Source organism: Panicum virgatum, chromosome 3N (assembly GCF_016808335.1).
Source record: "Panicum virgatum strain AP13 chromosome 3N, P.virgatum_v5, whole genome shotgun sequence".
Lineage (NCBI taxonomy): Eukaryota > Viridiplantae > Streptophyta > Magnoliopsida > Poales > Poaceae > Panicum > Panicum virgatum.
In genome coordinates, this window is record NC_053147.1 from 27,970,357 (window position 1) to 28,041,016 (window position 70,660).

At 50.3% G+C, this 70,660-nt stretch overlaps 3 protein-coding genes, 1 long non-coding RNA gene and 1 pseudogene across 6 annotated transcripts; 3 read left to right on the top strand and 2 right to left on the bottom strand.

The window, feature by feature from the left end:
- Positions 1-3,565: 3,565 nt before the first annotated feature.
- LOC120665497 (1-deoxy-D-xylulose-5-phosphate synthase 1, chloroplastic) lies at positions 3,566-8,630 on the top strand. Of its 2 annotated transcripts, XM_039945077.1 has the most exons (7): positions 3,566-5,010; positions 5,148-5,456; positions 5,628-6,050; positions 6,771-7,352; positions 7,455-7,736; positions 7,851-8,135; positions 8,262-8,596. In XM_039945077.1, the coding sequence occupies exons 1-7, from the start codon at positions 4,888-4,890 to the stop codon at positions 8,421-8,423; spliced, it is 2,166 nt and encodes a 721-aa protein (XP_039801011.1). In that variant the 5' UTR covers positions 3,566-4,887; the 3' UTR covers positions 8,424-8,596. The 2 variants fall into 2 exon arrangements, with proteins under 2 accessions (XP_039801011.1, XP_039801010.1); XM_039945076.1 differs by having other exon boundaries at positions 4,522-5,010; positions 6,771-7,736; positions 8,262-8,630.
- Positions 8,631-11,271: 2,641 nt separating this feature from the next.
- Positions 11,272-34,854, top strand: LOC120665498. The gene is made up of 2 exons (XM_039945078.1): positions 11,272-11,347; positions 32,362-34,854. The coding sequence occupies exons 1-2, from the start codon at positions 11,286-11,288 to the stop codon at positions 34,634-34,636; spliced, it is 2,337 nt and encodes a 778-aa protein (XP_039801012.1). The 5' UTR covers positions 11,272-11,285; the 3' UTR covers positions 34,637-34,854.
- Positions 27,676-28,711, bottom strand: LOC120665500. 2 transcript variants are annotated; one of them, XR_005671182.1, is made up of 5 exons: positions 28,576-28,711; positions 28,432-28,474; positions 28,303-28,366; positions 27,982-28,048; positions 27,676-27,822 (listed from the first exon to the last, which is right to left on the bottom strand). It is a non-coding gene; the product is annotated as an uncharacterized LOC120665500 (long non-coding RNA). The 2 variants fall into 2 exon arrangements; XR_005671181.1 differs by having other exon boundaries at positions 27,982-28,054.
- A 24,206-nt stretch (positions 34,855-59,060) lies between the features above and the next one.
- On the bottom strand, positions 59,061-59,795 carry LOC120667718. The gene has a single exon (XM_039947737.1). It carries the CDS (start codon positions 59,793-59,795, stop codon positions 59,061-59,063), a length of 735 nt encoding a protein of 244 aa, XP_039803671.1.
- Positions 59,796-69,515: 9,720 nt separating this feature from the next.
- The window catches only part of LOC120665501, a 1,315-nt pseudogene continuing 170 nt past the window's right edge, over positions 69,516-70,660 (top strand).

Genomic DNA, 70,660 nt, shown 5'->3' on the forward strand with positions numbered 1-70,660 from the left:
GTGTAGTCTCCTCTACTATCCCACCCACACAACACATGTGAGTGTACTGAATATACTATCCTTTTGAAGTAACCAGGACGGACCATTTAGTACCGAGCCAAGACCACACAATTTAGTACCGGGTGGTGTTATGACCCGGTACTAAATGGCTTGGGGGCTCGAGAGCTATTTAGTATCGGGTCATAGCACCAACCGGTACTAAATGATAGCATTTAGTACCAGGTGGGGGCACGGTGCTATACGACCGGTATTAAATTGGTATTAGTACCGGATTTAAAACAACCGGTATTAAATGGAGGTGGACGAATGGTTTTTTTTTCTAGTAGTGGATTAATCATTATCTTTTCTTTCAAAAAGACACGTATCAGAAGAAAAAGCAGCTATGGGCCTAGTTAATTTGATGGCCGACGCGCCAGCAGTGAGCAAAATATGCTAAATCTTTTCTCTACGGTTTGGTCTCAACTGAAACTTTTTCACCTTCTGTTTCAGTGTTCAATTAACCCAAGAATCCTCCTCCATCATCTTCGACTTCTTTCTGTCTTCCCAAACCCTTATAGTGGTCCACGTCGCCTCCCTCCAGATCCTGGGTTGAGCTGCGGCCACGTACAGCGAGCTCACCCGGTGAGGTGAGCTCTAGCTGGGGATCCGCCTGCTAGTGCTAGCTGGTAGGGGTGAGATGGGGTCTTACTCTAGCATCTCGGCCGGCGGGCGCAAGGTCGAGCAGTCTGGCCGACCAGCGTGACATGGTGCGCCGTGCGTGACATGGAAGATATAGCTCCGGCAACACTGGCAGTGGCCGCCACTTTAACACCGTGATGCTATTATCAAAGTGGTTACTGAAAATAGAAATTTTGTGTAAATGCATCTAGGTTTCTAATGAATTTCGTGAGTTGAATGACAATATGATTAAAAGACGAATGCGTTTATTGAAGATATAATGAGCAGGAATTAATTTGAATAAAATTTGATATCATTAGCTCATGTATCGAGGAATCAAATAAAAGTGATATATTGTTGAAAGTCACACATATTGTGAAGAAAAAACATAAACAAGATATTTATACAATAAATAATTATGATTTCTAATTATATCTTGGCATTGCGAAGAGTTTTTTGTCAAAAGGTTCATGGTTACAAAGTAAGATAAATATAAGAAGATATGAGAATGAAAAGTGGAATTTATTGTTAATGTGCAAAGTTTAACTCAATAAGACAAAAGTAAGTGGTGAAGAAATCAATCGAGATGACTAGAGCGAGGGACTAAGCAACTTTTGGTGAAGCAACGGCTTACCATGTGTGAATTGCTAAGTTGAAGTGGTTAGTATCCGTGGAGTTTTTGAAGTATCATATCTAAGTCTTGTGGGAGAAGCAATGTAATGCATCACATACATTTTAGATGATATGATGGAGTGACTTACAACTTCAAGGAAAGATTTATGGGTGTGATTGGTTCCCTGACTAGTTCTAGCCTGGTTAGAAAACTAAGCCAGGCTAGAGTTGACCAGGTTTAACTAGTACAATTCGTCTCTATTTAGTTGGGTGGCTAGCAGTAGGCATGTGTTGTCCGGCTTGTGTTTGGTTGGCTGTAGATATTGATAGGATGGCTTTGCATTGAATGTTGGTGAAATTACCACCCCTATTTCTCCTCTTCTCTCCCACTCCGGTGAGTTGGTCAGCGCCGCGCCTCCACCTCCTTCCTCCCTCCTCCCCCCTCCTTCCCGAGCTCCCTCCGATGGCGGCGGCGGCCGGATCTGCGCCCTCCCGAGCTCCCTCCCTCGCCACCTCCGCCGTGCGGATCAGAGCTTGTACGGTGGCCGGATCCGGCATGAGGAGCGGCGGGCGGCACAACGAGGTCGGCGTGACTCGAGCTCAGCGGCGCGGAGGAGGCCCGGAGCTCGGCCGGCGAGGTGGCCTGGTGCTTGTGGAGCTCCGCCGCGGCCCTTCCCTCCTTCGATTCGACGCGGTGGCGCCCTCCGGCCAGCCCAGGCACTTGCCGCTTGCATGCAGGGCGGCCCGCACGGGAGCGGGGGCGGCGCGTCGATCCGCCGGCGGCGGTGCGAAGTCCTCTGCCGCGCGTCTTCGCCGCGCCCCCTCGCCGGGTCCTTCCTCCCGCGGCGGGGCTCCTTCCCTCTCTACCTCTGTCCGGGGCTCCAGCGAGCGGTGCGGCCTCGACGGCGGAGCTCCGGAGGCGGCGGCACGCGTCCTCAACAGCGAGGCTCCGGCGGGCGGCGTGGCCTCTACGAGCGGGGTGCTGCAGCGCTGGTGGCCACGAGCGGAGCAACAGAGGGGAAGGTGCTAGAGAGATGGAGGTGACCAGAACAAGTTGATGCACTACGGAAGTTCATGCAGCCTGCGTAAGTTGGAAACGCCCAAATTGGGCGTTCCCCACAATGCAGGCAGGAGGTGGCTTTTTGCACTAGTTTAGCCAGACTTAGAAGGTAATGTAGGCATCCAAACATCCATAGACTGTATTGTGGAAGTCTGGCTAAAGGCATAGCCACCCATCCGATCACACCCTATATGAATGATGGAAGCATAGCCACCCATCCGATCACACTCTATATGAATGATGGAAATTCTATGTGACTAGCTCCAGATCTTTATAGTAGTCTGCGTCGCCTCCCTCCAGCTCCAGATCCTGGCTTGAGCTGCGGCCACGTAGAGCTCATACGGTGAGGTGAGCTCCAACCGGGAATCCATCTGCTTGTGCTAGCTGGTAGGGGTGAGATGAGATCTTACTCTAGTATCTCGCCCGCGCGAGGTTGAGCGGTCTGGTTGACGGGCGTGCACGATATGGAAGATAAAGCTCCGGCAACGCTGGCAGTGACCACTGTAACACCATGATACCATTAGCAAAGTGGTTAGGGGGCGTTTCTAAAAAAAGTTTGCGCAGTAACCATCACATCGAATTTTCGGACACGTGCATGGAGCATTAAATGTAGTTAAAAAAATAACTAATTACATAGTCTAACTGATTCTACGAGATGAATCTAATGATGCTAATTAATTCATAATTGTATATTAATTATCAAATAACAACAAAATGTGCTACAGTAGCCAAATCCAATTTTTTTCACCAACTAAACACACCCTTACTGAAAAAAAGAAATCTTGCAGATGCTAAAAAATATAGAAAAAAACCTTACAAGAGCTTTCGGTGGATGTTTCGTTTCGTCCAAAAGTACGCATGTTTTTGTTCTTCCTTTGGTCCGGTGGACACTTCCTGGCCGATTCCTCCCATCCCATCTCATCCCATCCTAGATAGAAAACGGTTTCTCAGGAATGCTTCTCCTACGTTCTTCCCTCCGGTCCAAGCAGGTAAGGCTGGACAAAAAAACTCGTGGCTCGGTAGCTCGTTCGACTCGACTTATTATTGGGTTGGCTCGACTCGGCTCGTTTAATTTTTTTAACAAGCTGAGCTAGCATTTTAGCTCGTTACGTTAATGAGCCAGCTCGAGCTGGCTTGTGAGCCAAATGAGCCGAGCAGTGCAGCATGCTAGCCGGCCTAACAGAGAGCGTAGGCTGGTGGTTCACTTCTAAATAGACCATGAGCCTCGAGAGATCTAAGGCCCGCAACAGCCCAACAATACCGCAAATGACTCCAGGTTCCCCTGCTCGCTCGGCCTTGGCTTCTTTTACTCCCGTCGCGCCGCCACAACGGAGACGAAGACTCTGCGGCCGTGACCTCGCCTTCTTCTCCCGCAGTCCGCTCTTTCCTCTGCACCTCCTCCCACGCCCGCAATCCGCTCTTCCCTCTGCAGATCCTGCCCTCACCCGTGAAGGCCTCGTGCTTGAGGTGGAGATATCAGCAAGTCAACGGTCAATGGGAGGAGCTCCGCACCAAGCAGGATCCGCTGCGAGCTTGTGTCTGACATCTGCTTCCATCCCCCCCTCTATCCCTCCTTTTACTTTTGCGGCCATGGGCATAGCTAGCTGCGGGGGAATTGAAGGGCAACGATCCGGTGAATTTTAGACTTGAACTTTCGTTGGATTTTTTTTCCAGATTGGAGATTAACTTATAATTCTGATTTGATTATGTTGCAAAGATCCAAACAGTCATTATTTGGATGAATATTGACAATCTACACTAGTATAATAAATACACATGATTCCGATTTATTTTTTGCGTTGTTCTTGTCTTTGTAGAGATGCATCATCAGTATTATCGAGCCGGCTCACGAGCTAAACAAACCGGCTCGAGCCAGTAAACGAGCCGAGCCGCGCTGGATCTTTAGCTCGCTGAAATAATGAGCCGAGCCGAGCCAGCTCGTTATCTTAACGAGCCAGCTCGAGCCGAGCCGAGCCAAGCCGAGCCGCTCGATATCCACCCTTAGGGCCTAATTTGATATTTCTATAGATTTTATTTTATCCCACATTATCCTCTCGTGATACTTCGTCGAGCTGGCCCAATGGCGTGCGAGATTGGTAGGGCGCCCATTGCTCTCCCGCTCCCGCTCCCGCTCCCGCTCCCGCTGGTCACTTGGGGGAGGAAAAAAAAGCGAGCACTTGGGGGCGCGCACAGGCGAATGAATTCCAGCCACACGCGCCCGGCCATGGCCTTCCCCACCTCCGTGGTCACCCACACGGTCACACTCGCCGCCCTCCCCACCCCTATCGCCACATCCCGCCAGCATCACCCCATCACCTCTCCCGCCGGCCGCAGCGCACCACTACTCCTATAGGAACCTCCCAGCCCAGGGCTGTCTCCTCACTCTCCCCCTCCGGGCACTCCCCGACCGAATCCCCCGCCATCCTCCGGGCACACTGCCGCCGCCACTACTGTTAGCTTGCAGCTCAAGCTCGGCACTCGCATTTGGGTCGGTTCTCGAGGAAATCGAGCGCCGCCATTGGGAGAAGCTGCTGCTGCGGTCCTGAGCAGGAGGAGCAATGGCGCTGTCGACGTTCTCTGTTCCGCGGGGATTCCTCGGCGTGCCGGCTCAGGACTCCCATTTCGCTCCGGCGGCCGAGCTCCATGCGCACAAGCAACTTCAGGCCAGGCCTGCTGTCAAGGTGAGCGTCCTCTGCTCTGCTCTACGCAAGCTTAATTGTTGCTGGCTTCGTGGTAATTGCGTGTTGCAACTTGCAAGTAGCTCGGCTGTTGTTTAAATTGGAGATGGTGAATAATAATGGTGCGTGCGTGCGTGCAGGGCCAGGGTCGGCGGAGGTCGGCGTGCGTGTCGGCGTCGCTGTCGGAGCGCGAGCGCGAGGCGGAGTACTACTCGCAGCGGCCGCCGACGCCGCTGCTGGACACCATCAACTACCCGGTCCACATGAAGAACCTGTCGGTGAAGGAGCTCCGGCAGCTCGCCGACGAGCTCCGCTCCGACGTCATCTTCCACGTCTCCAAGACCGGCGGCCACCTCGGGTCCAGCCTCGGCGTTGTGGAGCTCACCGTCGCGCTGCACTACGTCTTCAACGCGCCGCAGGACCGCATCCTCTGGGACGTCGGCCACCAGGTGCGCCGCATCTCGCTCGCTCCGGGCCGGGGGGCAGCGCGCGTGAGCTCCATGTGGCAGGCCAGGCAGCTCGCGGGCGGCCGGGCCATCTAGTATCTAATCTAACCTGCAGGTCAGGGGAAGGGTCAATTAACTAATAATCTAAGCATGGTGCATGCATTGGCATTGCAGTCGTACCCGCACAAGATCCTGACGGGGCGGCGCGACAAGATGCCGACGATGCGGCAGACCGGCGGGCTGGCGGGGTTCACGAAGCGCGCCGAGAGCGAGTACGACTGCTTCGGCACGGGGCACAGCTCCACCACCATCTCGGCGGCGCTGGGCATGGCGGTGGGGCGGGACCTCAAGGGCGGCAAGAACAACGTGGTGGCGGTGATCGGCGACGGCGCCATGACGGCGGGGCAGGCGTACGAGGCCATGAACAACGCCGGCTACCTCGACTCCGACATGGTCGTCATCCTCAACGACAACAAGCAGGTCTCCCTGCCGACGGCGACGCTCGACGGGCCCGTGCCGCCCGTCGGCGCGCTCAGCAGCGCGCTCAGCAAGCTGCAGTCCAGCCGCCCGCTCAGGGAGCTCCGGGAGGTGGCCAAGGTAACCAAACAAACCCTCATCAACCTGACACGTCAATCCATGCCTGAAACGATCATTTCTTTTTCAAATTCTATTCTATGAACTCGCTCTCGCTTGGGGAAATGGTAGGAAGCTGCTGCCTTGTCCTCACTCAGGCAGGTCGACAGCGGACGACGTGTCAGTATCGCGTCCACCAAGACGCCGTGCTTGGAGCTTCTTACCCTTTTCTTTTTTTTCTCCCCTGGAACTGGAAGAGTGGAAGATAGCGCCTGAAAATTAGCAGTCGTAGTACATCTTCTGGACGCTTGCGCTAGACGTGCCAGAATAAGCCGCGTCAGCTGCAGAGAGTGGCGTGCTGTGCTCTTCTTCTGGGCGCCATGCATGCCCGGGATGGATGGATGTGTCCACCGGAGATGGCTGGCGAGGATGCAACAACAATATGTAGGTTCGAGTAGTGCCCACTAGGCAATCGATTCTTTGCATAAACAAAAGCTGCTCGGGGATGGATGGATCTCAACAAGTTGATGCGTTTTTTAGTCCAACCTTCAGGTGTTTGGTCTTAGAAATTCTCCTAGACTGGGCTTGGTCTTAGTAGATATACAATTGAATGGGCTAGGCTGCAACAGGCCCATTGCTGTTGGGCTTAGAAAGATTGTGGTAAATAGAAAAGGAAACGACGGCCCAGGTTTTCAGGACGAGACGACTCTGACCGGGCGGCCATCTCGTTCATGTTTCATTCAGGGCGTGACGAAGCAGATCGGCGGGTCGGTGCACGAGCTGGCGGCGAAGGTGGACGAGTACGCCCGCGGCATGATCAGCGGCCCCGGCTCCACGCTCTTCGAGGAGCTCGGCCTCTACTACATCGGCCCCGTCGACGGCCACAACATCGACGACCTCATCTCCATCCTCAACGACGTCAAGAGCACCAACACCACCGGCCCCGTCCTCGTCCACGTCGTCACCGAGAAGGGCCGCGGCTACCCCTACGCCGAGCGCGCCGCCGACAAGTACCACGGCGTCGCCAAGTTCGACCCGGCGACGGGGAAGCAGTTCAAGTCGCCGGCCAAGACGCTGTCCTACACCAACTACTTCGCCGAGGCGCTCATCGCCGAGGCCGAGCAGGACAGCAGGATCGTCGCCATCCACGCCGCCATGGGCGGCGGCACGGGGCTCAACTACTTCCTCCGCCGCTTCCCCACCCGCTGCTTCGACGTCGGGATCGCCGAGCAGCACGCCGTCACGTTCGCGGCCGGCCTCGCCTGCGAGGGGCTCAAGCCCTTCTGCGCCATCTACTCGTCCTTCCTGCAGCGCGGCTACGACCAGGTCCCCTTCCCCTTTCTCTTGGCAGCAGCATCGTTTCTTCCTTCTTCTGTGTGCTCGCTCGATCGGTCACTGATGCCGCTAGCTGCCGGCCGGCGCATGCAGGTGGTGCACGACGTCGACCTCCAGAAGCTCCCGGTGAGGTTCGCCATGGACAGGGCCGGGCTGGTCGGCGCGGACGGGCCGACCCACTGCGGCGCGTTCGACGTCACGTACATGGCGTGCCTGCCCAACATGGTCGTCATGGCCCCGTCCGACGAGGCCGAGCTCTGCCACATGGTCGCCACCGCCGCGGCCATCGACGACCGCCCGTCCTGCTTCCGGTACCCGAGAGGCAACGGCATCGGCGTCCCGTTGCCGCCCAACTACAAAGGCACCCCCCTCGAGGTAAACGTAAACCTCCATGGCCTCATCTCCTGCTGATTGCAACCGGGGGAGATGAATTCATGGCCCGTTTTTGCTGATCCGATCGATGCGCGATGCGATCAATTTCGATTGCAGGTCGGTAAGGGCAGGATCCTGCTGGAGGGCGACCGGGTGGCGCTGCTGGGGTACGGGTCGGCGGTGCAGTACTGCCTGGCGGCGGCGGCCCTGGTGGAGCGCCATGGCCTCAAGGTCACCGTCGCCGACGCCAGGTTCTGCAAGCCGCTGGACCACGCCCTGATCAGGAGCCTCGCCAAGTCCCACGAGGTGCTCATCACCGTGGAGGAAGGCTCCATCGGAGGGTTCGGCTCGCACGTCGCCCAGTTCATGGCCCTGGACGGCCTTCTGGACGGCAAACTCAAGGCAAGTTGCAGACCTTTTAAAACTGACGAGAATACAATACAAGATCTCTCAAGTTTTTCCACTGCAAAATTAAATTCAGAAACAAATTAGCTGACCGACGATGAACTTGACTTGGTGTTTGTGCAGTGGCGGCCTCTGGTGCTTCCGGACAGGTACATCGACCACGGGCCGCCGGCCGATCAGCTGGCCGAGGCCGGGCTGACGCCGTCGCACATCGCCGCGACGGTGTTCAACGTCCTGGGGCAGAACAGGGAGGCCCTGGCCATCATGGCAGTGCCGAACGCGTAGGATTCGCGGCGATCCCGGCCTATAGAGATGTGCTTTGTACATTTGGTTGTTAGATGTCAGCAGGGAGATTAGTCTGCTTTGGATGAAAATGCCGCGGGGAACGAGTCAACGATGACAGTTTTTTGCTGCTTATTCTGATGATATATTGAAGTACAGAAATGTTCTTGCGGCAATGCTTTCTGTTTTAGAGATGAAGGCTTAACACAATCATCACTCAATGCTTACAGCATCCACGATCCCTCGCCAAAAGATGAGCAGCTTTATTAGCACTACGCCTAGCATAAATAACCACAAAACACATTGCCGATGCCTAATTCTGAACGAGCACCTAAATCCTGTAGCTAGAAAAAAGGTAATTTAGCTAGAAGAAATTGGAATGGTAGCAAAACCTGTAGCTTCTGTCACTCTGTAGAGGCTGTCCAACATCTTTTTTTCGAATGTGCTTATGCTAGATTCTTGTGGCGAGCAGCACACATTGTTTTTGGAATTGCACCACCTCTAAACTTTGAGATTTTGTTTCATCAATGGTTAGGAGGGCAAAATCCGAATTTATACCTATTAATAAGGGCAAAGACTTTTTGTTGGGCAATTTGGCTCACAAGGAATGAAGTTGTTTTTGACAAATGCCAACAAAAAAATTTTATGCAGGTTCTTTTCAGGGGAACACATTGGCTTTGACAATGGGCGCAATTGCAGCATAACGATGATATAAAGACGAAGATGATCCAGGCGTGTCAGTCACTGGAGATGGCTCTTCATTTTTTTTTTGCCTCCCATGGTTGGCCATTTAGTTTACGGATTGGTTTGTGATACTCTACTTACTTTTTTGAATCTGATTCAGTAGTAGTGTTGATCTACTGCATGTAACAATGTTTGGACTGATTTCCTCTTGGTAGGGGGATGAAGCCGGAACTCTTTCCATTATTTTTTTTTTCTGAACGAGCATCTGAAACATCCATTTCATCCTCGACGGATGTCATCATGTATCCAGCTTGATGTCATACCACCCACTGTATTTATATATTTAAAAATGGAAGGATTGAGAAATCATCCGGAGGAATGAAACATCAAAGGAATGCGTGGAAGGAGTGAGAAATCCAAGGAACAATTGATATCATCGGTAGAATAGGACACTCGCCACCCTGTCTCTGGAACAACCTAGATTAATCAAGCTAAACCGAACTATCCACCGTTGACCAGTTGGGCTTAACCAAACTAATAACATCAGTAGTTCTTAGAACACACCTCCAGCATGCCCTACTACACACAAGATAAAGTCGGTTGGTGTCCGTTTAGATACACTAGTATAATGCACATGCTAATGCTATGATGATATTCCGTAATACAAATCAAATAACTAAAAAACAATATATAACAGTGCGTATTAGGTGCAAGCGCACCAGATATTGAAATGGTGCAAATACACCATTTTGACCGATACAGATGTCCTCAAGATTTGGAACTTTGTTGACAAAAAATTCACACAAAGAAGAGACAAAATTTGAGGATGTCTGTAGGTGTGCAAAGTTACCCACCTCTCTGATCTAAACTATACCTTGAAAAAAAAGACCACAAAATGCATCAAACCTATACGACAATGTGGTTCTTTGAGCAGCCATGTGATTTTTAAATCACAATCAAAACCTACATGACTACCAAATTCAGCCATTCTGCACAGGCACATCCCAGTCTCGAACTTTAAAAAAAAAACCTGTGGCTTGTACATGCGAATTGAGAGGACAGTTCCAGGATAAGTTTTTGCCTGCAAGTGCATTACAACATCTGATCGATTGCTCAGAATCAGACTGAACCAAATCATGCTCAAGTTATCTGTTCAATATATAGCTTACCTTCACAATGATCATGAGATAGTTCTCATAGACTTTCTGTAAGAGCTATCCTCGATCAATTTACTCCAGTTCCATCAGGGTCAAGCTCCTCCATCTGCATGATCAGGGATGCGAAGACCGGTGTCACACCTTTTTTTAACTTCGTTCGCCAGCTTGTTTTCTAATCATTCTATCTATCTACTTTTATTTCTGATCTTACTTTCCCTAGCTGTAGTTTCTACCCTCTCCCCCAATTTCTCCCTTTTTGCCTCAGTTTTTTTTCAGTTATCCTGATGTCAGATTGATCAAGGTCCTGACAAGACCGTACCAGTATATACTCTTATTTCATATTCAGGGCATTAAAAATGTGGATGCAAATAATTCTACATCAATCCATTTTGGCCCCCTGCAGGCGTTAGGCATAAATTAAAATTCTTTCCTAGTATTCACAGCATGGCATCTACATACTGTGGGTCCTAGATCTAGCTTAGTTGTCTGCTGTGTTCTTTGCCTTTGCTGCCACTGCTCACCATGGAATACATATACATGTAAGTAACCTGCGATGCGCGTTGCCTCTGCGAATCTACATATGCATCAAGCAATGCATATCATATCCAACAGACATCTCTGATGCTTGATTTTGCCCGTAACTTTGCAAGAGCAGTAAGCCGTTCAATTTGCGTGTGCTAATCCAGATGTTGGGGAAACGGATGGCCGTGCCTCTCAAAATTTTAAAACTTTTTATTAAGTTGTTGCTCATGCAACGACAGGCAAGAGAAGCAAACAAACCAGAAGTGAGATCTGTAGTGCTACTTGCATTGCGTCTCTGGCGCTGTACTCTATGAAAACAGGACTTGCTCTCTGTCCAATCAAGCAAGAGCTTTATTACATGCCTTCGTGAACTCTTTCTCTCTATCGAAGCAAAAGCATCGATCCACTACTTGACATGCACTCCGTCACGAGCATATTTAAATAGGAGTTGCCCTACGCAGCACCGCCATATGTGTTGTGCTTGCGTATCCCCCTAACTGAAATGAGGCCAATAAAGATGAAAGGAGGGGGAGCTGGGAGGGGCATTTTGATGGAAAAACTAAGGTAACAAGTTGATAGTTTTGCTTCCGTCTTGTTTAGGCATAGTATATACTATGGTATATAGTACGAGCCTGCTGAGTTGCCGTATTACCTTTTTAGTACATAGGAGTAGTCATTTTCTGTTATAAATAATTGACATGTGCTTGATCATTTTCTTCTATATATCTATTATTTATCTATTATATTAATAGAAGAGTGTTAAAAAAACCACCATGTTTGTCAAGAGAGTCTAGAAATTAATCTATAAAAGAGAAGGATTTACACTGTTGAATTTTATGCAGATCCGATGGTCCAAACGAGTAAAAAATAAAAAAAAATTATTAGTAGCTGATTTGTATACGAATTAGGAAGGAATAGCTAAGTAAAAAGTATGCGCCAAATTGAATTTAAAGAGTATGCCCTCAAAAAGAAGAGTATATGCCAAGTTGAACTAAGAGTATACGATCCAAACTAACTTAAAGAGTCCATATTAAATACAATCAATAATTAAGAGTGCTCACCAAATATCATTAGTAACTAGCTAAATTTATAATTAAAAAAATAAGGCTCGACGACAAAGAATCCATAACAGATAAGATTAGAATAGTTAAATTAAAATTAAAAAGAGGAGAAAAATTAGCACTTAAAACATAGCACATATTGAATATTATTAGTAAATAGCTAAATTTGAAATAAAAATAAATGAACTCAGCTAAAAAAGTGGTTTTACCATTGAAGCTAAAGCTAAAGTCATGTTAGAAGGATCTGAAACCGTACCAAATAGCTCATCGTTGCGTAATTCAGAGAGCATGCCAACAACTATGAAAAATCATAGGAATGATCATGGAGAAGCAAAATTTAATACTAGAATCTTACATGGAACAACTATTATCAAAATAAAGGAGAGAAAAAAGTTAAAACGTTTCAGATTTTGAGAGGGTGACGACAACCATAGAGAGTGGTGAGAGCATAAAGCAAAAGATTGTAATTGAATTTGTAGATCCATAGCACAACTTGTGATCGGCAGCAATCGTATGTATGTATCCATTTGGAGCTTTTGCAATGGAAGATTGGAGAATGAAACAAAGAAAGAGGATTATCTACATCTACTGGTATATACAATGATCACTCATCTAGATCTTCTAAAAATTCAAGGATATTTTCCGTGCGCAATTTTGTCAAAAATTTTAAAAATATTTCTACCAAAAATATTTCAATGTAATATAAGCATGATGCATGAAAAATATAAAATATATGTTTATATGTAAGATATTCCATTTTCTGCTGAATTCATGTTTCAAAAATTATTTCCCAAAATATAACTGATGTAAAAAACATGGATGACCCTTGTTTTGAGGTATTTAGAAAAAGAATTACAATGACACTATCTGGAAAAATATAAAAATTGGCAACGACTAGCTACCCGTGCTATTTGCGCAGGTCACCTTGCTAGTTTATTTATCTCAATACAATAGTATTAAAAAAAGCCAGCATGTTCGCTGAGAGGGTCTAAAAATTACCAAGTAATTGAAAAAAAGAAACAATATACAACATTGAATTTTATGAACATCTAACGGTCTAAACTAATCTAAAGAGTCCATGTCGAGTACAACTAATAAATATATAAATTCAAAATTATAAGGAAAAGAAATTATCTTCCTTTTCTTCTTTTACTTCACACAAAAAAACAATATTGAAGAATATATAATATATTCTAATAAATGGGCAATAGGTAGGAGAGGTGCCTGAAGATATGGTGTGGATGTAATAGAAATATATTTAATTTAACTTTACATGGACTCTACAATTCTAGTATGTGGCAACGTACTGTATGGAAAGGAAATATAGATAGATCATTTCTTTTTTTTTTTTGAGCATTAGATAGATCATTTCTTAACAACTAAAGAAGACAACTCGTGTGGAGCAATTAAATACGTTTTTAAGTATTCTTTACGTATTGCATCTGACCACGATGTCCTCACCTTTGGCCACGGCTTGCTGCTGTGGCCCGTGCGAATTTGTGGTACTGAGGTATAGATTGGAGTAGATGAGAGCGCAGACTGTCTCCGCGCCATGCGACCTCCATCCAATTCCGTCGGGCTGTGCCGCGGCGCCGCCGCCGCGAGGCGCGAGCAGCAGAGACGTGGTCCGCTCAGCCCCACGGCATTCGCATCGCGCCGCCCCAGTCCAGGATGAGCTTAGAGGCTCCGAGCCCCGTTCGTCTACCCCAGCATGCAGCATGAGTTCCGGCGCCGTCACAGTTAACAATAGCAAGCAGTAGTTTAGGTGTCGAGAAGTCCGAAAGATCTCGTGAGCTGGTCATTCATCGGAAATTCACCTATCATTGCTCCGTGCTCCACATTACTCATTGTTGGCCTGGTTCTTGATGGCGGGTCCATCGTTGTCTCCAGGGCTGCGCTCTCCTCTGCAGCTCTCTCCTATATCCCGCCCCCCTCGAAGGCTCGAAGCCTTGCACTAAGATGGTTATACCTGGTGGATTCCGGCACTCGAGCTCGAGCTCTTCCACATTGGCGAGCGCGCTGAAGTGGAATGGCAGGTCACGTAGATTTAGCAGCGATGAGAGACAAGAGACTAGATGAAAGGGTTTGTTTCGGTGAGCAGCATTCGCTCAATGTGAAAACAGGCAAATGAACCTTCAGGTTCTGGATATCGAGAGAAATGGTTCTTGCTGAATCGATAGGGATCAAAAGTCCTCCAGCAAAATGGCCAAGTTGCGGTATAGAAATGAAACAGTCATAGATGATCAGGCTAGATAGTGTTGCGGCAATATATAGAAGAATACCGATCCTCAATGTGGATTGGTGCATTCTTTTTCCTGATTTTATAGTAGACAACGAATAGTAATCTCACATGTTCGTTTCAAAAAAATAGTAACCTCACATGCAAAGTTTAGTAATGTTTCATCATATAGTTCTAGTAAAAAGTATCATTAAATAGGCACCAGTGAGTTTTATGATCATTCAATGTTCCAGAAAAATTCAAAGATTCAAAGTCGAATCCAATTAACAAATACATAAATTTGGAATTATAGTTGAATAAAAAGTCCATGTTTAATATGATTAATAAATATCTAAATTTTAAATAAAAACTTATTAGTTCATTTATATGCAATCCGAGATGCAAAATAGCTAAATAAAGGGTCATCTCGGACAAATACAATTAATAAATGATTAAGATTTGGAATTAGAATAGTGGAAGTTGTTTTCTGAATTTCCTTTTAGATTGGGAAGCTAATTACTTGCGTAAAGAGCCGATGTATAATAGCATTCGCTAATAGACAAATTTTGAACTAGAACTTAGAATTACCATGATAATAAAAAATTATTTACACTATTAATCTTTATAATAATCTAATGGCCTATCTAAGAATACATGATAAGTACAATTGATATACATGCTGAATAGCTAAATTCAGAATTAAAAGAATTGGATGATTGGTAGTACCCTATATTATATTGGAACCAAAATGGCAAAATAATGGTCTATAGGACTGTCTTGCTTGCCAGTTAGGCGACTTCCTTTCCAATTGAATCTGTATCCTCTGTTTCGAAGAAAGCTAACCCACACCTGTATAGCCCATGTCAAAGTCAATTAATCAATAACTGAATTCGACAAAAGAAATGAAAAGTGCATTATAGTTTCCATCAATATTTGGAAGCATGTCAATTAAATGAAGAGATCATTTTGAATATGTTAATAGATAAATTTTAACATAATAATGTTATACTCATACCTTTATATTTAGTAGATAAATTTTAAAACAAAATAATTAATCACCATGTTTGTCTTGAAGGACAAGAAACTCCAATATTAAATAATGGAAGAGGTGAAAAATAATAATTATAGACAAAACCAGTGTCATGAACAACAAAACAAAATTATTTGAACAATTAATTTTCAAGTAAAAAGAAGATGAGATGTTAACAGAAAAAAGCTAGCTACCTGCATATGTGAGTATCTATCTCATGTCCTCTTTTATCTATTAAATATTCTAATACATACTCTCAAATCATATTTATCATTATCTAGTCGCAATAGATTTCATTTTGCATATGTGTGCTTGATATATATATATATATATATATATATATATATATATATATATATATATATATATATATATATATATATATAAAATTGAACCATTTGTTTGTGGATTGTATTCTTACCTCTTCCATCATACATGAATACATGGTGACACATACCGTGGGTAATATTTTTATATAAATAGTAACATTTATTAATAATAATAGAAATAGAAATTTAGAATTTTATATTGGTGCACTTTAATATGTTGTTATAATTATATAATTTAGTTTCAGATTTAGGGATTGATTTAAATTTTAATAATGATGTAATTAGATAATTTATTTGCAAATTTAGGAGGTTATTTGCATTATTTCTAGTGGGTAATTTACTCAAAGATTAGATGGCTATTGTTGTTTTGAGAGAAAAATCACACAAGATTTCCTCTGCGTGGAAAATAAAGAAGATGCGGGCGTGCCAGTGTATATAGAAAATACACAAAAGAAACAAGAGACGGGAACACAAGTTTTATTCATATTTTTATAAAATACAAATACAGGTTCCCATACATATGTGCGCGCTCCATAGCCTGCCGTTGGGCAAATCTAACTTGGGCGAAAGTGGTCTTCTAGTTCCCGGGGCCTCGGAAAGCTCCCGGTTAATTACCTCCGCAAGACTAGCTTGCCGGAGTACCTCCGATTAAACTGCTGAGGTCGTCGTCTTCGGTCTTCGCTTCACGTTCTCCATGCATGATGATGGTGGTGGTGTAGAGGTGGGCGTCGGCGTCGGCGTCATCCATGGCCTCGTCGGTCCATGAGCCGGTGTAGCGCAGCTGGAGCATCAGCAGCACCCGCCCGTGTCGTTCGGCCTCGTCGGTCTTGAACGGCATGGTAGTCCTTGTAGAGGTGGGTAGTCGATGTATGGTGGCGAGCTGGACCAAGCCGATGTCACAGCAGCTTGTCGTCGTCGAAGTGGTTCCGCGGGAAAAGTCCCGTCCGCAGAAGGCTTCAATCTTGTAGTTGTAGGGCATCTGTATGTGGATGCACCTTGTTCCTTTGGTGGCGTACGTACTTGTGCATGCGACTGTGACTAGCTAGCTTGCTAGTCGTGCAATGCGTGTGCACTTGCATCTATCTTGCAATGCATGCACGGACATGCGTGCGAGCGCGTGCTCGGGTGCCGAGTTGCAGGTCAGCTCTCCGGCTCCACGCAGCTCTTCGGGGTGGTCGGCCCGGCGGCGTCCTGCGACGGCGGCGGCGGCGGGTCGGTGCCGGACTTGAACTTGAAGCGCCGGCCTCGTCGTCGGGCTGCACTTCGGTGTCTTCGCAGTGATGGCGGCGTCGGGTCGGTGCCGGGTGCCGGGCTTGAACGTGAAGCACCGGCCTTGTCGCCGAGCTGCACTTCGGCGTCTCCACAGCGGTGTGGTCGTCGTCGGTCGATGCTGGGCTTGGATGTGCAGTGCCAGCTACGATGGTGCCGTCGCCCCGCCGGTGGCCGAGCTGAAAGGGTCGTCGATGGTGAGAGGGTGCCGCCGCTCTACTGGTGGCCGAGGCAGGGTGCCGCCGCTCTGCTGGCGGCCGAGCCGAGGTGGTCGTCGACGATGAAGGGTGCCGCCGCTCTGCTGGTGGCCGAGCAAAAGTAGTAGTCGACGAGGAGGTGTGCCGTTGCTTCGCCGGGGATTCCTCGACTCCAGTGTGGTCGCCGTCTTCTAGCTTCAGTGGCTCGGGCGACAATGGCCGAGCGCACCTCCCTGCTTCTCCGCGCGTGAGTCTGGCCGTGGTGGTAGTTGGAGGCGCCATCAGCTTGGGCATGGCTATAGACGTGGCTCGGACAGTTGCGTCGTGGCAGCCGATCGTCGAGAGACGAAGTAACTCCGCGGCAAAAGTCCTGTTTGCAGAGACATCAATTAGTTGCAAAGACACCTGCACGTCCATGCACTTGCTATTTGTTTGCTCTTCATTGTGGCGCACGTGCTCCCCGTGCATGCCCCTGTAGTTTATTGGCTTCTCATCAACAGCACATGCACACCTATTGCAATGCACGCGTGGGCTCACATGTGTGCAGATCGGCTCTTCGGCTCCCCGGAGCTCGGCATCTAGTGGCCGCCCGCCGTTGGCATCGCTTGCCGCCCTGACGTCCCTTCTTACCCCGGCTTGAACGTGCAGCCCCAGCCTCGCCGCCGGCTGCACCTGGCGCGCCTCTGAAGACGGACGGAGGCGCCATGGCCTAGCCTTCTCCTCGTCACTCGACTTGTTCCTCGGCCTCTGCTCGGCGCTGGTGCAGTTGCCCACTCTGGCTCCTTGCCGACGGTGGACGGTGGGCCTGAAGATGACGGGGGAACGAGCGTCGCCGCCGGCTTGGTGCAGATGACGAGGAAGACGAAGATGATGGCGGGGTCATCGCCGTCGTGGTACAGCCTGCAGGCTTGACGAGGAAGACGAAGGCGCAGGCGAGGTCGTTGTCGGCTCCTCTGGCATCTACCCTCTTGACTCTCGGCTCGTCAGCCCGGCGCCGATCGACGGCAAGTCATGGACGGCAGCCTCGTAGTCCATCTATCACCCATCTCTCCACGCATGCAATCTGCGAAAAGAAATGAGAGGAAATAGAAGATCAACCTGCACATCTTAAGATCGAGGCGGCCATGGCTGCCTTCTTGTTTCCTTGGCAATGTCCGTCCGGCTCCGGCGTAGTCGCTGGCTTCAGGCTTGCAGCGGTGACCGCGAACGGCGAGCTCGGTGACGGAGGTGAAAGGGCGCCGGCACGATAGGCAAGTGCTCCTTCTCGTCAAGGCGAGCAGGAGGCTCACGGCGTCGGCATCTCCGATGAGATCGTCGGGGGCGCCTCGCTTGACGACGATGGAGGCGAAGCTGCCGCCGGCATGCTGCAGGCTCGGATGACGTCGACGAGCAGATGAAGGTGCAAGCGCCTGGCCGGCGCTCCTTGCGTGTCGGCCTTGATCTGATGATGGGCGACGAACTTGATGATGGCAGGCGACCCTTCACTCCGGCGTGAGCGCGCCCTCCTCCGCTCGTCAAGGCGAGCAGGAGGTGCATGGCGTCGTCATCTCAAACGGCGATCGCCTGGGGGGCGCGCCTCGCCCCTGGCTCCTTCGCCTGGCTGCTCCCGATGGAGCCTCCAAGACCTCCTTGTGATGTACGGCACAAGCCTTTATATAGGCAGGGGCTAGGGTCACACGCTTGATAGGTTCTCCACCCGGCGCCGCCTCCAGTTGGTTGAGAGAAATCCGTGGGCCTTATCTGCTCGACGTGCAAAGCGGAGTGATACACAGTTGCAGTTTTAAACAAGCAAGATAAGTATCCGGCCATCCCGACTCGCTGCATGGTGGGCCTGATGATCAAGAAAACCTCTGACACACGTGCATGAGAAGCTAAGGATGATGTGGGCACGTTCATTCCAAACCCAGGCCTGTGCGCACGTAGTCTTCTCTCATCTTGTTGTGGGCCGATGCATTGGGTCGCCATCACGGCAAAAGGGTCCGGGAGGTCCCGATGCTTCTGGAACTTTCTAGGCCGCGCCGGCTGTGGCGCGGGCTGGCCATCCGGCCGTTCCTCCGCTTGTATGATACCAGATTTGAGTATGTGTATTCTGAACCATGCTCGTACGTGAAGCTAGCCCATGCAAGCTTCTTGCGTTTTTATACAAGCATATGACTCATATAAATCTCTGCAGCTCATGTAATCATATTTAAATGACTTGTATGAAAATATTGTACAAAATCTCATCAAACAAATGCCCCCCACCAAGTTGAGGTTGGATACGAAGTTGATCCGAGGTCAACTTGGTGAAGAAACAAAGTGATGCATATTAACTGGCGCATCAAGCTGCAGCCGGATGCGGTAATTAAATCTTGTGGTCTTTACGACCAGCTTTCCAATTAAAAGCTTTCCGAAGGCTTCATATAAGAGCAATCTAGCTAGCTAGTAGGGTAGAATTGGGCCATTGCACTAGCTCCACAAGAATAAGGTCGTTTAATTTTGTATGGAGTTTTTTCTTAAAAAAAGAAAATTCTGTTAGGGAGTAAAATTCGTGAGAACTTTATTAGTGGCAACGGGGCATTGTCTGCACCCTCTGATTATATTAGCACTTCATGGGCAAATTGTGGTTGCTCCTCTTTGAACAAGCTCCATCGCTCGTTCATTTACACACATATTTAATTTCCAAGATGCTAGCACGTGACATCGTGACATCCTTTCTTTTCTTTTTCTTTTTGCTTGGGCACATTTTGCCATCAAGATGCGTGCGACAGGCTACGCTGTGGCCGTGGTAGTAGTCTGTCATCGCACCCACTGAGCTTTGCTGCCAGCAGTCGCCGTGGTCTCCGCAAAGGTGCTGGCACACACCGTGGTAGCCCGGCTGCCTTCCCCTTCATGCTTGCGCCACTGAAGTCGTGGCTGCGAGCGCTGGGTTCATCACGCTGCCGCTGCGGGTATAGAGGTATCGCTGCGAGTATAGAGGTAGCTGAGTCGCCGTTGGCCCATGAAGTTTCTGGCGCCGCATGCATCGGGGCGGCCTGACTGTGATCAATAGCCTTCACTTGCATGCTCTCTCAGTTTCTTGACGGTCCTAGGCTCCCAGCACCCTTGGCGCGCACTCTCGATCAGCGCCGCCATGCTGATACAAGCGATGGTTTGACCTCTCATGGAGGTCCACGCCTGCCTCGGTCATTGCCATATTGCCTCGAATCTCCTATAAATATTAGCACATAGGAGAGAGACAGGAAGACCGAGAGAGATGATAGAAATAAAATAAACTAAAGATGCACATTGGGAGGATACTTAGCGAATGTTCTTGCTAGCTTTCCCAAGTATGCTCAGGGGCTCGTGTTGGGGCCGTGTAGCTGCTACGGCATTGGCCAACAAAACACCTTGCCTCCAACTTGCGATGAAGAAACCATACCGCTTGGTGGAGATGTCTTTATCAATCCAGTCGCAACCACCTTGCTGTTGTGGTGCCAGCCGACCGAATTGAAGGGTTTCACAGCTTGGCGCCATCCCGCACTGGTGCGCCGCACTGCTCCCATCAAAGCAAAGCGAAAAGAACCTGCAATGCTTAAGAGAATAGCATACACGTTGCTTGTGCACACTGGTTAGCCATGGAGAAAAGAAAGCATCCAATGCAAGCTGGATCGAAAGGGACACATTTTTGTTGGATTTTGGAAAAAAATGTTGGCTCTCCCGCCGAGTGTTAGCTATAAGAGCAGCTTAGGATCGGACTGCCAAAGGACTGAGTCATCTGCTGCCGTATGATCATAGCGATGATGGGATCAACCTTGCCACCTGAGTATATGTGACTGTGGACATCATGCTTCCACGACTCTGCTGGAGGTGATGGGAACTATGGCTTGAGTCTCCTTCACATTGAGTAATACCACAACCCGCTCATGCCCCTTGGCACAGAGACATAGGTATGGCTGCATTGATATTGGAGGCTACAGGATAAAGGCTGAGGGAATTTGCCATTACTTTTGCCGAGGATGGTGAACAGCAACCTTCCGCCTTCCACCGAGATCGGACATGCCTGATGCTTGAGTCGGGCCGTCTTCTTTGGAGGCTTCTCAACGTTTGGACTTGAGGATCACTTTTTTTATATATTTTGTGTTTGGTCATCTTCTTTGGAGACCTTTGAATTTGAGCTTGAATCTTGAAGCTTGTCACAATCTCAAGGAATTTGGAGGGCTGCCATTCACCTATGTGTATCTAAGTGAATCCTCGCAGGCATTATTTTATTTTGGTCCCTTGTTGACACCTTCCAGGGATGGCAAGTGGCTGCACACTGAATGAAACTTGTGTTGCACCAGGTAGCCCTTTTCTTGCTCTTCTCCTATAGTCTTCCCTGGAGAGTGTTGCCCCCAGACCGAGAAGCGCGAGGAGCATGGTCGCCTCGCTGCTCAGGAGTAACCCAAGTCGCCTCCCCACCAGCTCCAGTAGAGCATGCTTGGCATGAGTCGTGCACAGTGTGTGGAGGGGCGTCGGCCGTAAGCTCCACCTTGAATACATCCAGATAAAGTCCTGAGGCAGTTCCAATCCTGCGCTGCAGCTAAACATTGCATAGAGAGAGCCATTTGTTTTTTTTTTGTAGGACACGTGAGGTCCATTTTTGAAAGCGAGAAGGTGACCAAGTAGTGCAATAGTGAATGCACACTGATCATCTAAGAGGCAAAATGATTTATGCAAAAAAAAAAAAACTCGCAAAACTTGGATGCACGTAGGAGTAGTAGTCGGAATACCGTCGACAATGTGGATGGCTGAGGAGACGTACTGCTGCCCCCAGTGTTAGAAGTTACGCCAAAACATCATCGGCGCCACATATGGATGAGAATGCAAGATGTTGCCCCCCAGTGATGCTACCGTAGAAGGCGATGCCAGAACGTCATTGGCGGTGTAGATGACCGAGGAGGCATGATGTTGCCCCTAGTGTCGATGCAGAAGGTCACGCCAGAATGTCATTGGCGGTGAAAATGGCCGAGGAGGCACACTGTTGCCCCTAGTGTTGTCGATGTAGAAGTTCACGCCAGAATGTCGTTGGCAGTATAGACGACCAAGGAGGCGAGGTGCTTCTCCTTATGGTGTCGATGAAGGTGCCGAGAAAATGTCGGCGGTGTAGACGACCGTGGAGATGAGGTGCTTCTCCCTGCGGCGTCGACGTCGATGAGAGTGCCAGGAAGCCGCCGGCGGTGGCGACAGGTGAAGAGGTGAGGTGCCGCTCCTCGTGGCGTCAATAATGTTGACGCAAACGCCGGGAAGCCGTCGGCGGTGGAGACGGGCGAGGAGGTGAGGCGCCGCTCCTCGTGGCGTCGATGTTGATGAAAACGCCGAGAAGCCATCGACAGTGGAGACGGGCGAGGATGTGAGGTGTCACTCCTTTGTTGTCGATGTAGAGAACCATGCCGGAACACCGTCGGCGGTGGAGACAAGGAGGCAATTCGCTGTTGCCTCCAGTGTTGTCGATGAAGAAGACCACGCCGGAACGCCATCGGCGGTGGAGATGAACGAGGGGGTTCACTGCTGCCCCCAATACTATTTATGAAGAAGACCATGCCGAAACGCCATCGGCGGTGAAGATGAACGAGGGGGTTTCACTACTGCCCCACTACTGTTTGTGAAGAAGACCACACTGGAACGTTGTCGGCAGTGGAGATGAATGAGGCGCATTGTCTCCCCTATGATGCTGATGTAGCAGGACACGCCAGAATGACGTTGGCGGTGTAGATGACTGGAGAGACAAATGTTGCCCGGAATGCCATCGGTGGTATAGATGCTTTAGGGGTGTATTGTTGCCCCAGGTGTTGTTGATGAAGAGGATGCCGGATGCTGTCGGCAGTGTAGCCAGGAAGGTGTCGCTGCTCCAGGTGTTGTTGACGAAGAGGCCGCCGGATGCTGTAGGCGGTGTAGCCAAAGAGGTGGCAGTGGCGCATGTACAAATGCATGCGTGCCTGGGCGCCTCTGCGTGTTGCACCCTCATGGTTAGCTTGGTAGATGCTCCTTGCACCGGATGGACGGCAAGGGTGGGCGGCCGGCGGTGGCGACAGCCATGGATGTGTTGACTTGATGAAGGTGTGGATGATGCAGTGCAGCACCACGACGAGAGAGGAGGCCTCACCACTGGGCTCTCCTTGCATGTGCTTGGATGGTCTCGCTGATATGACGAGCTTCGGCGCGGCAATATCATGTTGCCTTCTGTCAGTTTTTCGTCCCCATGCTGTCTCCGAGGCCTCCTGCGGCTGGCTCAGAGCCGAACGCGATGTTGTTGTGGTGCTCTACTTCACATGAACACGGATGATCTCTAGCGCCGTTGTTGGCTCCGACCGCCGCTACATCAGCTCTGCATCCCCAGCAACATGCAAAACACATAGATATGGAGGAGAAAAGGGCATGTTTTTAAAAGAAAGGCTATGACGCCCCTCGTTCTTGAGGTGCTCTTCTAGCTTCTTTCGCTCCGCTCGAGCGCATGGTCGTAGTCTTGGCGCTGTGTCTCCACTCCAGCAGCCTTGCCATACTCCGCTTGGCCAGGAATAATCTTGGACACACAAGTGCCACTAACTCCAAGTAAAATGGAGGGGATGTGGCATCCTTATTGCTTGTTCTCAATTGGTGTGCTCACGAGCTTCAATCTGGCTATGTTATACATCACTGTGGACTGCGCGCCGGCTGCGGCATCATGGATATGTGCTTCATGGCATTGATGGCGCCCAACGGTCCTGGCGCAAGCTTCCTGGCGATGATGACATCCAGACGTCACGTGGCCTTCATGGAGGTGATGACGTCCAGTTGTCGCGCGGCCAGCCATCACAGGTGCGGCCTTCATGTTGGTGATGGCGTCCAGCAGTCACGGGCGCAACCTTCATTTTGGTGATGGCGTCTGGCCGTCGCGAACATGGGCTTCATGGCGGTGATGGCGTCCGGCCACCGTGGTCGCGGCCTTCATGGCGGTGATGGCATCGCAGACACGGGCTTCATATCGGTGATGCCATGCATGGTGTCCGACGGGATGTTGGCACGTTCGAAGGTGTCGCTGCCATGGATGGCGCTGTTGGCAGAGAAGAGTTTGTAGTTATTGATGGGGCCTCCAAGCCGGCCACTAGAGTATGGTGCACTGACGTGCCACCTCAATTTGCCCTCTGTGCTGGTACGTGTGATGATGAACAACACGGGAAGCCACGCTATTGGGCCTTGGCGCCGATTCTGAGTGTCCCCAGACACCCTGCGAGCAGCGCGTGCTGAGAAGGACATTCGCTGGCAGAGATCGATGACGAGCAGGTGGATGTTGATGACGAGCACAAAAGTGCCGTTGGCCGGCTCCTTTGCCCGTGCGCTTGATGGAGAGGAGCCCCGGCTGAGAAGGGTCACTGGCATTTTGGGCATAGATGGGTGAAGAAGTTCCGCGGGAAGATCCCGTCCGTAGAGAGCTTCATCCTCTTATAGCGGTAAGACATCTGTACATAGAGGCACTTGATCCTTGCACTCGTGCATGGCACTGTAGTTAGCTAGCTTCTCATCAACAGCACACGTGCACTTGCAATGCACGCGTGGGCTCGCATGTGAGCGCATGCTTAGGCACCGCCGGGTTGCAGATTGGCTCTTCGGCTTCGTGTAGCTCGGCCCCGCCGCTAGCATCGCTTGCTGCCTTCACATGGCTTCTCACCCCGGCATCTTCACGGTGTCGGCGACGTCGGGTCGGGTCGGTGCCGGACTTGAGTGTGAAGTGCTGGCCTCGCCTTCGGGCTGCACCTTGGCGTCTTCGCGGCGGCAACGGCGTCGGGCTTGAACATGAAGCACCTGCCTCGTCGCCGAGCTGCACTCCGGCTTCTTTGCGGCGGCAGCTTCGTCGGTTCGGTGCCGACTTGTTTCTGGTGGTGACGGTGGACGACGAGTTTGAGGGTGATGAAGACGAAGATCGCTGCCGACGTGACGGAGACTTGACGATGAGGGCGAGGCTGCCGCCGGCGTGGTGAAGACTTGCACGACGCGGATGAGCCCGGCTCTCCTCCTGCCCAGATGGAGGCGTTGAGCACGCGCGATGTCATGCCCCTCGACCTTGGCCCTGGGGAGCAGAAGTGTTGGCTTTCTGCGCCGATGTCGTCGATGGAGTCCTGATATGGCCGGACTCGCTTCCTTGGTGGGAGCTTGGTTTTGGGCGCCCCGGTGGCTCGGACGACGATGGATGCACGTCAATCTCGTGGCTCCTCGGTGCACCAGGAGCGCCTCTCCTCCGCTCATCAAGGCGAGCAGGAGGTACACGGCGTCGGCATTGACCGGCTGGGGCGCGCGCCTCGCCTACTGGCTCCATTGCCCGACTGCTCCCTGATGTACAAAAAAGGAAGCTCACCAAAACAATATAATAACGAATCTCACCCCAGAAGTGTGCGGCCATGTTGCCGGCGATCCGATCCCTCGACTCCGGCACAGTCTGGTCGTGATGACGAACGGCCAGCTTGATGGCGGCCGGCGATCCGATCCCTCGATTCAGGTGTGGCCGCCGACTTCTGCCTTCTAGTTGCGACGATGGACATGCACGCCCACCTCCCTAGCTTCTCCGCATGCCTGAGTTGTGACCACCCGAAGCCTCCCTCCTCCGCTCATCAAGGCGAGCAGGAGGTGCACGGCGCCGGCATGGTGATCGGCTGGGGCACGACTCACCCCTGGCTCTGTGGCCGCCCGCTGCTCCCCGATGGAAAAGGCCGACCGACTGGTTCAGTGCATCATGTGGTTGTTGTGTCGCACCATCATGAGCGCCACCCTGGATAGTAGGCAGCAGCTTGTTCCGCTAGTGTCGACTGGAGCCACTGGCATGTGGCTTCCTGTAGCAGAATGTTCGCCTGAGCAGGCTTGCTTCCAAGCTATGGCTGGCGATTGTGTGCTCCATGCACCACCCATCAGGCTGTTATAGATGGACGTGCGGCCCACGGTAGATGTAGGGCCATGTGGAGTTCCAGCCACGTCGGCGGAGTACGAATGATGTCGACGAAAGCTTGGATTGATGTACACGAGACTTTCGTGACTTGGTGATGAAGTGGGTGTAGTCTTGAAGGAGATGGAAAGCTCCTCCTGGTGCAGCAACGGTGCATGCGTCTGTGCCATTGGGCCGGAGCGTGGACGTCCGTCTCCATGCCACCACCATTCTCCATGGCCGTCCTTCAGCTCGCTGGCGTTCGATCAGCATCAAGCTTGGCGAAGTCATCGTCCCATGGGGTCCACACCTAGCCGGCACCGCCAGGAAACCTCGGGCAGCCTCGGTGGAGGCTTGATGCGTGTGCCTAGGTGCATCCTCATGTTGGCTTGATGGAGCTGCCCCACAGCGACTAACTAGGGGCTCGGTGCTGTGAGTCCCGGCCAGGGACTGTCAATAGCACCAGTCAAGTTGTTGGTGTAGATGGGTGCCAAGCAACGATGTTGCCACTCGAGACATCAAGGACGTCCAAAACCTCCAGCTTGTTGCGTCGGCGAAGAAGTGTGGAGACATTTTTTTTTTTTCACAGTTGCCTCATGATGGCAAGCACAATTGCCCCAACGTGAAGATGATCCTTGGCCTTGCCGGAGCTTGACTGCTTCCTCCCACCTTGGCCTCCGCATGAAAACTCCAAAAAAAAACAAAAACGAAGTGGCCCTAAAAGGGACCACTATTATTGGGCTATGATGAGAGGAGCCTCAAAGTAGTAGAGGCTTCCAAAATAGCACCAGCTGAGGTTGGCACTTCTTGAACATGTGTTCAGTAGATGCGCCGAGAGTTGCAATTCCCACGCTCCTTTTGATCGCCTTGGGGCGCAGTTGCTGCACGGCCTGGATGTCTTCCTTCCACTTGGACACCACAAACTCTTTCACTAGAGCTCATGCCTCCTGTATCAGGTCTTCATGTTCCACCTTCACCTTGGCAGAAGCTCGTTTCTGAGCATTCCTAGACTGGAGCATCTGGAAGTTCACTGGATCCCGAGCTCGGTGCATGTATGTTTTGGCACGATGCTCGAAGACCGCCACAGGAGGGACTCGCCCGAAGTGGATCAGGGGTGGCTCCTCGATGTCGATGTCGATGGATGGCTCCTCCAGCTTGGTCGGAGATCATCGTCAAAGGAAGCTGCTCGACTTGGACTACGGGAAGCGCTTCAATCTCGGAGACGATGGTTCCTCCAACTTGCACAGGATCGCCACGGGTGGGAGGTCTTCCGAAAGGGGATGCTGCCGCTCAGCTCGCCATAGCACGAGGCTGACTTCAGCTGCGTCTGGACCTCCTGCTTGCCACACTGAAGAAGTGTGGAGGTGTTCATCGTCACAGTTGCAACGGGGCAGGCACGGTTGCCCCTAGCATGGAGAGGAGCCTTGACTTTGTCACTACAAAATGACACCCCCTTTTGCAACGCATATATGTGTTGCTAAAACACCATATAAGCGTTGGCAAGGTCTATACCAACGCATGTATTATGTGTTGCAATATCTGGTGTTGCAAGAGTCTATTGCTACACATATATGTGTTGGTAAGTGGTGATAATAAGCGTTGCAAACTAGCAACGGATATTTTAAAGCCACTCCAACACATATGTATGCGTTGCAAGCAGAATTCCGGTCAGTAAATGATGTGTAAATTTCAGTTTTTTGTTGGACTTATTATTCTTTATGGATATATAAACAATAAAAAAGCAAATTGCAATTCATTAAAGCTATGAACCAATTTCATTCAAAATTTAATACATTATATGGTGCATACATCAATACGACGCAATTGTTCATACACTACAGCCAGCTGGAACCATGATGACACGTTTTCCCAATACAATAAAAATGAAATGACCGATATACTGGCATACTGCTGTCAACTACTGTTTAACTTTTCAAGATCTGACGCACTTCTTTGAGTACCCATTTGCACGCTGCAGCTTTATCCTTTGAATCATGGCGTGATGTGTTGACAAAATCATCTTTAAAAATTGATTTGCTTATTATCTGTGAGCAAAAATAAAAGGTAATAAGAACAACATAGCACTGCATATATGTTTGTAGATTGCAGATATAAGAAAGCCGTTTCTACATTACATTTGAATTGTAAATAATATTTCCACTCTAATTGTCTGATTCAAACATAAATGAAGGAGGTTCTCGCACCTTTCTCTGGATTTCAAAATACATGACGCATCTTCTTAAAGCTGCCAATCTCATCTGCCAAAAACACCTGAAACTGAATATCCATCAAACCTTAAGCATCTCTCAGCCTCTTACATATTTTCATAAATTCCGAAATAAATATGATATGGAAAATATTAGTGCAAAATAAAATTCCTATATCTCCGAGAAAAAATTGAACATGGTAGGCGTGATTAAAATTTGAACATATTGGTAAAACATTTTTACGAACAGGTTTTCTGTGAGCAGATTATTGAAATGATAAATAACTGAATCAGAAGGGGATCGGAGGCAGGATGTGACCTTGTAGATAAGGGGAATAGCGTCTGGTTATTGACGAAAACGACATAGAAATTGTTGCTACAACCTGAGGAAGCAAAAAACATATTAACTTATCCCTTGGTAAATTGAGCGGACGAGAGAGGTAAATACCTCAGGGATGCTCGTGCTTGAGGAGAGATGCAGCCATGCAAGTCTGAGTCACGTATACACACATTAGAGAGAATCGCAGATCGAGGGTAACAGAACCATTGACCAAATATTGATGCGCACATACAGGAGAACATCGATACTAACCTCTATTAGATCCTTCCACCACCGCTTGCCAAATCTTCAATGCCGAGGGACGGGACGAAGATGCCGTCGAAGACAGGAGGCCAGGAGGGTCTCGGTTGATCCTCGAGTGCGGCGGCTGCCGCGGTGGAGCGGTGATTATGAATCCCCAATCTCCTGCGCGGGCAGTTATTGGCCGCTGGGTGTGGACTCGTGGGCCAAGTGGGTGAAGTTATGTTTCAGTCAAACGAGATGGTGGCCTGGTGGGCGCGGGGGGATGCGGGTCAGGCTGCAATGGATCCGGTTTGCGTTGCCAGGCATGTGTTGGGACAGGGGGGTTCGTGTAGTAGTGTGTCAGCATTGTAGACACGCTCCCCGCTTTATCCAAAGCACAAGCGTCCACCCTGTTCCCTGCACGAAGAACACAAAAGGAAACCCAACAGGGAGGGAATAATAACCACCCAGTGAACCTTTGGGCTATCGTAAGGAGCCTCAAACCACGTGAGGCATCCAAAATAGCACCAACATAAGACTGAGCAAGACGACGACCACAAATATTTGCGCAGCAAAGATGGGAGGAGAACCAGGTCCCACTGGGCGTGCCATTTTGTTTTAAGAGAAAAATCACACAAGATTTCCTCTGCGTGGAAAATAAAGAAGATGCGGGCGTGCCAGTGTATATAGAAAATACACAAAAGAAACAAGAGACGGGAACACAAGTTTTATTCATATTTTTATAAAATACAAATACAGGTTCCCATACATATGTGCGCGCTCCATAGCCTGCCGTTGGGCAAATCTAACTTGGGCGAAAGTGGTCTTCTAGTTCCCGGGGCCTCGGAAAGCTCCCGGTTAATTACCTCCGCAAGACTAGCTTGCCGGAGTACCTCCGATTAAACTGCTGGGGTCGTCGTCTTCGGTCTTCGCTTCATGTTCTCCATGCATGATGATGGTGGTGGTGTAGAGGTGGGCGTCGGCGTCGGCGTCATCCATGGCCTCGTCGGTCCATGAGCCGGTGTAGCGCAGCTGGAGCATCAGCAGCACCCGCCCGTGTCGTTCGGCCTCGTCGGTCTTGAACGGCATGGTAGTCCTTGTAGAGGTGGGTAGTCGATGTATGGTGGCGAGCTGGACCAAGCCGATGTCACAGCAGCTTGTCGTCGTCGAAGTGGTTCCGCGGGAAAAGTCCCGTCCGCAGAAGGCTTCAATCTTGTAGTTGTAGGGCATCTGTATGTGGATGCACCTTGTTCCTTTGGTGGCGTACGTACTTGTGCATGCGACTGTGACTAGCTAGCTTGCTAGTCGTGCAATGCGTGTGCACTTGCATCTATCTTGCAATGCATGCACGGACATGCGTGCGAGCGCGTGCTCGGGTGCCGAGTTGCAGGTCAGCTCTCCGGCTCCACGCAGCTCTTCGGGGTGGTCGGCCCGGCGGCGTCCTGCGACGGCGGCGGCGGCGGGTCGGTGCCGGACTTGAACTTGAAGCGCCGGCCTCGTCGTCGGGCTGCACTTCGGTGTCTTCGCAGTGATGGCGGCGTCGGGTCGGTGCCGGGTGCCGGGCTTGAACGTGAAGCACCGGCCTTGTCGCCGAGCTGCACTTCGGCGTCTCCACAGCGGTGTGGTCGTCGTCGGTCGATGCTGGGCTTGGATGTGCAGTGCCAGCTACGATGGTGCCGTCGCCCCGCCGGTGGCCGAGCTGAAAGGGTCGTCGATGGTGAGAGGGTGCCGCCGCTCTACTGGTGGCCGAGGCAGGGTGCCGCCGCTCTGCTGGCGGCCGAGCCGAGGTGGTCGTCGACGATGAAGGGTGCCGCCGCTCTGCTGGTGGCCGAGCAAAAGTAGTAGTCGACGAGGAGGTGTGCCGTTGCTTCGCCGGGGATTCCTCGACTCCAGTGTGGTCGCCGTCTTCTAGCTTCAGTGGCTCGGGCGACAATGGCCGAGCGCACCTCCCTGCTTCTCCGCGCGTGAGTCTGGCCGTGGTGGTAGTTGGAGGCGCCATCAGCTTGGGCATGGCTATAGACGTGGCTCGGACAGTTGCGTCGTGGCAGCCGATCGTCGAGAGACGAAGTAACTCCGCGGCAAAAGTCCTGTTTGCAGAGACATCAATTAGTTGCAAAGACACCTGCACGTCCATGCACTTGCTATTTGTTTGCTCTTCATTGTGGCGCACGTGCTCCCCGTGCATGCCCCTGTAGTTTATTGGCTTCTCATCAACAGCACATGCACACCTATTGCAATGCACGCGTGGGCTCACATGTGTGCAGATCGGCTCTTCGGCTCCCCGGAGCTCGGCATCTAGTGGCCGCCCGCCGTTGGCATCGCTTGCCGCCCTGACGTCCCTTCTTACCCCGGCTTGAACGTGCAGCCCCAGCCTCGCCGCCGGCTGCACCTGGCGCGCCTCTGAAGACGGACGGAGGCGCCATGGCCTAGCCTTCTCCTCGTCACTCGACTTGTTCCTCGGCCTCTGCTCGGCGCTGGTGCAGTTGCCGACTCTGGCTCCTTGCCGACGGTGGACGGTGGGCCTGAAGATGACGGGGGAACGAGCGTCGCCGCCGGCTTGGTGCAGATGACGAGGAAGACGAAGATGATGGCGGGGTCATCGCCGTCGTGGTACAGCCTGCAGGCTTGACGAGGAAGACGAAGGCGCAGGCGAGGTCGTTGTCGGCTCCTCTGGCATCTACCCTCTTGACTCTCGGCTCGTCAGCCCGGCGCCGATCGACGGCAAGTCATGGACGGCAGCCTCGTAGTCCATCTATCACCCATCTCTCCACGCATGCAATCTGCGAAAAGAAATGAGAGGAAATAGAAGATCAACCTGCACATCTTAAGATCGAGGCGGCCATGGCTGCCTTCTTGTTTCCTTGGCAATGTCCGTCCGGCTCCGGCGTAGTCGCTGGCTTCAGGCTTGCAGCGGTGACCGCGAACGGCGAGCTCGGTGACGGAGGTGAAAGGGCGCCGGCACGATAGGCAAGTGCTCCTTCTCGTCAAGGCGAGCAGGAGGCTCACGGCGTCGGCATCTCCGATGAGATCGTCGGGGGCGCCTCGCTTGACGACGATGGAGGCGAAGCTGCCGCCGGCGTGCTGCAGGCTCGGATGACGTCGACGAGCAGATGAAGGTGCAAGCGCCTGGCCGGCGCTCCTTGCGCTTCAATAATTATTATGATTGGAGTTGTCGGATTGATGGTCGGATATTTCTTATTTTTATGAGAATTTCTCTATTTTCTTAGATTATCCACCTAGGAAGCTTAAAAAAACCTCCAATTAGTAATGATAATATATCTTTTTACAATCAGGTCAGTTATCCCTTAATGTTTTCAGCTCATAAATATAAACTTTTAGTCCTCCTGTTTTTAAGTCTAACTCTGAAAAATTTATGGTCCCTATATTATACCACCGTGGCCACCATAGACAAATGTTTTCATGGATGAAGCGGAACTCGAGCGTATGCATGACTGTACAATCTTATAATTGTTTAACAAACGTCATTACACTGTGCCCATTCCATAATAATACGTATTTCTTCTAACTAAAAGTATATGTTGCATTAAAAATTTTATGTCTCACCAGTCCACTATAAAAGAAAGGTGGGTGAGGTCCTGCTGCCACCTTTTCAGCTTGGAAGTTGGTGAGGGACTTCCAATTGACATTTGTTAACTCATAATGAAAATTTATTTGTTACACTTAGTATGATGTACCATGATAAGTTCATACTAGCTAGAAATCACCCGCCTCAACAATAATGCAAGGTGGCATCTGAAACTGGACACCTGTGTAGATCTTACACATGCATGTGCTTACATGGTAATCTCATCTCAGCTTGGCACCTGCTGTCGAGGAGCTCTGGAACGAGTGGGAGATCCACTGCCTGATACTCATAAGCCTCTTCCTGCAAGTCGTCCTCTTCCTCGCAGCGGGCGTGCGGAGGCGCAGCACATCCCACGTCCTGCGCACCGTCCTGTGGCTGGCCTACATGACCGCCGATGTCGTGGCCATCTTCGTGCTTGGCCACCTCGCGGTCCACGCGAGCGCGCCGCGGCACCAGCTCATGTACTTCTGGGCACCGTTCGTGCTCGTCCACATGGGCGGGCAGGACACCATCACCGCTTTCTCGAAGCAGGACAACGAGCTGTGGACGCGCCACCTGCTGAGCGTGGTCACCCAGGTAGCTGTCGCCGGGTATGTTGTGGGCAAGGCATCTTGGCCGGACCGCCGGCTCAGGGCTGCCATGGTGATCATGTTCCTCTCCGGGTTCTTCAAGTATGCCGAGCGCACCTGGTGCCTTTACTTGGCGAGCCCCGCCAGATTGAGGTCGAGCACCCTGCATAGGCTGTCGATGTGCCTTGGGACCCTAGAGATGGTGCATGGCAAAGGCTTGGTTATTGGCGGCGTCTGCTATCCGGTGACGGATGATGCCAGGGGAGACATGAGCCAAATACTAGATGTGATGCTGACAGGTAACATAGGAGCTGCCCGCAAGGTGTACCGGGGTACGAACAGGCCCAACACTCCCGTCGACATCTCGTCAGTGGATGTCCCCCTCAATGAGGTTGACTGCATCTTAGCTGCAGACCATCTACCAGACCTCCTCCACCAGAAGTTCATGTCCAACCCAAACCGCTGCAGGGCCTACGAGTACGTGGGAGCACGTCTGGTATACTGCTACCAATACCTCTACACCAAACACCCACTTAGAGAATTACTTTGCAACAATTATAGGAGAGTCACCAGTATATTCAGATGGCCTGCTCGTACACGTCGATACATCTATTGGACTCTAAAGAGTTGCCAGGGCATCCTCCTCCTGTTATACCCACTGTTCCATTATGTTTCAACCCCGGTAGCCCTGGTGCTCTTCATGGCCGCCGAAAAGGGGGACCGGCTCCATACCAGCAAAACTGACATCATCGTGACCTACATATTGCTCCTAGGAGCGATAGTACTCGATGTGTCCTCCGCCACCATCTTCATCTTTTCCTACGTGATGAGATTCCATAATCTTCCAACCAGGATGCTGCTTGTAGCCAACTACATTTCATCAACATTATTGACCCGAAAGCAGTGGTGCGAAGAGCTAGGGCAATACGGCATGATCAAGAGGCATGTCGCACAAGATACTCTTCGTCGTCCTCCTGCACGCATGGCATCCATACGGCGATGGATCGGTAGTCGCTTCTTGGGTGCCCGCTTTCTTGATATAACACGCATACCCATCACTAAGGATCACAAGGAGTTCATTCTTGACAGTCCGTTATGCTTCGGAATAGCAAAACAATGGAACTGTACCAGCTCCCGTGGCCAGCTAGCCCTTCAAAAGTGCCACCAAGATCATCCAGATTGTGCACTATCCAGGAGCACCAGGAGCAGTGTCGATTTTCCGACAAGCGTGCTCATCTGGCATGTTGCAACAGAGATGTGCTACCACTTGGAAGACAACTGCAGCACTAGTTCTGACGTGCGGAAGAAAAAGGAGATGAGCAGAGAACTATCAAATTATGTCATGTACCTTATCTTCAATTGCCGCGTCATGCTCACAAGCAACTCCCAGCTTATACATGACAGGTTCCATTTTAAGATTAGAGTCATATTATTCCGTGCTCGAATGAGCCGTAAACAGGTTACTCCTTTTGGTGAGGAGGAAGCTGTCAAGGTGATTTTTGAAGCAAATAAGCAAGAGGAAATCCAAGACTCTGAGGTCCAAACACCAAAGGATGAAGAAGAACCATCTGCTGGCAAAGATAGTCCTCCTGAATACCCGAAGCAGAAACTACCACAGAGCATTGAGGAAGCAAGTCCTGCTGATGAAGACCCAGAACAAAAACTCCCACAGAGCGTTGAGGAAGCACTTTATACTCCCGTGCTGCCTCATGCACGTGAGGTGGCCCAGGAGCTCATCAACATCAATGATGGAACTGTCCGCTGGGACATCATCGCTGGGGTTTGGTCAGAGATGCTTTACTACACTGCGGTTCGTTGCGGAGGTGATTTTCACTATAAGCATCTAAGCACCGGTGGGGAGTTCGTCACACATATTCTCGTTCTCATGCTATTCCTGGGCCCTTTCCAACCAACCCCTGGTTCGTTGGCTCCATAAGAGCTAGGCCCCACCGTTGCCTAGCCTTGACAGGCGCATCCTCTAATTATATATGTATCTGCTGAAAACACCAAGAACAGTTGTGTGCACTGTAATAAGTTCCAAATTCCATCTGCTCTAGCTTATGATGGATTAGATGTGAAATAATTGTATGTTTGTTGTGATTGAAGTTTGTACATGTTATGCAAATTAAGATTGGTATTACCATTTTCCATAAACAGGGAGATGCTCTACACAGTTTTAGAAAAATAGTATTATATTTCCTTGGCTTGCAACTAGTTGTCAACCAATGTGATCGCTTGGGCTAGAATATTAGAGCCAAAATGAATTGGAAACCACTAAATAGCAGAAGTGAAAACGAATTGTGTCTCCCTTCAGACCATCTATCAATTTCAATCTTACGGTTGAATATCCTAGAAATATAATGCCTAAGCATCTGTGCAGTGTGTTCCTAACAAGATCTGACTATACAAAAGCTTTTGTATAATAGGTTGTTTTAGGGGGAGGGGGGTACCAATGCGAATAGTTGGGTCGTTGTGGCACAACCCGGTTGTACAAATGGTATTGCACCATGTCTTCGTCGTTTGTTGCAACCTGACTGTTTACACATACACCACAATATTTTTCCACATAGTATTTTATCATCTTACTATTACTAATTGGAAACTCCTTTTAAATCCTTCACGTGAAACCACCTAGGTTCCTAGGTGGATACCTTAGAAAAACAAAGAAATTCTAAAAATTCTCTAAAAAGTAAAATATCTAGCCGTCTATCAATATCAAAAATATATATAGTAATTATCATTGATAATAACATCTATTGGATTTACTTTGTTCCTAAAAAATTACCCATCTATGATATTATGAAGAATTAGCCTAAAATAACTCCATGTATCTATATCTTAATAACCCACAATTGTCATTATAGAAAAATTAGATCCAGCCTAATTTAGATCATATATTTATGACTTAATTACCTACATCTGTCATTACAGAAAAAATTAGATCGAGCCTAATTTAGATCTTTCAAAATTTTAAATCTAATATTGGTCACATCTATCCTAACTATCCTTCTTAATCTCTTCTCTTGAGAGTCTATCCTAAAGAGCTAATTAGATATGCATGGACATCTATCTATGTATAAACAAAGCTGCCATCCTTTCCAAAAATAAACTTCAATAATGTTTTTTGTGATGTGCAGGATGCCTTGATGTTGACCTAGATGACCAGCACTAAGATAGAGCTGGGCTTACCAGCGCACTAGTCATGATTGTGATGTATACAAGTTAAAGTATATTTACTTGCAAGTAAAAATATATTCAAATTCTGTGTATTATGGTGTATAAATAAAAACTATATTTGCCTAATCTTTTGGTTACAAACTATAAGTCATTATAGTTTTGTTCTAAGTTAAATTTCTCCATATTTGATCATTTTTTAGGAAAGATTCATAAATATCTACAATATTAAACTAGGTTTACTAGATCGATGAAAACATGTCTCGATCTATATTTTCGATAAACTTATTCAAAATTAGATAGGATAAAGATAAAAAATGATAATTTAAATTAGAGAGAGTGTTAACTAGGAACATATAATTATAAATTATTTGCTCATACAGTTGCATGGGTTGATAGGCTAGAAGGTAGAACAATAACAATAAATACATAACATACAACTATCACATAGACCAAATGCATGACACGCAGAATAATTGATCACATACCTCACATCACATCTAAAATAACTTGTATCAAAGTTATTAGTAATATTTTTTTCAATCATATTTTACATATCGTCTATAGTGTATTCACCAACTTCTAAGGATAACACCAAAGTCATGTGCTCCTGTTCCAAGTTCTTCGGTTCATGTCAATAAACTCACCACTACTAGAGAAAATTCCTTACATCCACCACAAACTCACCACCTTAAGGTTTTCTAGCACCAACTGCATTACTTTCTTTGCTCTCTCTGGAGTGCCGCATGTTAGATTCTTTAGGACCTCTAGGAGTAGATCAGCGGGTTGTACTCCCTTTCTGTAGAAGAAATACCTCGCTGGTAGCCTCTACAGGTCCGTCGATGGCGTTCTGCGCTAGGGCAGCGACGCGCAGTGCAGGGTTGGCGGTGTTGTAGTCGACGGCGAGCCAGTGGCGGCGACGGCGCGGCACGGTGGAGCTTCCCGTCGCTGACAGCCCCCCTCTCTAGATAGTAGGAACTGTAGCTGCGGCGAACCTCATAAGTTGTGCCGCTGGTCCTCACCTCCCTTTTATGGGGCTGCGCGACGGGGGCCCACCAGCCTTCCATGGGCTGGGCGCCCCCGATCAGGGCGCGAGTCAAGGTCCATTTGGTCCGTTGGGCCCAAATGGAGGAGATCAATACTAACATTCTCCCCCTTGATCTCATCTTGTCTTTTAACTTACCTCAATCTTTACTTTCTACATTCTTTATTCTTTGTTTACCTACTCTATCACGGATTAGTGCATATGAGCATGCCTCATCGTCACGGTCAATAGCCGATAGACTTAACAGCTACAACACACCTCTCGGTTCTAAAATAGGTACTTTAACTTTGGGCCCTTTATTGTCCGGAAAACATAGGCTATACCATAAACCCATGTCGACTGTGTGTTCTCTGTACACACTGGGCGGCAAGCCTTTAGCAAGCGGATCCGCAGACACTTTCTGTCATTTATACTCACAATGCATTTCATCATGATTCCGGACTTTCTCCTTTACAATGTATAACTTTGTGTCAATGTGTTTGGCACCACACTTGACTCGTTGTCATAGGAGCAAACTACTTTAATGGTTATTGCTGTTGTCAACCATTATCAACTCCGGGTACAACTTCCCTTAACCATTTTGCCTGTCCCTCGGCCTCGTATCATGCTATACCATGTCTTTGCATCACATTGATGTTAATTGTTTTATTTTGGAGATTTTCCGCACAAAAACTCCAAGTGTGAAAGTTAGCGACAATTGTGGATTTCGCTACGTATTTCACAAGCTCTACTTTCGTACTCACAACCCTTTGAGAGCACTAGTTATTTCTTTCTTAGCATGAGGCCGATATTCTCAATTTCATTCCAGTTATCTATATCTGGATTGAGCTTTTGCCAAAATAACCCGGATACATGAACTATGTCAGGGTAAATTCTTTACTTGCGCGCTCATAAAGCTTCCAACAGCCAAAGCTTATGGAACCATTTCCTTCTCTCATTGGTTCCTGGAACACTAACGTTTCCAAAACTATTACCCTTGACGATAGGAACAGGCGTAGGTTTACTCATATGCATACTTCATCTCTTTAGAATCTTTTCTAAGTATGCTTTTGTTGTAACCATAATACCCCTTTCTTTTTATCTCAATGAGTTTCAATTCTTAGAACGAAAATCAACCACCGAGATCAAAAACTTGAGGACAAGAATTCTTTATCTGAAATAGCATATTAACACCACCACTAGTGGGTAGGGTGTTATCTTTAAGTTGTGGAAATAAAATTTCCCATTCTTTAACTTTCTTTTAAAACTTTCCTTAAAAACTATTGTCCTCCTCAATCTGTTTAAACCCAAATTTTTTTTTCTTAATATTTCTATGAACTTTAGATACCACCATCTCAAGGCTTTAAATGTGTTTCTTCTTGTGGTATCTCATATATTCTTTCTTTCCATGACAAAATGTCAAGTAGTGTCATGTAAATATTTCTTCACTTTGTGTGAAACTTTTGTCACAAGCCATGCGTTATATCTTTCACCATTCCCTCTAGAGTCACATTTCTCTTTGTCGGTCCATTACAACCTACTGCGGTGACTCTTTTAGGAATTATTTTCCTTTTCCACGGACTTAGCTCATAGAATTCTCGTGACTTCTTCAAATGAGGTGGAATCAACCTCCATTTTTTTTCTTGGTACATTGTTTTCTATATGGGGCTGTTGTTGCTCTTTGCTAAAAGCAATAGACTCTATAGGATCTTGCATAACAAGACCCTTCTTTACATTATTCATCTTCTGTAACTTATTGCTCATGAATCATCGAAGTGGACATGCATTTCTACTTCTCTTCAAGGCTTAGGTCTCTACATACCATGCTCCCCCAGATTATTCCATCTTCTGTAAAGATGGCATATCAGTAAATCTCTTGTTTGGGTTCAATCTGTTAAAACTTTATATCTATTAAAAACTTTATATGTGCTCTGTAAGCACCATCTTACTATCTTGGAGAGTCGTCCAGCATGAATGCCGGAATCTAGACATTTCTTTACATAGGGGTATCAGTATAGTGACCGTTGTACTCCCCCTGACGGTCACATTCATTCTTTAATAGATCATCTTTTGCTTTCAATGCACATTACAGGGGAGTACCTTTCTTAACTGTCTCATATTTCTCCCCCTCGAAATGTGGCTTGAACTTTTCTGCCACAATTTCGAAAACTATTCACAACTTTGTGAATGAGAAACTTTTATTACTTCATCCACATGATTATGTCATGCAGAACAAAGTATTTTCTTAATTCGTATGGGAGTACCTTTTATTCACTTTATTTTGATAACTCAATAGAGTCCTTTATTCGATATGACAGTACTTTTTCCTCATTTCACTTCACGAACTCAACATAGTCTATTACCAGTACTTTAGCAAGTCACGCTCGCAAAACTTTCTTATCTTGAGGTTCATATGTAACTTTCCATTCTTCATTAAACTCAATGAGTGCTTAATCTCTGTGACACAATAGAAGTGCCCGTTCAATTCTAGAATAGCAAAGCTACTCCAAACTTTTCTCCCAGTGTGGGATAAACCAGTACATGAGTCATCACAACTTTCTCTCGACATGCAGGATTAGCACTATGCCAACTTTATCCCGTCATGCGGGTTATTTCATACTTATCCAAACAAAAATGTCAGGATCGGTTCAAATCAAATTCAGAAATAAATCTGAATATTCCATGACACACATACTTAATCCGATGTTGATCAAATTAAACATGTATGACTTATCACAACTTTGAATGAACTCATAATGAATTCTACTTAATAGAGAGTACATAAGAGACATTTCTCAAAACGATCTCTTATTGCTCTATCTGCTTTTCTTGGATCAATATCCATAAGTACTTTTCTTTTCTAGCCAGTCTTTACAGAGAATACGCTTTCTCATATGTAATGACCTTGTTTCTTTCTGAGTCATAAGTACCCAGTTCATTGTTTTTCGTCGTTCAAGGACAACATAGAACTCTTTGTCTGAAAAGTCAATAATCAATACTTTAAGTTCTATTCTATATCACCGTTGGGCAGAAATAGAATAATCTTTTACATTAATTATGTATCACCGTTGGGTAGAAACGGAATTAATGTATGGAAAACTCAATAAACTTTAAAAACATATATTTGATCCTCAAAATTAAATTCTCCCGTTGGTTCGAATTTAATTAAAGGATAATCAAATTTACTGCTGCGCAAACTAGAAAATACATTTCTCTAGTTTGAGAGCAGTTCTTTGTCTATTCTTTGGAAAAAAAATATCTTTGATGCAAAATCTACCAGAGACTTTAAACTTTAAGCTATGACTCATAAAAATTATAATATTGTTATCATCAACGTTGGTCAGAAAATAACAATACCATAATTAACTTTTAATTTCTCTCTTTTGAGAATTATCTTTCTGAGTTCAGCAAAGCTCAACTTTGAGACTTCAAATGGCAGAATAATGCCAAAAGTCAACTTTGACTTTAAACAGCGGAAGCTTTTCTATCTTAAACTTTAAATGTGTCTTTTACCCACAAAGAAAAACTCATTTAAGAGTTTTATACTATTCTTTCAATTAAATCTTCTCATTGGTTCCGACTTAATTGAAAGATAACATCATTGTAGCAGTGGAAAACCTTTTCTTTACAGATACAACACTTTGTACTCTTTAATTGTACTTTGTACTCTTTTTCTCTCTAAACAATTTATCTCGTTGGTTCAAAATTGAATAGAGATAAAACTGTACAAAACTTACTCAAAGTAGGCTCTCTAAACATGCTCTTAAAATTTAATTGTCCCGTTGGTTCGAATTAAATTGAAGGAGCAACTATTTAAACTTTGCAGCGGAAACATGTAGGAATTCTATTTTCAGAAGTATTACTGTACTCTTTTATCTCTAAACAATATACACGTTGGTGCAAAATTGAATAGAAATTCAAACTATGATCAAAATCATCAAGAAAAACTTCTGAAAATTAGAAAACTTGAAATTTTCTTTTATGTTGAAGCAGCCCGCTTGCGATTTTGGCCCGCGGCCAGCTCGCGCACGCCCTCCTGGGCCTTTGGCCCGACAGCCAACGACCGGGCCGCCAAACCGGCCCGGCTCGGCTCGCCCTCCTTTCCCTCACGAGCCGCATCCCGGCCCACGAGGATCCAGCCGCTCCCTGGCCGTCGGATCTTGATCCGACGGCGGTCCGTGTTCCCCGCGGGAGCAAACCCGACGACCGGCGCCCCCCTGAAACCCTAGGCGGCCATTTCTTTCCCTCCCCTTTCTCTCTCCACGCGAAACGGCGGCGGCCACGGAGACGACGGCCATGGCGACCGCGGAAGAGGCGTGGCAGGCGCCGCCATCGACCCCCTCGCCGGCGCGCGCGCTCTGCCTATGCGAAAGCGCGCCGCCGTCGAGTGGCTTGGCGGTGGTGCCCCGAGCCCGCGCGCGCTCGTACCTCCGGCGTCCCGGACGGTGAGCGGTGGAGCCCCTCTGGGCCGCGCCCTGGCGAGCAGTGGCGCGGGACACTTCCACGCGGCGGTGGCCGGCGGTGTTGGCGGCGGACGGTGAGTACCCGCCGCGCTTTGCTCTAGGGTTAGGGTTTGACGTCGTTTTCGATCCAAGATCGATGTATTCATTCTCTCTTTGATTCTTTCCCCTTCTTTCTCAGCGCCAAACCGAGCGGAGCGGCGGTGGCGGCGGCCGCCCGTAGTGCTTGAGCCGGAGCCCTCGCGGAGGCAGTGGTCGGCTACTTCCAGGTGAGCGCCACTACCTTTCTTTTGTTCTCTGTGGTTTGGCGATTCCTTTGTGCTTTTCGATTCTCTCTGTTCTTTGATTTCATTCGAAATCGTTTCCTTTAACTTTCCCGATCCAAGATTAGTGGTCTTTTCTTTGATGTGTTCCTCGATCCAAAATCAAGGTCTTTCTGTTTCTTTCGATCCAAGTCTGGATCCTTCCCAATCTCAATCTACACTCTAGATTGGCTCTTGATACCATTGTTAGATTCTTTAGGACCTCTAGGAGTAGATCAGCGGGTTGTACTCCCTTTCTGTAGAAGAAATACCTCGCTGGTAGCCTCTACAGGTCCGTCGGTGGCGTTCTGCGCTAGGGCAGCGACGCGCAGTGCAGGGTTGGCGGTGTTGTAGTCGACGGCGAGCCAGTGGCGGCGACAGCGCGGCACGGTGGAGCTTCCCGCCGCTGACAGCCCCCCTCTCTAGATCGGGTTAGGGTTTAGGATAGTAGGAACTGTAGCTGCGGCGAACCTCATAAGTTGTGCCGCTGGTCCTCACCTCCCTTTTATGGGGCTGCGCGACGGGGGCCCACCAGCCTTCCATGGGCTGGGCGCCCCCGATCAGGGCGCGAGTCAAGGTCCATTTGGTCCGTTGGGCCCAAATGGAGGAGATCAATACTAACACCGCAAATTGCTCATCCTCTCCAAAGATTGGCATGATCGAACGCTTCTGCATATTCGTACAAAGACCAAAGGTGGCGCCAAAGATGTCCAAGAGGCGAGCAACGGCACGACCTACCTGTGCAGATGGCGACGCGAACAAGATGACATCATTGAGTGTTCAATGAACCCGCAAGGTGCTATATAAGATGTTCTCTGCAACGGCTTTCTTGAAGAGGCGGTCCAGGATGTCCATGGCGATGATGAAAAACATAGGTGATAGCGCATCGCCATGCCGAACGCCATGACAATGTTGTATGGGGCGGCCCGGGCACCCACTCAGACGCGGATACGGATACCGGTATGCGATACGGGGATACTCCGATATGCTATTTTTTAAAAAACAAGGATACGGGGATATGCCAATATATATATATATATATAATAAAAATAAATAAAAGTTTTAGGAACTAGGATGTGAGAAAATAGAAGTTCTAAGGACTATAATGCGTCATAAACTCATATATTCATATGTTCTATAATTATTAGAAAAGAGAAGGGGTAAAGGAAAAAAGAACCAACCTTATCTTACCTGTTCGTCTGTTCCACAAATGGATGTCGGTTGTCTTCTTCCCCAACCTCCGGCACTCCCTCTCTCTCTCTTTCTCTGTGTAGCGGCCAACTCCAGCGGCCGCGGCTCCTCCTCTCCCTCTCCGGAGGCCGCGGTTCATCCTCTCCCTCTCTAGCGGCCGCGCGGGCCGTCCAGAGGCGTGCTCCGGCGGCCGTGGCGGCCCGCCAGCGGCGAGCTCCAGCAGCGCAGCACCACCCTAAATAATGCTTTAACAGATGTGCGGGCCTCTGTCTGGACAGGCCGCACATCCACTGGAGCAGTAGGAGGCACGGACGGGTGGGCGGACGGAGGTGACGGCAAGGGAGCGACGAGCAATGGGGAAGGAGCAGTAGGAGGCACGGGCGGGTGGCGGTACGGCAAGGGAGCGATGAGCAGCGGGGAAGGAGCAGTAGGAGGCGTGGGCGGGTGGCCGAGCGGCGGTGACAACAAGGGAGCCGTGCGAGGCTGCTGCGGACCTGCGGCTGTGCGAGTGGGGATGAGAGGGTGGCACAGCTGAACGGAGAACCTTTATACGAAGCGATTGAGTGGTGTTGTTAGGGTTTGAAGGTATCGGACAGGTATCCACAGGTATCCCATGGGTATCCGATTTATTTTTATTATTTGAAAATACCTAAATAGTCCGATACTTATGGGATACGTATCCGGGAGTATCCGTGGAGTATGGGTATCCGATACGGTATCCGATACCGGTACATGAGTTTTGCGAAGTATCCGCGTATCATAGCTCAGCAACACACAAGACGATGCCGTGGATAGGAGGACAGAAATCCAGGAGCACTACCTATTACTGAACCCCTTGGCGCGCAGCATCTCCAGGAGGAAAGGCCATGAAAGGGTATCTACGGCCTTGGAGATGTCAAGCTTGATCAGCGCTTTGGGGACCTTCTGCTTACGAACAGGGCTGCCGCTCGCTGGACATACTTGTAGTTGTCTAGGATGAAACGCCCCTTGATGAAAGCACTCTGGTTCTCACAGACCAACTGCAGCAGGAAGGCAGATAATCTGTTGGCTAACAGCTTGGAGATGATTTTGGCAAAGCTGTGAACCAAAGTGATCAGCCTGAAGTCTTTCACCTCCTTTGGCACGTTGATCTTGGGCAGCAGGACCATCAGGATGTTGTTGAGACAGCAGAAGCTACTCCTAGCCGACGAATGGAAGCAGTTTATCACCCACATGATGTCTCCCCTGATGATAGGCAAGGCAGATAGATAGAAAGTGTCAGTCAACCCATCAGGGCCTGATCCGCTGCCAGCTCCTTAACCACCGCCCAAACCTCCTGCTCGGAGAAGGGGGCGTTGAGGGCATACAGATCGTACTGCGCCAGGTTGAGGGAGTCGAGGTTCATGGTGGACTCCCGTGACACTTCAGTGCCCATGATCTCCGAGAAATATGAGTGGAGCAACTCGGCTTTCTCATCATGTGCGGTCGCCACATCGTCACCGTGGTTGATGTTGCCAATGAATTTCCTTTGATGGCGACCACAGTTTTTGAGATGGAAAAATCTTGTGTTGGCATCACTCTCCCGGAGTTCACGCTCTGTCTAGCAATCATTGGCTCAAGTGAGGCTAAGCCCAAACACTGCTGCTTCAGCTCCCTCCTCAACTCGGCCTCCAACTCTGAGAGCTGGCGCCAGTCTTGCTCCTACTCAAGCCGAAAAACGACCTCCTGGGCCACCAGCAATTGGGTTTTCTAACTGCGACAAACAGGCCCGGCTCCGCCCCTGCTATCGTCCCGTTCTCTAAGACCACTGCAAAGAGGAAAGAGAAAAGATTGAGTGGGTAGTTGGATGAGCACTACCAGAAAATGAGGCATTCGTCCATCTTCAATTAGCACAGGTTGCTTTAAACCCGATACTAATACTAATTTAGTAACGGTTCTATAGCACAGTGCCCCCCGGAGTCATTTAGTACCGGGCCATAACACCACCTATCCGGTATTAAATGGCTTCTAGAGAGGGGGGCATCCATTTAGCACGGGTTTTTAACATCACCCGGTGCTAAATGGTGGTATTTAGTATCGGATGATATATCCTATGTACACACATGTATTGTGTGGGTGGGATGGTAGAGGAGACTATGTTTGAGGCCATAGGTCATGAGTTCAAATCCCAGCGCACACACATTTATCTGTGCACATTTTTTCTAATTGGGGTACATTTAGTATCGGGCGGTGCAACCGGTACTAAATGGACATCCATTTAGTGTCCATTTAGTACCGCCCAGCTGGTACTGGCTGCCGCAGTTGGTACTAAGGTACCTGCCGCCGGTACTAATGAGCATTTTTGTGGTAGTGAAGGGAGTAAAAAAGTTGGATCTAATTCAAGAAATAATGAAGTTTTAATCTCTATAAAGAGACAAGTTATTGTATAACTAGGCTGCAAAGCTAGTCTCCAAATAATTGCTGAGCTATAAGCTAAGCTTATTAAACTTGCTCTTAATGCGATGGTTCTGCGAAGCAACTCTCGCAATAATAGAGATTGGGGCTTGAGATCCCCCCTTCACTCTCCATTTCTACCGTTCTATGGGCCTTAGAAAATGTGTAGCACTCCTCACTAGCACTTTTCATGTCCAAGGTTTGACTCTTGGTGGGAGTAAATTTCATGCTGAAGTTAAAACAGATCCCCTCGCATAGCGCCACACCAAAGCTTGTAAGGAGGTCCCGACCCGCACTTACATGGGTAATGGCGCCCACGTGTAAATATGGTGTAAATGTTCGGGGGTTTTCGGATTGCATAAAGATCTTCTCTAATTAATTGCTTGGGAGTTTCTTTCCCCCGTAGGCCTTTTTTTTTGTACGGGATGGCTGGCTGGCTGCTAATCCATTTTGGCTAGAACATGCCTCTTAAGGTCTGGCCTTTTAGGCGAACTTTACTAGTCAAGCAATTGGTTCGCGGTTTTTACAGTTCTACATGGATCAATTTTTTTTTTGCTATGCAAAAGCTACCAACTTAATGCCTTGTTTAGATGCACCGTGTAATATTTTTGAAAGAAAATCTTTTCACATTTGAAGTATTAAACATAGACTAATTACAGAACTCGTCTGTAAACTATGTAATGAATTTATTAAGACCAATTAATCCATCATTATTATATGTTTACTGTAGCAATTTAATGTCTAATCATTGCCTAATTAGACTCATTAGATTCATCTTGTAATTCACAAGCAAACTATGCAATTAGTTTTTTTTATTTCGTCTAGATTTAATACTCCATGCATGTGCCACACATATACTTGCTGTGATAGTTTTGGAATTTTGAATTTTGCATCTAAACTAGGCCTAAGTTTTGTTAATAGTGGAAAGTGCATGATGTTTGGGGATGCAAGAATAAGCCAATCTCTCATCTACATGATGAAATAGTGAGTGCAGTTTAATTTGAGGACTCAAGTTTATCTCACAAAGAGTTCGTCTAGATCCATCGATATTCTTCTCCTGTTCTTTTTCGCCTCTTGCCCTTTCCTTGCAACTTTTTGTTTTGTACATGCCAAGTGAGTTCGACGATGATCGTGTCCCATGAGTCAAAAATTTGCAATTAAAACTCCAGATGTTGTTGGTTATTTCAACCACACAAACAAAGAACATGTCAAAACCAAGCTACGCAATGGCGGAGCTAGAATTTAGATTTAGAGGGGGCTCATCTTTCTTTTCTTCTACTTTTTTTCTGTCTTTTCTACTTTTTCTTCCTTATTTTCCTCTTCCTCCTCTTATTTCATGGTTGAAAATTATAGGAGGGCTTTGGAGTGCTCCATGGGTTGCATCGGAGTAGGGGGGTGGGGCTAGAGCACCCCCAGCACCCCCCTAGCGATGCCACTGAAGGTACAGTACTACTACTGTTGGCAGCCAAAATTGGCAATACCGAAGGCCGACCGGTCTGACCGGTCTGGTCCTGTGTAATCCGAATCAGGTTAGATTTGATTTGTAGAGTCCGTTTGTAATCCGATTTGGAAGGGGTACGTCCTCCCCGGCCTATAAATATAAAGGCCACGGCCGATTAAGGTCCTTCTACCCAATCGAATCAATCAATTTATAATTTTCCTATTTTTCTCCAAACTCTAGTTTTTTCAATCTCGTGCTGTTCTTTGCTCGTCTCTATGGCGTTCAAGGGCGTCTTGGGTGGCCTGCCGACCTCAAGACAACCCTAGATCTACGAGCTCCGACGGGGTCCCTCCCGAGCTCGCGGTTTTAGGTCTTCGCGTAGTTTCTCTGCGTCCGACCGGTGTAACCGGTTGGCGCGACCGGTCTGACCGATCGCCGGAGAGCTTCATCAGGTTCTGATCGTTGCAATCATGCGCGTTCTAGCGCTTGTGTGTTGGCCAATTCTGCATCAACATACTTTTTGGCGACTCCGCTAGGGAAAGATCTGAGTTCATCGGGCGCAATGGCCGGTGATAAGGTTGACCCCAAGGTAGATGCGACTCCCATCCACATCAAGTACGAAGACATACCTGAGGAGACGCGCAAGCAATTCGAGGCTGCGTTCCAGAAGGAACAGGAGGATGCCAAGAATAGATTGCTTGCATGCTTCGGGAAGACTCGGTAAGGCGTGTTCAAGAAGGAGGAGTTCAGCATGCCCACATTCACACCGCCACCGCCGAACCCATCTACTACGGCTACAGCTGCTGCTTCATCTGCTTCCACTCCAAGCGAGGTAAGTTTTATCTTTGATTCTATTAAGCAGTTTGTCGATGCCTTTTTGAGTAGATTCGAATAGTCCCAAAAGCTTACACAAGATATACTTTTGGACTTGAGTGTGCAAAACAAGGGTAAAAAGCCTGTCAATGAATATTCTAATTTTTCCCTTAACTCTAGTCTTTCGGCCGCACCGTCAGAGAATTATTAGCATGGTATGCCGCCGAATTACTTCGCAGGAGAGACGCCCCCGCCAGGTGCCAGGCTCAGTTCAGCCGTCCAGGGCCGAACCGGTCAGATTGGTCGCCCCGACCGGTCAGACCGGTGCCCCGGCGGGCGGACCGGTCAGACCGGTCACTCAGACCGGTGCCATGGTGCTCGGTTCTGCGCCACAGCCACAAGTCATGCCTCCTCCTGCTTCAGCTGATTATAGCCTGGAGCGAGAATTGGCGGATTTTGTGCATCCGTATACGACAAAGTCATACGGTGAACCACCTTTTCCTCCACCATTGCCCAAGGATGTTTGGGATGATTGGCTTAGGGCCAATCTGCAGTATGCTGCACAAACGATGTCCACTATTGATCCTGCGACACATCATTTCGGCCAAACATCCACGGGTAATTATGAGGCCGATCTTGCTAGGATGAGAGAAGATCTGCCCGATATGTTTAAAGAAAAACTTGGTTTTGCTGCGGGTAGACCTGGGCAAACGTCGGGTCGGGTCGGGTTCGGGTCGGGTCAAGGTCGGGTCACGGGTCGCATAGGACGGCCCGCGCCCGACCCGTACCTATCACCGGGTCGGGTCGGGTTGGCCCGTGCACCCTGCGCGGGCGTGTCGGGTCGGGTTTTTTTCGGGTTGGGTCGGGTTTTTTTGGCCTTTGGGTCGGGTTTTTTCGGGTTGGGTCGGGTTTTGGGTCAAAAATCACGGCCCGTGCCCGGCCCGTTGATTGTTGCGGGTCAAAAAATACGGCCCGCGCCCACCCGCCACGTAGCTCGGGTCGGGTCGGGTCGGGTTTTTTTCGGGCGGGTTGGGTCGGGTTGTTCGGGTCGGGTGACCCATGCCCAGGTCTAGCTGCGGGTAGGAGTCGGCTATACCGTAGGCCGTACGTTGATGCTTTTGATTTGATTCCTTACCCCACTGGTTGGCGTGTTCTCGATTTTGTCAAGTTTAGCGGTGATGATAACCGATCCACTTGGGAGCATATTAGCCAATATATTGCTCAACTTGGAGAAGTCGGTTCTAGCAAGTCTTTGCGTGTTCGCATGTTTTCTTTATCTTTGACTAGAACAGCTTTCTCTTGGTTGTCTTCGTTAGCTCCTAACTCAATTCGTTCTTGGAACAAATTAGAGCAAAAATTTCATGATCACTTTTGTAGCGGGGATAACGAAACTAAGTTGACGGATTTAACATCAGTTAGACAAGGTAGGGACGAGTCTATCCAAGAGTACTTTAAGAAGTTTAAAGATATTAAAAATCGATGCTTTAATTGTCGCTTTCTGAAAACACTAGTAGGGATGTGATCATCAGTGACGTTCACTTTTCATGACGAAAATCACTTCGTCGCAGAAGATGTGTCACATTTGATTTATTGTGACGATAGTGACCTTTTCGTCACAGATGTGTCTTCATTCTGTGACGAAATGTCTGTGGTCACAGAAGCTAATTCAATCTATGACGATTGGTTTTGGTCATTGATGAACCACCATTTTCGTCATAATCTGCCGTCTGCCGGTCGCCTCTGAAGGTGTCGTTAACGGCATCTGTGTTTAGTGACGAATCGATTTCGTCACAGATATACCCGTTTTCTCGTCATAACCGGCCGTTTGCTAGAGTCCGGACGGTGTGTGCCACGCTGGCAGATGACATCAGCGATGACGTGGCTGATGACGTGGATGCTGACGTGGCTGCTAACGTCTTCGATGACGTGGCAGCTGATGCAGTGGGTGACGCGAAGCTGACGTGGCGGATGACGTCATTCTTTCAAAATGTCACAGATTACAATTAGAAATTGACACAAATCAGGCTTTGAATTTGACACACAAAAAGCTTTCAATCGTCACAAATTACATTTAGAAATCGACACAGGCCAGGCTTTGAATTCGACACAAAACACGCTTTCAATTGTCACAGATTTATCATCACTTTAGTCACAGAAGTGCAGATAATATTTGAATTCCAATTTGCAAAAGATACTAGAATGACCACACAATTCCATAGATTAATAAAAGCAGAATTCGCCACTAAGTGGACAACACAGAACTGAGTTCACAGCATCACATCACACTACAGTTTGGTTTAGGTGGACGATGCATCGTGCGATCAAGTGTTTAGGGGGCCATCACCTCTGATCCGTTCAATTAATGGCCCTGCTAACAAATATCATGTTGCAAACTTACAAATAAAAAAAATACATAACATTACCAACAAAACTGACTTACCCCAGTGGTAACGCACCTGCCTGTGCACCGTCTGGTCGCGGGTTTGAACTCGCAATGGAGCAATTTTTTGCCTGCGCGAATAAACCAGCGCGCCGCTGCTGCTCTGATCTGGGCACGACCAGCTCGTTTTAAGACAATATTGGGCCTCTTCATTGATGGGCCCGGCCATCTAGCGTGGACGCGCGCTGCTCTGATCTGGTGCAGGCCGCTTCCCACTAATTGGCCCAGCTATCACCCCGGCCTGCTTTGTGTGCAGCAAACGTTCGTCAACTGTTGGTAAAAAAAGGCCGACGTCGTCAAATGCCAAGCTGTGTGGAGCGGGACCACGACTACTAATACTAATATGTGACGACTATGTTTAGTCATTACGTGGGCGAAACGAGTCAAACTAGCTATGACGGTATTAAATCTAATCTTTGACGAATATGATTCATCACTACAATGCAACTCACGATCAACACGATCAATGACGATTTGCTTGTGTTGTTCTATGACGTTATTTTCTTTTTCGTCACTAATTTTCATGCCAATTCTTCTTCACTTGTAAATTGTGACGAATACGAAAATTTCATCACAGAAAACATCTATTCTGTGATGACAGCAACCAGCGTCACGAGAAAATCGTCACAAATGATCACATCCCTACTAGTGAAAAGATTTGGTTGATTTGGCCCTTGCGGGTTTACATTCTAGCTATAGAGAGAAACTTGATGGTTCAAGTTTTTATTCTATAAATCAGATTTAGGCTAAAGATTTGAGTCAAGAAACTAAATTTAAAAAAGAAAAGGATACCTACAAGTCCCATCGTTCAAACACTCATATTGTTGAATATGATTCCGATTCATCGGATGATGAGGATAAAGAGGTATATGCTGCTGAGTTTGTTTGGCCTGCCTCGGTCAAACCATCTACTTGTACATCTCTTAAGCCAACTCAAAAGAATTGGCAAGAGGAGATGAAGTTTACTTTCGATGTGTCCAAGTGTGATCGCATTTTTGATGAATTATTACGTCTTGGCCATTTGAAAGTTACTCATGTTATAACGCTGCTTGAGGAGCTAAAGCGGCGCGCTTATTGCAAATTTCATAATTCTTCATCTCATGCAACTAATGATTGTAATGTGTTTCGTCGACAGGTACAATCGTCCATAAATGAAGGACGATTGGCCTTTCCGGAGATGAAGATAGATAAAGCTCCGTTCCCAGTTCATACTATTGATCTCAACAATGCAAAGGTGGTGATTCGACCGGATTAAGCCGAAGGAGCAAAAGGCAAAAATGTGATCGTTGGGGATGATAGGCCGTTGACTGTTGATAACAAGATTCTGGACAGGGATGTGATTCAGGAGAAGATTCCTAATGGGAAGAAGAATCTAAGGATCATACTTAAGCCTCGCACGCTCGGGGGGGGGAAGAGGGTTCTTCTTCAGGCGACCGGTCTGCTGCTCAGCCGAGACCAGTCAGACCGGTTTCTCCGACCGGTCAGGCCGGTCCTCACGGCGTGTCAGAATGCCCTGGTAGTCAACCCCGGACATTCAAGCCAAAGCAAACACAGGGGTGATGTGGTTACCTTGTTCCCTCCTCAGCAGACACAGCCGATGTACGCTACAATGCCATAGGCTCCACCGGCGTCAGATTCTCAGTTTCCCGCATGGGAGAACGGAGGATTTTGGATGCAATGCTATCCAATGCCGTATCCGCCACACTGCCAGGTGGTGGGAAGCTCTAGAGAACCTGTGTTTGACAGGTTGAGGCAGCCGATTCACGACCGATTGGGTCAGCACCAATCTGGTCAGGGGCAGAACCCCGGACCAATCAGACCGGTCTACCCCGGACCCCGCACAAGAGGGACCAGTGATCATTGAGAAACCGGTCAACGTTTCTCAGAAGTTTGTGTTGGCCAATGATCATGAGGCCAGCAGTAGCAGCCTCAAGGACCAAGACAGGGAGAAGTACTTCCAGCCTAGGTGGTGCCCACTAGGGTTGACACACACTCAGAAGAGGAGGTTGCAGCGTCTTCGCTGCCATGAACAGAAGGAACAAGTGGCGGAGAAGATGAGGGATGAACAATTCGACAAGTACAGACTAAGGATCCCTCAAGGCAAGATGTGGCAGGTCAAGGCAGCTGACCAGCCCACAAGACCAGTCGGACTGCTCCAGCCGACTGGTCTGACCGGTGACCTGAACCGGTCTGACCGCTCAGAGCAACCGGTCAGACCGGTCGACCCTGAGCCTGCGCAGAAGGCTGAAGAAGTGGTTCCTACTTCGGCTCCTGGCGTACCAGAGGTTCGAGCAGCTCCTCCGATGGCAGAGGACGAGGAGTTGGTGGATTATGAGGCTTCTCCAGAACGCACAAACATAGAGATTAATGTTGTGCGCTTTTCTGACGACTGTTGGGCAATTCCGGAGGAGGAGACGGCACATCTGGACTTTGGGCCCCATGAAACTATATTTCAGAAGCCCAAAGATTTGGATAATCACTTGAAGGCTCTCTACGCAAGGGGGCACATCAACGGGAAGCCAGTTTCTCGTATGCTTGTGGATAGCGGGGCAATTGTCAACTTGAAGCCCTATTCACTCTATAAGAAGCTTGGCGGGACGGACGAAGAACTCATCAAGACGAACATGACGGTTAGCGGCGTTGAAGGAGGTGATCCCATTGGTGCCAAAGGTGTTGCTTCGATGGAGTTGACCGTTGGGAGCAAGACGGTTGCTACGGCGTTCTTCATCTCCGACGTGCAAGGTAACATCAAGCTCATACTTGGACGTGATTGGATTCATGACAATCAATGTGTACCATCTTCCTTGCACCAGTTTCTAATTTAGTGGATCGGTGATGAGGTTGAGGTTGTGAATGGTGATGCATCTTCTTTCATTGGTACTGCTGATTCTGAATTCATTGGTGCACATGATAACATCAAGTGTTTATCGGGCCTGGACTTGACTGATTACGACTTGATCAGTTGCACCAAGGAGGGTTTTCTCTCTGCAGTCCTAAAGCCGATGGAAAATAGGCTACACTTGCTTCTATGATGCAGCAGGGCAACGACACAGAGCCGACCGGTCAGACCGCTTCCTTTGACCGGTCAGACCGGCCGAAGCCGACCGGTCAGACTGGTGCATCAGACCGGTCCTGTGCAGACTGGCTGCAGCATCGCATTGAGCACTATCGGGACAAGGCGAACGATATGTGCGAGGCTATTGAAGACTTGGATGACTTAGACAAGTTAGGCCAAGGTTTTATGTCGACTGATCTTTTAGAAAAGGTAGATATTGGAGATGGTTCTATTCCTAGGCCGACTTTTGTAAATGCAAACTTATCGGATGATTGTAAAACCGATTTAATAAAGTTATTAAAAGAATATGTCGACTGTTTTGCATGGGAATATTCTGAAATGCCTGGTTTAAGTCGCGATTTGGTTGAGCATCGGCTGCCGATTAAGGCCGGTTTTAGACCTTATAAGCAACCTTCTAGGCGTTTTAATCCTGTTATGTATGACCGAATAAAGGAAGAAATCAATCGTTTATTAGATGCTGGATTTATTCGGTCTTGTCGTTATGCGGAGTGGATCTCTAATATTGTACTCGTTGAAAATAAGGATTCGGGCAAGATTAGAGTTTGCATTGATTTTAGAGATGTTAGTAAAAAGATGAATATCCTATGCCTATAGCCGATATGTTGATCAATGAGGCTTCTAGACATCGTGTTATCAATTTTCTTGATGGTAATGCGGGTTACAATCAAATATTCATGGCTGAAGAAGATACGTCTAAAACGGCCTTTAGATGTCCTGGTTTCGTTGGTTTATTTGAGTGGGTTGTTATGTGTCGCTGCTCGATTGCTCGTTTGTTATGCGCTTGATCGGATATGGTCTAGCACGCAAAGACTCGAGCATTTAGACTGGTTCGGGCCGAATGTGCCCTACGTCCAGTATGGGGGGTGGTGTTCTTGCTCTATTGCTCTCGAGCCCGGGTGCTCAAAGTTCAGAAGGGAGCTTACAAGCTGGTCAAGCAGTGTCAAACCTCTGGGAGTCCAACCCTTTCCTACGTGGGGGGCTTTCCCTTTTATAGTCCAAGCTGGGGCCCCCATTTACATATATCTAGCGCTATATCTTGGCACTGTCGGGGTGTCCTTTGTTCTTGTCAGTCGTCGGGGCCCACTCGGTCGGTCGGGAGTGGGCAAACCCGATGCTGACGATCTTCTCGGGCAAAGTAATATCCTTCGATCTTCTTGGGTAGCGAGTTGCCCCGATGCTGTCCCATCCTGCTCAGTCGGGGCGGCCCGGGCACTCGGATGGTCGCTCGGGGGTCACCTCTGGTCTTGTCCGCCTGAGCCTACGTTCCTTGTATGCGGGGCTATCTAGCGCCTCTCTCGCGTAGCCCCTGTCAGCTGAACGGCGCTCCCGCCGAGGGGCGCCTTACCGAGGCCTGGCCGGGGACGTCCGATCACGCTCGCTGGCGTAATCAAATGGCGCGCAGGGGCAACCATCATTACGGCGGGGGGGGGGGGCAGCGTCTGTTGACGCCTCCTCCCGTTGTGTCAAGGGGCCCGCGCGAGCGGCGCTGTCCCCTTGTCAGAGAGTCCTGCTGCCTAAGCCCTCACCGCAAGATAAGGGGAGCTGGCATCCTGGAGCCTGCAAGGGGCCTGTCTGGGCCGGGACGCCTGTCAGGGGGCGCGGCGTTCTTGGAGCGCACGTCCCGGGTCGTCCGGCATGGCTCTGACCCGGGGCGCTAGGTCGGGGGGCCACCACATGTCCCGGGAGGTCGGGCTCCCGGACTCGTTGGCTTAGGAACGAAGGCAGCTCCCCACGCTGGTTAGCGGGCAGTCCCGTTCTCGGCCCAACGAACTTGCTGGGCTTCCTTTTGCACGAGTCGGGCCCGTCAGGGGTCCCGTGTTTGTACCCTCGTCAGAGGCCCCCGAGCGGCTCTGCGATTTTGATAATCGTGGAGCCGTTGGACTTGGTCTTGGTGACCCCTGACCGGGGTGTCCCATCTGACTGCCCGTGCTCTCAGCTTTCGGCGTGCACCAGCGATGGCGTGACGAGGTCCTACCCATCTTGATGGCCGGTTGAAGCGCTGGTGCCATGGAATCTTGAGGCCAGTCGTTGCGTCTTATCGCTATGCAGCGGACGCCTCGTTTTCCCCCATTTAGGGCTGCCTCCCATTGGTGGGACGTGCGGTGATCGTGCCCCGAGTGGCGCGGCGGTTGCTTGGCGAACTGGCGCCGTCTCGTCGGCATTTAAGAGGGGGTTCGAATAGGTGAGGGCTCTTGGTGTGCCCCGTTTGGCCGGCCTGCTGACTGTTGGGGCCGTTCGTCCCCATATTTGCCAATAAATAGGTGTATTGTGGACATATGGTTCCACATGAGAAAACGGATCATGAAAATTCCTTTGGTAGTTCTCTTCCTCACACCCCACACTCGTCCTCCAGATAAGAGTGGGCATAGCTTGTGTCTCTGGTGCTAGAAGAATGCTTACGAATGGCAGGGGATCCTCCTCAGGCATGAACTCATCAACGAGTTCATCCCGCCAACCGTTGCCCAGCGCTGAGGAGTTCGAGGGCTTACTGCTGGAGTTAGGCAAGCCAGGCCACTGGTCCGCCAGCTCCCTTGCCTATCAGCGAGGGGAACTCCCAGCTTCCTGCAATGGGGCTCGCCCCTCTGCGTCCTTCTTGCGGTTGCCGCTCCCCCGAGATCTCGGGTGGGCACATCACGCGTCGTCGACGCGGAACCGCAAATCCACTGCCTTATCCTCCAGCTATAGCTGGAAGGCGGCACAGCCTGGTGCTGTGCTTCGTGGTAGCAGGGGATGGTCACGGGCTCCTCTCTCATCAGGTAGGGTGGTCTTGCAGCCAGGATGGGTCTCCGCGCCTCCTTTCGGAGGCGAGCGGTTAGTGTGGTACAACTGGAAGGTGCCGTGGGCGACGGAAGGAGATCATGGCCCGTCTTCCAGTGCCTAAGGAAGATACCCAGAAGCGGCACCGACGGGGAGTTTGGGCAAACCTCAGCTCCATTAAGCTCCCCTTCGTCGGTATCGTCTGCCTCTGCCTCTGCCGGAGGGGGGGCTCTTGGCGCGGCTGGTGCTGGAAGAAGGCTTGCGAGGAGATACAAGAAGTCTTGCGACGTTCTTTGGCCATGTCCTCCAGCTTGCCAGGTAGCAGCCGTTGCCTTAGCCCCTTTTTGTTGCTCCCTTAGTGGGAGTAAATAGATTTGATCCATTGTATCTGCTGTTTCCCTGAGTTGAGAACAGCCAACTTTCATTTGTTGTAACGGCTTCCAGTCGATCGTTGTAAGGAGATAATTGATGAAATAAAGTTAGCCCTGGGGGCGTTCCTGTCTGTATATTTTACCGCACTGTTTCTTCATTTTCGTGCCTCAACGATGAATGACTCCACTGCGACCGGTAGCGATCGGAGGAGGTGAACCCTCCCACTTGACCTAAATGGCCCGGAATGGCGGGTTAGGTGAGCTCGATAGCGGGTACGCCCATTTAAGGACAATCCGAGTGAAGTCCGACCCTGCCGCGAACGACCGGGTCGATGGAGCCCCATTGGGAGCACTCCACTGCTCTACAGCCCGCATCCCAGTCAGATACCCGAGCCATCAGCCAGCTCGGGGGGCCTAGTTGGCCTCCCCCCTGGAGGGGATTCCGTGGGATGCTAGAGGCTGGATCGGACAAGAAAATTTGAGACGACCCGATTGCAGCCGGGGCAGGTCGGGCTTGGGCCGCTTGGTGCTCGTCTCGGTTTTTCTTCCCTGGCTCTTTGAGTCAAGGCGGCGCGGAGCCCTTGGCGGACTGGCCTTCGAACCTTGAGATCGAATCATGCGGTTGCGATTCGTTTGAGGCATGGAAACGGTTCGCCATCTTCCCTGCAATTGGAAACGAATTGACGACGGGGATTTAATTGAAACTGTGGAATACGCACCCGTGGAGCCGATGCGTTGCACCGGTTGCCGCGGAGAGGTCCGTTTGTACCGGTTCATGTCTCGAGGCGTCGCTTCACACGGGAACCGCCATGGAGTGATGATGATGACAGTTTATTTAACCCCCTGCCTCCCGTCGCCTCATCTCCGTCGACATCGTTGCCTGCCAGTTCTCAGAGGAAAACAGAGAGAGGGAGAGAGAGAGAGAGAGACCAAAGGCGCAAGGGAAAGGAGAAGGGGGAGGAGTGCTAACCGCCTTCATCGTCGCGTTGATCTTCTCCTGATGGCTTACGGCAAGCGTCCCCGCAATGAGGGTTCCAGTGCTCCGCCGCGCGGTCTGCCGCAGGTATGCCGCGAGCTCTTTCGGGGAAGGTATTTTTCGACGCCGTCCTTGTTCATCTGTCCCTGTATTTTACTTTGCTGTGTTTGTGATGATACCTGCGCGGTGGTAGGGCGCCATCGACGGGTCCCGGAGCGTGGATCGCGGGGCAAGGTGGCGTTGGGCCGTCGGGCGGCCCTGATGCTGGAACGTCTGCTGCTACTGCCGGTGGTTCGGCATCGTCCTCCATCGCGCCCCCGGTGCCGGTCGTCGCGGCACCGTTAGTTGCTGCGGCCGTACGGCCGGGCCTGCCCGCACCAGACTTGCTCGCGCCGGGTTCACCTGTAGCGTTTGCCACGTCCTCGGAGTCTGGCTCCGTGGAGGTCCACCCGGACATTCCGGTTCTGCAAAGGGAGTGCGACTTGGCGCGCGGTCGCTTCTCGGCCGCCTCGGTCGAAATTGAGCACCTACGGGAGAGCCTGCGGGCGGTCGAGGTGGCCCGGGGCGCTACCGAGGATGAGGTGCGCATGGCGAGGGACGCCCAGGCCCGTGCCTTTGGTGTGTTCTATTTTTGATCATGACTTCCAAACCCCGTTTTTCCTTCGTTTGACATTTTTTTCCTGCAGTGCTGGAGGAGGAGTTGGAGGCCGTCCGCCGCAAGGTGACAGACCTGCAGCGCCGCCTTGGCAAGGTGGAGGACCAGCGCGAGGCCCTGGAAGATGGCACGCTCGCTGTCTTCCGTGTGGTGGAGCCGCATGCGCCCATGTGGGTGGACTAGCTCCACGTCCTCCCCGAGATCATCCGCTCGTCGGTAAGGCTGGGGATCCGTCGTGGCGCCACCGCTGCGTTGGCCTCTGTCTGGCTGCGCACTGGGGTGCATCTCGGGGGAATCGATCCCGGCTTCCCGGAGACCTCCAGCGTGGCGGTTCATCGGCGGGCCATGCTGGACTTTGCCGGGTTCGGGTAGGTCATCGCGACGGAGATGGTCATCGACGACCTCCTGCGATGCGGCGCGGACCCGGAGCTGGACAGCCCGTAGAGGCCCGGCGGGATGGTGACGGAGCGTGGCGCCGGCTAGCGGCCAACTTTTTATTTTGTTTAATTATGAAATGTAAGTAAGTGTTGTGCCCCAAGCCGTTCGTGCGGCTTGGGTGAATATCTGGGGTGTTCACCGTGTGTGTGGCGCCCCTAACTATGTTTAATTTCGTGTTTGCTTCTCATTTTTTGCTCCATTTTTTGTCTCGCTCGGGTTTGTTTTTTCGAAAATGTTCTAGCGTTTGCTATTCGATTTGGTTATGGGGGTTTCTGTGTATTGTGTGATAAGAAAGACTGGTGCGTGCGTGCTACGCAGTCCATCCCAGTGAGGCCCCCGAGCGCCTTGGCCTGAGAGTTCTCAGGGCAAGGGGCTGTAGAGGCGAGAAACACCAGAAAGTGGGATGGTCGAAGACCATGGTCTGGCCCCCGAGCGCGCCGAGCCAAGTGTGTGTGTGTGTGTGTGTGTGTGTGTGTGTGTGTGTGTGTGTGTGTGTGTGTGTGTGTGTGTGTGTGTGTGTGTGTGTGTGTGTGTGTGTGTGTGTGTGTGTGTGCATGTAAAAAATGCAGGTGTCCGGCCCCCGAGTGATTCCGGGCCGGGAGTGGCCGGTTCGGGATGCCGGGTGAGTGCACTGTGTTGTTCGGGGAGAAACAAAATCGACAGGTGTCGGGCCCCGAGTGCGCCGAGCCGGAAGTGGCCGGGTCGGGGCACTTGGACTGAGCCACTAGTGCTTCTTATGGGAAGAAACGTCGTAACTGTTCTATGTTCCAAGAGTTGGTCAAAATGTTACCGTCGGAGTCTTTTAGCTTGTGGGTGCCTGGGCGTATGACCTATGTGATGCTGTAGGGGCCTTCCCATGGCAGCGAGAGTTTGTGCTTGTCCTTCGTCGACATGACCCATCGCAGGACCAGATTTGCGACCTGCAGCATCCTCTCCCGGATGCGCCACTTGTGGTACCTGCGTAAAGTTTGTTGGTAGCGGGCTGATCGGTGTAGCGTTGGTAGCCTTGCTTCCTCTAAGACTTTCATGGCATCCCTCTGGGCTTCGGCTGCCGTTTCTGGGTCAAAATCTTTGACTCTTGGTGCACCATAGTCCAGATCGGAATGCAGCACGGCCTCGGAGCCGTATGTTAGGAAGAAAGGTGTTAGTCTTGTGGACCGGTTAGGTGTGGTTCGCAAGCTCCAGAGCACTGCCGGCAGCTCTTCCACCCAACGACCCGCGAACTTTTTGAGCATGTAAAAAATGTGCGGTTTGAGCCCTTGGAGGATTAGGCTGTTAGCTCTTTCTACTTGCCCGTTTGTGCGCAGGTTTCCGACCGATGCCCAGTCGATCCGGATCCCATATCCTTCCGCGAACTCTTGGAAGTAGTGACCTGTGAAGTTGGTCCCGTTGTCGGTGATGGAGTTGGGCACGTCGAATCTGTAATCGATTTCCAGGAAGAACTTGACGGCCTCCTTTGAGTCGATCGTGGTTATCGGTTTTGCTTCTATCCATTTTGCAAACTTGTCGATTGCGACAAGTAAGTGGGTGAACCCTTCTGGTGCCTTCTTGAGTGGCCCGACCATGTCTAGACCCCATACGGAGAATGGCCATGTTATGGGAATGGTGTGAAGGGCTTGGGCTGGCAAGTTGGTTTGTTTGGCGTAAACTGGCAGCCTTTGCATGCATGGACGATTTCTTCCGTGTTGCGCAGTGCTGTTGGCCAATAGAATCCTTGTCGGAAAGCCTTTCCGACCAGGGAGCGTGGTGCAGCGTCGTGTCCACAGATCCCGGCGTGTATCTCGAGAAGAAGTTCTTTACCCTGGGCAATGGGGATGCACTTCATGAGAACGCCAATCTCGGAGGGGCTGCGTTTGTAGAGTTCGCCGTCGATTACAGCGAAGGTTTTGGCTCGTTGGGCTGCCCGGCGGACTTCGTTGCGTTCCTCTAGGAGGACTTCATGTAGGAGATAAGCCAATAGGTCGGCTCTCCAGTCCGTGCTGCCTGCCTGGCCTGGGTCGGGTTGGCTCGCTGCCAAGCATAGTGGCCCCCCCCGGGTATTTGGTTAGGGGCTGGGTCGGAGGGAGCGTGCTCTGTTTTTTCCGCATGCTCTGTTTCCTCTGTTTTGGTCCAGTTCGCGGCCGGCTGCTTCTCTCGCGCTGACGGTGCGTTCAGGTCATTGACAAAAATGCCATTGGGCGCCGGCTTGCGCTCGGCGGCCATCTTTGCAAGAGCGTCTGCGTCGGGGTTCTGATTCCGTGGGATGTGGTGGAGCTCTAGACCCCGGAATCTCCCTTCTAGCTTGCGGACTTCCTGGCAGTATGCGTCTATGAGAGGGCCCTCGCAGTTGGAGTTCTTCATGACCTGGTCGATTACCAGCTTGGAGTCGCCATAGACGTACAGGCGGGTTGCCCCGATGTCGATGGCTATGCGGAGGCCGCTAATGAGTGCCTCATACTCTGCAACGTTGTTGGATGTGGGGAAATGGAGGCGGACCGCGTACTGGAACTTGCCTCCTTATGGGGAGATCAGGATGACCCCGGCCCCCGCGCCGGGTCCCATGACTGATCCGTCGAAGTAGAGGGTCCAATACTCGTGAGAGATTTCTGGGGTCGGGGCTTGAACTTCCGTCCACTCGGTGATGAAGTCAGCCAGGGCCTGAGACTTTATCGCCGTGCGCGGCACGAACTTGATGTCATACCCCATTAGCTCGACTGCCCATTTAGAAATTCGTCCCACGGCATCGCAGTTGCAAACCACTTCACCGAGTGGGAATGAAGTGACGACCGACACCTCATGCTCGGTGAAGTAGTGTTGCAGCTTCTTGGCCGCCATGATGACGGAGTAGAGGAGCTTTTGTGTTTGCGGGTACCGTGACTTGGTGTCAGTCAGTACCTCGTTGACGAAACACACGGGGCGCTGTACTTTTAGGGCATGTCCCTGTTCTTCCCTTTCTACTACCAGAGCGGCCTTGACCACGTGGTTAGTGGCAGCCAGGTAAAGCAAAAGGAGTTTGCAGGGATCCAATGCCACGAGCACCGGTGGAGAGGATAAGAGAGCCTTGAGGCGGTCGAGGACCGCCTGTGCCTCCTCCGTCCAGACAAAGGTGTTGAATTTCTTGAGGAGTTTGTACAGTGGCAAGCCTCGCTCTCCCAGCCGGGCGATGAACCGGCTGAGCGCTGCTAGGCACCCGGTTAACCTCTGGACGCCCTTGATGCCACGGATGGGTCCCATGTTGGTGATGGCCGTGATTTTGTCGCGGTTGGCTTCAATGCCACGCTCGGACACCATGTACCCGAGTAGTTTGCCCTTAGGCACACCAAATGTGCATTTCTCAGGGTTCAGTTTGATGTTGAACCTCTTGAGATTTGCGAACGTGGTGCTCAGGGTAGCGACTAGGTCATTCGCGCGCGGTGTCTTGACGACGATGTCGTCGACATAGACCGCGACCGTCACCCGAGGTGAGCTGTACCTTTTGTAGTGGCCTGGAACACTCGTCCTCCAGGCCGCTGAAGATCACCAAGCACCGATCCACGTCCGGGAACTCTCCTTCTGCCGGCTTCCCTTTGTCCTGGTCGGCGTCGGGCCGCTTGTCGCGGTCGTCGCCGTCTGCCTTGGCTGTCCTGCGAATGAGGCGCTTCATCATATCACAATCCTTGAACTTGTGGTTTACCGGATAGCCATGGTTGGTGCATGGCTTCTCCAGGAGCTAGTTTAAGTGGTCGTTTCTTGGGGGGCGCTTGTCTTGGCGCTCGTTTGCCGCGACCTCATCGGCGGCAGGAGGTTGACGATTCTTCTTGTTCTTCCTGTCCTCGTGGCTAGAGGAAGGCCTGTCGCGGTCATGCCGCTTCGCCTTTGCTGCGTGCTGGTCGCGCTTGAAGACGTCCCCGACCGCCTCCTCGCCGAAGGCGTGATTGGTGGCGATCTCCAGGAGCTCGTGCGTGGTGCGCGGCTTCTGGCACCCCAGTTTGTGGACAAGTGTCTTGCAGTGCATCCAACTGAGGAACGCGCCGATGACGTCGGCGTCGACGACGCCTGGGAGCGAATTGCACTGCTTGGAGAAGCGCCGGATGTAGTCGCGCAAGGACTTGCTGGGCTCCTGCTTGCAGTTCTTGAGGTCCCAAGAATTACCAGGACCTATGTACGTGCCTTGAAAGTTGCCGATGAACACCTTTCGGAGGTCTGCCCAGCTCCCGATGGAGTCGGCAGGCAAGAACTCCAGCCAGGCGCGGACGTTCTCTCCCAAGCATATCGGGAGATACTAGATGATGAAGCAGTCGTCGCTTGCTCCTCCGACCCGGCATGCAAGCCGATAGTCCTCCCGCCACACGCCGGGGTTCGTATCCCTAGTGTATTTCACTATGTTTGCCGGTGGACGAAAGCGTTGGGGGAAAGGCGCCCCGCGAATCACCCTGGAAAAGGCGTTTGGTCCGGTGGGGTCCGGGCTCGGACTCCAGTCGCGATCCTCGTCAGGGTCGCAGGGGCATCCCCCTCACCGGAGCGGTGAGCGTTCCGGGTTGGGCGCGTATGCCCGTGCATCCTCTACTCGAGCGGCCGCGCGGTCGACGTCGGCGTGATGCCTCACCTGCTGCCGGCCTTGGATCACGTTGCGGGTGTCATAGTTGGGGCCGACGCGGTCGTGAACCGGTGGCCTTGGTAGAAGAGGGGCGGATGCCGCCGTAGGGGCTGGCGCGCCGCCCCCATTGGACTGCTGCGCTGGTGGGGGTGCTGCACCTCGGATGGTTCCCGCCCACGGTAGCTCGCACCGCCAGCGGGACACGAGGCAGTGGCATAACGGCGGTGCAGCGAGGAGCTCTCCGCCTGCTGGACGGGGGCGAGTTCCACCAGGTTTCTCACCTGGCAGTGAAGGTTCCTCTGGGCCGGATCCTCCAGCTCTGGCAGCGTCTGCAGAAGGATCACAGCTACGGCGATATTCTGGCCAGCATGGAACTCTTGCGAGAGTTGCATACGGCCGTCATTGACGATGTCGTGGTTGACCCTGCGTGCACGCTGACGCGCTGAACCTGCGGGGTTTATCCCTTTTTGACCCGGAGGGAGCCCATGGAGGCTGGTCCACGGGCGGGGGCGTCTGTTGGCGACGACGAAGGTCTTCGCCATGGGCCCGCGCATTGGCGAGTGCGAGCTCGCGGTGGTCCGCTGCGGTGTGCGTCTACTCGGACGGCACCACCTCCGGTGGTGGCTCGTTGTCGGGCATAGCGCACAGGCGCGGCGGCGCGGATGTTCCCTCCAGGTGGTTGTTTCCCGTGCTGGAGGAATCACTCAGGGGATCCTCGAAGCACAGGAGGTCGTGGACGGAGTCAGGGTAGTTCTCCGTCGTGCCCACGAACTGGGACGTGGGCTGGAACCTTTGGGCGGCCTTGCGCGCCTCTCAAGCATAGACGCTCGCAGTGTTGCGTAGACCGAACGGAAGTAGCTCCGAGAACGAGTGGGGTGTCGGGAGCGGAGGTCCGCCTGCGAGCTGTCGAGAGACGTTGGCCAGAGAGAAGAGGACCAGGTTGACGTCCTCGACAGCGGGGTTGGAGGCCATCATGAATGCGATGCGGCGGAGCACCGCACGGGTTGGCTATGATGGCCTGCGCTTCTTGATGCGCCAGCGAACTGATCGCCGATGCCTCAGATTGTGAGGCTTGGGAAGAGGAACGGGCTCCTCTGCGGCCCCCAGGGCGGCTTCCTCCTTGTGGACGCGCAGTGCACCAAGCTGGTCGGTGACGAACTCCAGACTTCCGAAGCGGAAGGTCTGGGAAGGCCGGAATGGTGGAGGCGCCCACGATCCGTCGCGAGGGATCGCGGGGAACTTCAGGGTGCCGAAGCAGATCATCTCGCCACGGCTCTCCGCCGGGGCGGTGAATGGGGTGATCAAAACCATCCGATCGCCGAAGCAGTGAACGCACAAAGCGCTCCCCACGGACGGCGCCAAACTGTCTCTGCTGGAAATGGGCGACTACTAAACTACTTGATTTCTCGTTTGTTGTGCGCTTGATCAGATATGGTCTAGCATGTAAAGACTCGAGGATTTAGACTGGTTCGAGCCGAATGTGCCCTACGTCCAGTATGGGGGTGGTGTTCTTGCTCTATTGCTCTCGAGCCCGGATGCTCAAAGTTCAGAGGGGAGCTTACAAGCTGGTCAAGCAGTGCCGAACCTCTGGGAGTCCAACCCTTTCCAACATGGGGGGCTTTCCCTTTTATTGTCCAAGGTGGGGCCCCCATTTACATATATCTAGCGCTGTGTCTTGGCACCGTCGGGGTGTCCTTTGTTCTTGTCAGTCGTCGGGGCCCACTCGGTCGGTCAGGAGTGGGCAAACTCGATCCTGGCGTACTTCTTGTGCAAAGGATTATCCTGCGATCTTCTTGGGCAGCGAGTTGTCCCATCCTGCTCAGTCAGGGCGGCCCGGCCACTCGGACGGTCGCTCGGGGGTCACCTCCGGTCTTGTCCGCCTGGGCCTACGTTCCTTGTCTGCGGGGCTATCTAGCGCCTCTCTCGCGTAGCCCCTGTCAGCTGGAAGTCGCTCCCGGCGAGGGGCGCCTTACCGAGGCCTGGCCGGGGATGTCCGGTCACGCTCGCTGGCATAATGAAACGGCGCGCAAGGGCAACCATCATTACGGCGGGGTGAGGCAGCGTCTGTTGACGCCTCCTCCCGTTGTGTCGCGGGTTCCACGCGAGCGGCGCTGTCCCCTTGTTAGAGAGTCCTACTGCCTAAGCCCTCGCCGCAAGATAAGAGGAGCTGGCGTCCTGGAGCCTACAAGGGGCCTGTCTTGGCCGGCACGCCTGTCAGGGGGCGCGGCGTTCTTGGAGCGAACGTCCCGGGTCGTCCGACGTGGCTCTGACACGGGACACTAGGTCGGGGGGGCTACCACGTGTCCTGGGAGGTCGGGCTCCCGGACTCGTTGGCTTAGGAACAAAGGCAGCTCCCTATGCTGGTTAGCGGGCCGTCCCGTTCTCAGCCCAGCGAACTTGCTGGGCTTCCTTTTGCACGAGTCGGGCCCGTCAAGGGTCCCGGGTTTGTACCCCGTCATTATGACTTTTGGTTTGAAAAATGCTAGTGCTACTTATCAAAGGGCTATGAATTTGATCTTCCATGATTTAATTGGCATTATATTGGAAGTTTATATTGATGATATTGTGATCAAATCGGCCGGCTTGAGTCATCATTTTGCTGATTTGAGACTTGCCCTTGAGAGGATGCCGTCAGTATGGATTGAAGATGAACCCGCTCAAGTGTGCTTTTGGTGTATCGGCTTGGAAATTCTTGGGCTTCATTATTCATGAAAAGGGCATAAAGATTGATCCAAAGAGAATTGAAGCCATGAAGAAGGTAGAGGCTCCTGCTTGCAAGAAGGACTTGCAATAGCTTCTGGGCAAGGTGAATTACTTGAGAAGGTTTATATCTAATTTTTCCGAAAAGATAGATGCTTTTGCTCCTATTCTTCGGTTGAAGAACGAAGCCGAATTTACTTGGGGGGCAGAACAGCAAGAGGCTTTTGAGAAGATCAAGAAGTATTTGTCTTCACCACCAGTTCTCAAGGCACCTAAGAGAGGTATTCCTTTTAGGCTGTATGTGGCTGCGGAAGACAAAATTATTGGTGCTATTTTGACTCAAGAAACCGAAATAAAGGAGTATGTTATCACATATGTTGGCCGACGACTTATTGATGCGGAAACAAGATATACATTTATTGAGAAATTATGCTTATCATTATATTATGCTTGTACCAAGTGGAGGCATTATCTTTTATCAAGTAATTGCATAGTTACTTGTCAAACCGATGCTATTAAGCATATGTTACAAAAGCCGATTTTGAGTGGGAGAATCGGAAAGTGGGCTTATGCGCTTATTGAATATGATTTGGCCTATGAGTCTTTGAGAGCTATTAGAGGCCAAATTGTAGCGGATTTCATTGTTGAACATCGGATTAGTGATGAGCATGATTTGGAAGTCTGCTATGTTACTTGCACACCATGGAAGTTGTTCTTTGATGGATCGGCTTGTGATGATGGACAAGGAATTGTTGTCGTTCTGGTTTCTCCGAGTGGTACTATTTTTGAGTCCTCAAATCGATTAGAAGAAGAGCGCACGAATAACCAAGTTGAATATGAGGCACTTCTATTTGGCTTGGAGTTCTTGGAATCAATGGGCGTTAAACATGTGGAAGCTTATGGTGATTCACTTCTAGTGGTGCATCAAGTATCCAAGGTATGCCAATGCTATAACGGTTCTTTAAATGCATATCTTGATAGATGTCTTGATATTATCTCTTGCTTTGATGAATTTGTAATCCGACATATTCCAAGAGATAGTAATAGGAAGGCAAATGCTCTGGCTCAGCAAGCATCTGGCTATAATGTTCTAAGAAATATTTTAACATGATAAAGCCGATGCGAGCAACAGCCGAGTTATTGGTTCTAGACGAACCGGTCAGACCGGACACCCTGACCGGTCTGACCGGTCCAGTGGACCGGTCTGACCGGTCGCTCTGCTAAAAATAGTGAGTCGGCCGCCGTTTCCGATTCCAAAGGGAAGGCTGAGATTGCTGATTGGAGGGTGTCTATTGTGACATATTTAAAGGACAATGGTCATGGTGCGGAAAGGAGTATTCGGCGTTTGGCATTTAAATACATTTTGATCGACGATGAGCTTTATCGTCGAACCGTCGAAGATGTACTTTTTAAGTGCTTAGATTCTGATCAGGCTCGTGTTGCTATGGGGGAAGTTCATGAAGGCATCTGTGGTACACATCAATCGGCTTCTAAAATGAAGTGGTTACTTAGGAGAGCCGGTTTTTATTGGCCAACTATGATGGCTGATTGTTTCAGATATTATAAAGGGTGTGAAGACTGTCATCGATTTGGTAATGTTCAGTTAGTGCCTGTTGCATTATTGCATCCTATTATCAAGCCATGGCTGTTCAGAGGTTGGGGGTTGGATTTCATTGGTCAGATTAATCCCCCTTCTTCAAAGGGACATCGCTTCGTGTTGGTTGCTACGGATTACTTTACTAAGTGGACCGAAATGGTTCCTTTGAAGAATATGACACACCGGGAGGTGATTGAGTTTATTACAGAATATATTATTCATACATTCGGTATTCCTCAAACTTTGACAACGGATCAAGGTTCATCTTTTATTTCAAAGCAGGTACATGATTTTGCCGAATCATATAAAATTAAGATACTCAATTCATCTCCATATTATGCTCAGGCCAATGGTCAGGCCGAGTCTAGTAATAAAATCTTGATAAAGCTCATCAAGAAGAAGATAGAGGAGAATCCCAGGAGGTGGCATGAGGTTCTATTTGAGGCATTGTGGGCTCATCGTATATCTAGACATGGTGCTACTAAAGTTACTCCTTTTGAGCTTGTTTATGGTCAATAGGCCGTTTTGCCTGTTGAGGTGAATCTGGACGCTTATAAATTGGCTAAACAAAATGACCTTTCTGCAGTTGATTACTATGACTTGATGGTGGACAATATTGATGAAGTAAGCGACAAGCGGTTGCAAGCTTTGAAGGAAATTGAGAAGGACAAGCTTCGGGTAGCTAGAGCTTACAACAAGAAGATAAGAGCAAAATCTTTTCAGGTTGGTGAGCTGGTTTGGAAGACAATATTGCCTCTTGGGACAAAGAGCAACAAGTTCGGCAAGTGGTCGCCAAATTAGGAAGGACCGTATAAGATTGTCAAGGTTATCTTCGGGAATTCTTATATGGTGGAGACGATGCAAGGAGAGCGTCTTCCACGGGCACTTAATGGAAGATATTTGAAGAAATACTACCCCAGCGTGTAGCAAGACGCTTGAAGACGAAGACGGCCGGTATAGGATATCGTCCTTAGTATTATTTTTAGCCGTGTACTTTCTATGCAAATCTATGTAACTAGGCTAGTTTCTGGTACTTACTTTTTAATTTGCATAGTTCACTAAAAAGTAGGGGGGTATATGTTGTAGCCAAAATTGGCAATGCCGAAGGCCGACCAGTCTGGTCCTGTGTAATCCGAATCAGGTTAGATTTGATTTGAAGATTCCATTTGTAACCCGATTTGGAAGGTGTATGTCCTCCCCGGCCTATAAATACAAAAGCCACGGCCGATTGAGGTTCTTCTACCCAATCGAATCAATCAATTTATAATTTTTCTATTTTTCTCCAAACCCTAACTTTTCCAATCTCGTGCTGTTCTTTGCTCGTCTATACGGCGTTCAAGGGCGTCTTGGGTGGCCTACCGACCTCAAGACAACCCTAGATATGCGAGCTCCGACGAGGTCCCTCCCGAGCTCGTGGTTTTAGGTCTTCGCGAAGTTTCTCTGCGTCCGACCGGTCTGACCGGTTGGCGCGACCGGTCTGACCGGTCTCCGGAGAGCTTCGTCAGGTTCTGATCGTTGCGATCCTGCGCGTTCTAGCGCTTGTGTGTTGGCCAATTCTGCGTCAACAACTACTACACAACATCAGCTTCGGCATGACAAGCACGAATGTGAACGTGTCATGCTCCTTCTCGACCTATTTGACAAAGCTGCACAATCGCTGAACACGCTGACTGAAGAAAATACGCTCTGGCACCTAGAGTTGCAAGCGGGGCGGGTTTTATCGTCAAATCAGTCTCCATAGAAATGTTATAGTAGTGTCATGAGCATTAAATTTGCTGATATGATAAAATTTCTATGTAGAAAGGGAATGACCCAAGCCCGCTGGACTGACCCGCGCCACAGACCCGCAAATTACCACGATTCATTCCGCATGAAGCGGCCCGCAAAAGCAAAAGAGAGAGGATGCTCACACCCGTCCGCGTTGCGCGGTGCCGCGATCCATCAACCTTGATTCACAGCCCATAGCTGTACAATCGCAGCCCATCGGCCTCGGGATCCAGTCCGTAAAGAACTTGCAGGCGGTGTTTGGTTTCTACAGTGAATTTTTCGCGCACGTTTTCCGAGAAGAGAATCTCGCATGCATGGAGTACTAAATGAAGTCTATTTGCAAAACCTTTTTAGGGATGGGTGTAACTTTTCGAGACGAATCTAATGACGGTAATTAATTGATTATTTGCTACAGTAACCATTCTCTAATTACGCAGTCAAAGACCTCATTAAATTCGTCATGAGATTTACACAGAGAGTTGTGGAGGTGGTTTTGTAATTAGACTTTATTTAATATTCTAAATTAGTGGTAAGGGTCAAAAAAAAATTGCGAAATTTTTTACGCCCCAAACCAAACAGGTCCGAGCTCCCTGCACTTGAACTAGCCAGCTTGCTTCGCTTTACACAAGTTCCGAGACGCACTCCGATCCATTGCCTACCAAAACCCCAGCATAAATAGCGAAAAGCGTGTGCCCTTCCCACCACTTCACTCCACTCCACTACTGACCTCCCCCGATCCCGATGGAGGCCAGCCACGGTCATGGCCATCCGCCGCTGGCCCCGTCGTTGTCGGAGACCCTGATGGCCGCGCTCCTCAACGTTCCAGCCGCGCGGCTCCACCCTCTGGTCCGCGCGCTCGCCGCCGACGCGCGCCGGCTGCGGTGCCGCCTCGCGTTCCTGCTCCTCTCCCCGCCGCACTTCGCCCGCGCGCTCGCGAGGCTCCGCTCCATGCCGCTGCCCGGCAAGGCCGCGCTGCTGGGCCGCGTCCTCCTCCGCTCCCTCCTCCTGCTCCTCCCGGCGCTCTGCCCCGCGGGCGGCGACGACTACCGCCGGAACCACCTCCTCCTCCCGCAGCCCGACCTCGACGCCGCGCTGCTCCTCCTCGCCATGTGCGACTCCTACTCCCCGGCGGCCGCCGCCTCCTCCTCCCCTTCCCCCGTCGACTGGCGCGCGGTGATCGTGGACGGCGTGGTCGCCTCCGCGCTCTCCGTCTCCGGCCTCGGCCCCACGCCCTGGGCCGCGCTCGCCCCCTACGTCGACGCGGCCGCCAAGTGCCGCCGCTTCGTGGACGTCGCCGCGCCGTCGGCGGCGGCGAAGGACGGCGGGGGGAGCGGGGCCGCCTCGCACGCGGCCGTGCTGGCGCTGCCCCCCGCGGCCGGGGACGGCGCGCCGTGCGCCATCTGCCGGGAGGCCATGCCCCCCGTGCGCCGCGGCGTGTGCGCGCTGCGGCCGTGCGGTCACCGGTTCCACTTGCGCTGCGCTCTGCGGTGGCTGGCCCGGCGCAACACCTGCCCGTGCTGCCGCGCCGAGCTGCCCGCGCAGGACGCCGCCGTGGAGACGAGGCGCCTGTGGCGGGCCGTGGAGAGGACGGCGCGCGGCGGCGGGTGAAGTAGTGTACGTACGTGATCGATCGGATCAACCACTTGGTCGATGGGACGCGCTAGCTTGGTTGCTTTCCCGCGTCGCGGTACGTGGGTTTCGAGCACTGGTGGCAGATTCTTTGGGAGACGGCGATGGCAGCTGTGGTGGTGCGGGTCCCCCGGCCCTGTGTTGGAGCATACCGAATAATGATGTGGAATTATTTTGTGAGA

What these genes read in the sequence shown, in the direction of transcription:
- LOC120667718 (XM_039947737.1), bottom strand. Translation starts at nt 59,795, where the DNA reads ATGGTCGGGCCACTCAAGAAGGCACCAGAAGGGTTCACCCACTTACTT.
- LOC120665498 (XM_039945078.1), top strand. Translation starts at nt 11,286, where the DNA reads ATGAGGCCAATAAAGATGAAAGGAGGGGGAGCTGGGAGGGGCATTTTG. An exon ending in ATTTTGATGGAAAAACTAAG is followed by an intron (nt 11,348 to 32,361) that starts GTAACAAGTTGA and finishes ATCTCATCTCAG; the next exon opens with CTTGGCACCTGCTGTCGAGG.
- LOC120665497 (XM_039945076.1), top strand. Translation starts at nt 4,888, where the DNA reads ATGGCGCTGTCGACGTTCTCTGTTCCGCGGGGATTCCTCGGCGTGCCG. An exon ending in ACAAAGGCACCCCCCTCGAG is followed by an intron (nt 7,737 to 7,850) that starts GTAAACGTAAAC and finishes TTTCGATTGCAG; the next exon opens with GTCGGTAAGGGCAGGATCCT. An exon ending in TTCTGGACGGCAAACTCAAG is followed by an intron (nt 8,136 to 8,261) that starts GCAAGTTGCAGA and finishes GTGTTTGTGCAG; the next exon opens with TGGCGGCCTCTGGTGCTTCC.